At 49.9% G+C, this 69,502-nt stretch overlaps 3 protein-coding genes and 1 pseudogene across 7 annotated transcripts; 3 read left to right on the top strand and 1 right to left on the bottom strand.

Moving 5' to 3' along the window:
- Positions 1 to 10,001: 10,001 nt before the first annotated feature.
- Positions 10,002 to 14,981, top strand: LOC128399235 (proteasome subunit beta type-5-like; annotated as a pseudogene).
- BCL6B (BCL6B transcription repressor) lies at positions 12,836 to 35,382 on the bottom strand. 3 transcript variants are annotated; one of them, XR_008327209.1, is made up of 10 exons: positions 35,219 to 35,382; positions 31,953 to 32,124; positions 29,163 to 29,384; positions 27,065 to 27,484; positions 24,974 to 25,083; positions 22,522 to 22,713; positions 19,876 to 20,006; positions 17,269 to 17,406; positions 15,753 to 15,951; positions 12,836 to 13,263 (listed from the first exon to the last, which is right to left on the bottom strand). XR_008327209.1 is itself a non-coding variant. In XM_053360630.1 (9 exons), exons 2-9 carry the CDS (start codon positions 32,117 to 32,119, stop codon positions 15,820 to 15,822), a joined length of 1,512 nt encoding a protein of 503 aa, XP_053216605.1. In that variant the 5' UTR covers positions 32,120 to 32,124; positions 35,162 to 35,382; the 3' UTR covers positions 12,836 to 15,819. The 3 variants fall into 3 exon arrangements, 2 of the variants coding, with proteins under 2 accessions (XP_053216605.1, XP_053216604.1); XM_053360630.1 differs by having other exon boundaries at positions 12,836 to 15,951; positions 35,162 to 35,382; XM_053360629.1 differs by having other exon boundaries at positions 12,836 to 15,951.
- A 703-nt stretch (positions 35,383 to 36,085) lies between these two features.
- TRIP6 (thyroid hormone receptor interactor 6) lies at positions 36,086 to 61,867 on the top strand. 3 transcript variants are annotated; one of them, XM_053360623.1, is made up of 10 exons: positions 36,086 to 36,152; positions 46,627 to 46,833; positions 48,685 to 48,743; positions 53,197 to 53,313; positions 55,062 to 55,715; positions 57,959 to 58,049; positions 58,357 to 58,526; positions 59,490 to 59,668; positions 60,065 to 60,185; positions 60,719 to 61,867. In XM_053360623.1, exons 1-10 carry the CDS (start codon positions 36,101 to 36,103, stop codon positions 60,848 to 60,850), a joined length of 1,782 nt encoding a protein of 593 aa, XP_053216598.1. In that variant the 5' UTR covers positions 36,086 to 36,100; the 3' UTR covers positions 60,851 to 61,867. The 3 variants fall into 3 exon arrangements, with proteins under 3 accessions (XP_053216598.1, XP_053216597.1, XP_053216599.1); XM_053360622.1 differs by having other exon boundaries at positions 48,631 to 48,743; XM_053360624.1 differs by lacking the exon at positions 36,086 to 36,152 and adding an exon at positions 43,359 to 43,554 and having other exon boundaries at positions 48,631 to 48,743.
- LOC128399332 (protein mago nashi homolog) lies at positions 53,344 to 55,050 on the top strand. The gene has a single exon (XM_053360650.1). The coding sequence runs from the start codon at positions 53,774 to 53,776 to the stop codon at positions 54,137 to 54,139; it is 366 nt and encodes a 121-aa protein (XP_053216625.1). The 5' UTR covers positions 53,344 to 53,773; the 3' UTR covers positions 54,140 to 55,050.
- Positions 61,868 to 69,502: the final 7,635 nt, after the last annotated feature.

The raw sequence follows: 69,502 nt of genomic DNA, 5'->3' as shown, positions 1-69,502 counted from the left end.
TAGTGGAGTCTGTAACCTGAAGCGTATGTAACCCGAGGTACCACTGTATTTACATTTCCCTGTTTCCCAGCCAAGTGAATCCCACACTTTTGTCTTCATCTGGGTTTGTTATTTGAGGGCACACGCGCTAAACTGTGGTCTGTGGTGACTACCCCTTTACCCCAAATGATGAGACAAGAGTCCAGATTATGGGTTCAAATTGGCCACAACTTTATTGAGCTTCGGAAGTGGGAAACTTGGCACAGGCCTTGGGCAGGTAACCCTCTCAGCCCACCTGGCTGAGGATATGCAGGCAGTTGAGGCCCGGTGAGAGGGCACTGCAAAGCGCAAACTTACACAGTATGCCCTTCCACCAACCTCGTCCTGGGAGTTTGACCTACATGCAGCCGCTCTAGGGCCAGGGACTCCCGGTTTTTGCCCTTTAACGGGCCCTGCAAGCGCCGCCGCACAGGGAGGAAGCATGAATGCACCCCCCCAACTTGATGTAAGACTAAAAGATACCTTGCCAAGGCCTCAAAGCACCAAAGTTTTGTCAAAATGCATTTAAGGCGAAACCTGCCAATGCAGGGAAATTCCTTCCCGGTTCTGAATACAGCAACCATCTCACGACCGCAGCAGCGCCCGCTGACCTGGAACGCAAAATATTAGCCTGTAAAGAAAGAATCGTTAACTTGAAGACCGCTGACCTAGGATGAAATTATGGAGGCAAGAAATTATTAATTTGAGGGAGGGTGGATGGGTGATCCAGAAGGAAGAATAGCAATAGCTTGGACAAAGGGGTCAGCCTCTTTTCTTTTGGCCTTAGGTCCACCCCCGGCCAGCCGTCCATTGTCCTCCCTGGCCGAGGGCAGGTCAAAGGCCAGCTCAAGCAGGTGGGTGGCACCCGCCCAGGTGAGCGGCACCCGCCCAGGTGAGCCCCGCTTGGTGCCCCAAACCCCGCCCACCTATGGGAAAGGGAGGGCGGATATTCTGGAATGGCTACCTGTCTGGCACTCAGGTATCAGGAGGCCAGGGATTATCACTCAGGCAGAGGGGCTGCTGAGGAGCTGAGCTCACAGGTCTACAGTGGTACCTCGGGTTACATACGCTTCAGGTTACAGACTCCGCTAACCCAGAAATAGTGCTTCAGGTTAAGAACGTTGCTTCAGGATGAGAACAGAAATCGTGCTCCAGCGGTGCGGCGGCAGCAGGAGGCCCCATTAGCTAAAGTGGTGCTTCAGGTTAAGAACAGTTTCAGGTTAAGTACGGACCTCCGGAACGAATTAAGTACTTAACCTGAGGTACCACTCTATATGAATTTCTGAAATTTTCCCAGTGAGCCAGTACAGAGATACATTTATCAGTCAATTGTTACATTTGGTATTCTGCAGCAGAGGCCCTTTGAATAGATAGGAAGAAACTGTGATTTTGTGGGGGCAAATCACAAAAGTCACAAGAGTGATTGTGCTGATTTTGGTAGTGGGCATGATATCTGCTGGAGGGGCACCCCCCTACCCGCAACCTATACATAAATTCCTGCAACAGAGGCAAGTCGGGGGGGTGGGTGGGGGGAAACGAGACCTTGCCCAAACACACACAAACACACGCCTCGTGCTCCTTCCTTGAATCCCGCGGCCGCAGGAAACAGGTGCCCAGGCCTCTCTCCAAGGCAGCAGAACCGCCTTCTCCGCTGGTGAGTCATCCCAGGGCAGAATGGGCCGCCAGCGCCCATCGTCATCCTGGCACAAGGCCCTTTTCCTTCCTGTTCATCTCGCTTGTTCTGTGTAAGCACCGTCGCGGTTTCATCGAGGCGGACAAAAAAAATAATCACCTTTTGCAGAAATGGTTTCCAGACATGGAAGTCACGTCAAGGTGCGAATCATTTCACAGAAGTGGAAATGCACGAATAGGGTGACTCCAGTGCCGGATTCACGTATAAGCTAAACAAGCTATAGTTTAGGGCCCCAGTCTTTTGGGGCCCCCCAAATATAAGGTAAAGGGACCCCTGACCATTAGGTCCAGTTGTGGCCAGAGCAGCGCACAGAAACGCCGTTTACCTTCCCACCAGAGCGGTACCTATTTATCTACTTGTACTTTGAGGTGCTTTTGAACTGCTAGGTTGGCAGGAGCAGGGACTGAATAATGGGAGCTCACCCCGTCGCGGGGATTCGAACCGCCAACCTTCTGATCAGTCCTTTGTGGTTTAACCCACAGCGCCACCCCCCCAATATACTTCTTCTTAATTTTATTTCACTATTAATATACTTCTTCTTAATTGTATTTCAGTTCCACAATTACTTTGATCAAATACATATTTTGCTTGGAACCCAAACACTACAAACCCGGAAATAAGTGTTCCAGTTTGCAAACTTTTTTCGGAAGCCGTACACACTCCGTTTTGAGTGTAACGCTTCCGTTTTGAGTGTTACGCTGAGGTCTGTCTATTTTTGCTAATTATTTTGTGGTTTTGTTTTCACATCTCTTTTTTGTTTTGTTTTTGTGACTGTGTGGAACCCAGTTCAGCTACTGATGGATTGATTGTGTGACTGCAGTACATTGTTTACTGCTTTCATTTTGTGGATCAATGGTATCGCCAGAGAGTAAAATTCATATTAAATTTGCTGTTTTAGGGGTTGTTTTTAAAAGTCTGGAACGGATTAATCCATTTCACATTACTTTCCATGGGAAAGCGTGCCTCGGTTTTGGAACGCTTTGGTTTTGGAACGGACTTCCTGAACGGATTCAGTTTGAGAACCAAGGTACCACTGTAAATTACTCTGTGCCGTCAAATAAATGGGCAGGCCTTCCGTCAGCTGACTGCTAGGCAGGGGAGAAAGAGGCAGAGTTTGGGCCATAGCTGTCAACTTTTCCCCTTTCTTGCGAGGAGTCCTATTTGGAATAAGGGAATTTCCCTTTAAAAAAGGGAAACATTGACAGCTATGGTTTGGGCTGTGAGCTGAGCTGGAAAATAGGATGGAAGGTGGAGACACAGAAACCCAGCTTTGTGCTGGGTCCAAATCTGTGACTAAATGGCAAAGCAAGGTCTGTTGGGGTGTTGATGCTGTGAGCCTCTCCCTCCTCTGCTCAGGTTGCGCACATGCATAAATAAAACTATATATCCCAAGGATGCCACAGGCTCCGTGAACAAGCTGATGTCCGTAAAGGATATGTCAAAAGGTTATTTATGTCTGCCGCTACTGCGGCCCGTGTTCCAAAAATGGAAAATGAGCGAGGTCCCAACCGAAGGAGAATGGCAACTTAAACTGGCGGAATATGCGCAGCTTATACAAGATGCACAAATACAAGATGGGTGACACCTGGCTTGAGAGCAGTACATGTGAAAAGGATCTAGGAGTCTTGGTTGACCACAAACTTGACATGAGCCAACAGTGACGCGGCAGCTAAAAAAGCCAATGCAATTCTGGGCTGCATCAATAGGAGTATAGCATCTAGATCAAGGGAAGTAATAGTGCCACTGTATTCCGCTCTGGTCAGACCTCACCTGGAGTACTGTGTCCAGTTCTGGGCACCACAGTTCAAGAAGGACACTGACAAAATGGAACGTGTCCAGAGGAGGGCAACCAAAATGGTCAAAGGCCTGGAAACGATGCCTTATGAGGAACGGCTAAGGGAGCTGGGCATGTTTAGCCTGGAGAAGAGGAGGTTAAGGGGTGATATGATAGCCATGTTCAAATATATAAAAGGATGTCACATAGAGGAGGGAGAAAGGCTGTTTTCTCCTGCTCCAGAGAAGCGGACACGGAGCAATGGATCCAAACTACAAGAAAGAAGATTCCACCTAAACATTAGGAAGAACTTCCTGACAGTAAGAGCTGTTCGACAGTGGAATTTGCTGCCAAGGAGTGTGGTGGAGTCTCCTTCTTTGGAGGGCTTTAAGCAGAGGCTTGACAACCATGTCAGGACTGCTCTGATGGTGTTTCCTGCTTGGCAGGGGGTTGGACTCGATGGCCCTTGTGGTCTCTTCCAACTCTATGATTCTATGATTCTATGCACACCTAACATATAGAATAAGACAGTGGGGTCCAAACTTTTTTCAAAGAGGGCCGGATTTGATAAAGTGAAGAGCCATGAGGGCCAACCAAAATTAGTCACCTTTTTTTAGGGTTGAATTTGTTGATCTTTTTAGGATTTTACCCCAAAGTTGTGTTGTTGTTGCGTTTTTTTTTTAGGATTGAACTTGTTTTTTAGGGTTGAAATTCTTGAGCTTTTTCTGGGATTGAAGCTTTTTTTAGGATTTTACCCCAGGAAATAAACTGCCCACAGAGGCCAGATTAATCCAATCGGCGGACCACATTAGGCCCCCAAACCGGACTTTGGACACGCCTGGAATAAGGGAACAAGAAGAACATACGTTTAGAGAAGATTGGAAAACGTTAACTGAATATATGGCGGGGGGATTGTTTACACTTGAAAATACTGGCAGCATTAAGATAAATTCAACAGTGTAAACAAGTTTTGATGGATGCAATAATGAAATACTGAATGGTTCATTGTTGTTGTTGTTTAGTCGTTTAATCGTGTCCGCCTCTTCGTGACGCCCTGGACCAGAGCACGCCAGGCACTCCTGTCTTCCACTGCCTCCCACAGTTTGGTCAAACTCATGCTGGTAGCTTCGAGAACACTGTCCCACCATCTCGTCCTCCATCGTCCCCTTCTCCTTGCACCCTCCATCTTTCCCAACATCAGGGTCTTTTCCAGGGAGTCTTCTCTTCTCATGAGGTGGCCAAAGTCTTGGAGCCTCAGCTTCAGGATCTGTCCTTCCAGTGAGCACTCAGGGCTGATTTCCTTCAGAACGGAGAGGTTGGATCTTCTTGCAGTCCATGGGACTCTCAAGAGTCTCCTCCAGCCCCAGAATTCAAAAGCATCCATTCTTTGGCGATCAGCCTTCTTGATGGTCCAGCTCTCACTTCCATACATCACTACTGGGAAAACCACGGCTTTGACTATACGGACCTTTGTTGGCAAGGTGACGTCTCTGCTTTTTAAGATGCTGTCTAGGTTTGTCATTGCTTTTCTCCCAAGAAGCAGGCGTCTTTTAATTTCGTGGCTGCTGTCACCATCTGCAGTGATCATGGAGCCCAAGAAAGTAAAATCTCTCACTGCCTCCATTTCTTCCCCTTCTATTTGCCAGGAGGTGATAGGACCAGTGGCCATGATCTTCGTTTTTTATGCAGGGATTTATGATATGCAAAACGAACCACGGAAAGAGAAGAAGGGAAGTCAGTGATATTTTAAGGTTGTCTACATGAATATTTTAAATTGTGAAGCAGAAAATTTAATAAAAATTATATATGTGTATGTATATATATATATATGTATGTGTGTATGTATATATATATATATATATATATATATATATATATATATATATATATATATATGATATTCCAATGTTGTGATTGTGGTGCCTGCCCTGTCGTTGTGTGTCAGGGGCTAGGAGGATAAAGGATCGGGACTTCATCCTTTCCCTCCCGTTCCAAATCCTTTCTCCGCAGGAAGTGGGTTGCTCCGGCACGGCGCTAAAAATATCCCAGCAGGAAAAATGATTGCAGGCGTCCAGCAGGAATCTGAACAAAAGGGCCAGAGGCTGCTTCCCTTGCCTCAGACCTCCTGCACCGCGTGGGTGGAAGCGAAAGACAGCGGGGCTGTAGTGCAAAAAGGCCAGGAGGCCCCATCCAAGGCCTTAATCCAGCCTTCGCCATCTGGGTGCCCTCGAACTACAACTCCCAGCCGCCCAAGGCAGCCTGTGGCCGTATCCACAGCATACCTTTTTAAATATATATATATATATTAATTTTCACATAACAAATTATTCCAACAATTGTATTTCCCCCTCCCTCCCCCCTCGACTTCCCTCAGTTCCTCTTTCTAATTTGTTAACGTACATTGTTCTCTGCATATTACAAAAATGTAAAAACCTCTGAATTATCCATCTATTGTGTTAACAAATAAATGTGTGTATGTTTCTTCAAAGCCTGCCAAGGAGTCCAATTCGTTTTGTTGTTTCTTTAAATAAGAGTTGGACACAACTAAACAACAACAAATATACTTCTTCTTAATTGTATTTCACTATTAATATACATATTCTTAATTGTATTTCAGTTCAACAATTACTTTGATAAAATACATATTTTGCTATGTGCAAATGGCTTTAGATACCTATTAGATCCATAAGTTGTTGTTGTTGTTTAGTCGTTTAGTCGTGTCCAACTCTTCGTGACCCCCTGGACCCCTGATGCGAGGCTGCTCAGTCACCCGGCTCGTCGTAGGTCCCTGCGGAATAAAAGAAGGAGTCCAGCCACCAACCGGAGCAAATAGCCGTGTTGTTGTTGTTTAGTCGTTTAGTCATGTCCGACTCTTCGTAACCCCCTGGAACAAAGCACGCCAGGCACTCCTGTCTTCCACTGCCTCCCACAGTTTGGTCAAACTCATGTTTGTAGCTTCGAGAACACTGTCCCACCATCTCGTCCTCCATCGTCCCCTTCTCCTTGTGCCTTCTATCTTTCCCTACATCAGGGTCTTTTCCAGGGAGTCTTCTCTTCTCATGAGGTGGCCCAAGTCTTGGAGCCTCAGCTTCAGGATCTGTCCTTCCAGTGAGCACTCAGGGCTGATTTCCTTCAGAATGGAGAGGTTGGATCTTCTTGCAGTCCATGGGACTCTCAAGAGTCTCCTCCAGAACCAGAATTCAAAAGCATCCATTCTTCGGTGATCAGCCTTCTTTATGGTCCAGCTCTCACTTCCATACATTACTATTGGGACAACCAGAGCTTTAACTATACGGACCTTTGTTGGCACAACTATACGGACCTCTGCTTCTTAAGATGCTGTCTAGGTTTGTCATCGCTTTTCTCCCAAGAAGCAGGCGTCTTTTAATTTTGTGGCTGCTGTCACCATCCATAAATTACCATATAGCATATATTCGATACAAAAAAGAACAGCAACAATTTGTTGTTGACAAAGGACAGCTGGACATATAAAGGGCCCCATTACCTTCAGTAGCTAAGGGCCTCATCAAACCTAAATCCAGCCCTGGGTCAAATAGTAGGGCTGCCACACGCCTGGGTTTTTCCGGACATGTCCAGGAATCGGGCCGTCATTTCACATCCAGGCGGATTTGTCCAGATTTTTACTTTTGGGAAAATGCCAGCCCTAGGAATAGGGGGTATCCCATCAACTCTCAAGGGACACAGGTGGTGCTGTGGGTTAAACCACAGAGCCTAGGACTTGCCGATCAGAAGGTCGGCGGTTCGAATCCCCACTCCCGTTGCTCGGTCCCTGCTCCTGCCAACCTAGCAGTTCAAAAGCATGTCAAAGTGCAAGTAGATAAATAGGTACCGCTCCGGTGGGAAGGTAAATGGCGTTTCCGTGCGCTGCTTTGGTTCGCCAGAAGCGGCTTAGTCATGCTGGCCACATGACCCGGAAGCTGTATGCCGGCTCCCTCGGCCAATAAAGCGAGATGAGCTCCGCAAACCCAGAATCGTTCACGACTGGACCTAATGGTCAGGGGTCCCTTTACCTTTACATCAATTCTCAGCACCTTCAACAAACTACATATCCCAGAATTCTCTGGGGGGAGAAGAGCTGCGGATGTTTAAAGGGGTGTCACAGTGCTTTGAGTGCGAATCCCTCGCATGAGCAAAATTCAAGCTGGCTGGAGCCTCTTCCAGAAGGGCCACTTCTGAGCAAGTGACTCACCCGACTTTCCTGCCAAGCCGGGTGTGGTGGGTTCAGGAACAATAGGAGGGATTTTGGGAGCAGAATGTATGGGGCAGAGGAGAGGACTGAAGTTGAATAGTATCTGGTGTGGGGTGCTGGGCTGTGGATCGGGGCTCCACAGGGGTTTTTTCTGGGGGTGTGGGACCCACCCAGCTTCATGAGCTGCTTCAAGGCTGGACTACTGCGATGCGCTCTACGTGGGGCTTCCCTCGCGCTTGATCCTGAAGCTACGGTTAGAGGGATGCTGCAGAACGATTGCTGACAGCAGGGAGGCCTTGTCGGCGTACAGCACTTGTGCTCAGAGACCAGTACCGGCTGCCAGTTCCTGATGGGCCAAACTCACCTCCTGCCTGTTTCCATGAGACTTGCACAGGAGAGGTTGAATCCTGACAAGACAGAAGTACTGATTTGGGAGACAGGGGGCGGGCAGGTGTGGGGGACTCCCTGGTCCTGAATGGGGCAACTGTGCCCCTGAAGGACCAGGTGCGCAGCCTGGGAGTCATTTTGGACTCACCGCTGTCCATGGAGGCGCGGGTCCATTCTGTGTCCAGGGCAGCTGTTTATCAGCTCCATCTGGTACACGGGATGAGACCCTCCCTGCCTGCGGACTGTCTCGCCAGAGTGGTGCATGCTCTGGTTATCTCCCGCTTGGACTACTGCCATGTGCTCTACGTGGGGCTACCTTTGAAGGTGAGCCGGATACTACAACTAATCCAGAATGTGGCAGCTAGACTGGGGACTGGGACTGGCCGCCGGGACCACATAACACCGGTTCTGAGAGATCTGCATTGGCTCCCAGTACATTTCCGAGCAAAATTCAAAGTGTTGGTGCTGACCTTTAAAGTCCTAAACGGCTTCTGTCCTGTATACCTGAAGGAGCGTCTCCACCCCCATTGTTCAGCCCGGACACTGAGGTCCAGCTCTGAGGGCCTTCTGGCGGTTCCCTCACTGCGAGAATCCAAGTTACAGGGAACCAGGCAGAGGGCCTTCTCGGTAGTGGCACCCGCCCTGTGGAACTCCCTCCCACCAGATGTCAAAGACAACAACAACTACCAGACTTTTAGAAGACATCTGAAGGCAGCCCTGTTTAGGGAAGCTTTTAATGTTTGATGTATTACAGTATTTTAATATTTTTTTGGAAGCCGCCCAGAGTGGCTGGGGAAGCCCAGCCATATGGGCGGGGTATAAATAGTAAATTATTATGATTATTATTATTAGAGACCTCCAGCCCGCTGGGCCCAACTCTGCCACGACCCACAATTTTCTGCCTGCAGAAACTTTCTGCCCAGACCTTCCTCTCCGAAAGGTAACCTAGCAAACCGCCCCCCCCCCCGGAACTTGGCAGCCGTTCCGGAGTAAAGTTTTTAATCCTTATTTGTCCCTAAGCGGAGAGTTTCCGGAAGAAAACGTGTAATGCACACATCCGTCCCTGTTGGAGGGAGAACCCAGCACCAGGAAAACCTCTACCAAAACAGGATAGACTCCCGGTATCCGTAGTAAAAGTTTGCTTAATCCCGGCACCTTTGATATGAAAAAAACGGCAACGGGGGGGCAAAAAGTCGCCTTCCTGTGAAGGATGAGCAAATTGTGACTTCGAAACCCCTTGTCTACCCTCTGCAAAGGGAAAGTGTAGAGGCACGTTCCGGATCTGAGACTCGGGCCTTGCAAATTCAACTCCCATCCCATCCATGTGCAGCTCCCCCAAGGGAGGAAAAATGGGATGGTTTGGCACACGAGACGGTGCTACAGATTCATCACCAGGATGCAGCTGCCCTGAGAGGCTTTGTTAGGCCAGGAAACAGAGCCGGGTGGGTTCGCTTAACCATTCTTTTTTCGGAGAAAGCAGAAGTCTTTTGGATGGGCAGAAAGTTGGGCTTGCAGCTGGCTTGGGCGCTGAAGAGCTTGTGTGTGTGTGTGTGTGTGTGTGTTTGGCCACTGGTGCATGCAAGGAACGCCATACTCGGAGCGCCAGCTGCCGCCAAAGCAGGCCCTATCTGCGTTATACTGCGGTGGGTTTAGTGGGGAGCGGGTCAGTCTGGATGATGCCCTGGGTTCCCTTCCCATTCTTGCAGCCCGAGAGCGGAGGTCGGCTGTGGAACTCGCTGCCACTGGAGGCAGGGAGTGCTGGCAACCTCAGACTTGCCTAAGAGGACTAGCCCTTATCCAAGATGGCACTGGCCAGCCTGCTGGAGCCGCAGCTGCCCGTGAACAGGGCCGGGTTCGAGTTCTGACTCCCCGCGCTTGGCACCTTGGAGATGCCCATGCCTCTGGCGGCCCCTTGACCCGGTGTCTACATTGCTTCTCAGACGGTCAAGGAGGTCATTGAGATTAACCCTTACCTACTTGGCACCATAGGGACATGGGTGGCGCTGTGGGTTAAACCACGGAGCCTAGGACTTGCCAATCAGAAGGTCGGCAGTTCGAATCCCCGCAACGGGGTGAGCTCCCGTTGCTCGGTCCCTGCTCCTGCCAACCTAGCAGTTCGAAAGCACGTCAAAGTGCAAGTAGATAAATAGGTACCGCTCCGGTGGGAAGGTAAACGGCGTTTCCGTGCGCTGCTCTGGTGCGCCAGAAGCGGCTTAGTCATGCTGGCCACATGACCCGGAAGCTGTACGCCGGCTCCCTCGGCCAATAAAGCGAGATGAGCGCTGCAACCCCAGAGTCGGCCACGACTGGACCTAATGGTCAGGGGTCCCTTTACCTTGTTACTGGGCACCATGGCTGGTGGTGCAGCCGATTGCAGCTTCTGGGAGCGGCCGCTGGCACGGCGGTGTCGCATCTATGAACTCCACAACAAGGAGCAGATATCAGTGGCTGCTGCCTCAAAGCTGTTGGCCAAGGGAATGGGGCTCTCTATGGGTACCATGATCTGTGGCTGCCACAAGCGAGGGCCAGGCCTTTATTACGTGGCCAGTGAAGGGAAGCGCATCTCAGGCAAAGTTTTCTTGGTGGGCTCCGGTTCTGTCTACACCGTGGCTACTCTAACGATATCACCATCAAAGAAGCCTGCGATCTGGCCCATCACGCCATCTAGGTAAAGTAAAGGTAAAGGGACCCCTGACCATTAGGTCCAGTCGTGGCCGACTCTGGGGTTGCGGTGCTCATCTCGCTTTATTGGCCGAGGGAGCCAGCATTTGTCTGCAGACAGTTTTTCCGGGTCATGTGGCCAGCATGACTAAGCCGCTTCTGGCGAACCAGAGCAGCGTACGGAAACGCCGTTTACCTTCCCGCTGGAGCGGTACCTATTTATCTACTTGCACTTCATGCTTTCAAACTGCTTTTGAACAAGTCCTAGGCTCTCTGGTTTAACCCACAGCGCCACCCGCGCCATCTACCAGGCTACATACTGTGATGCCTACTATGGGGGCACAGTCAACCTCTACTACGTACGCCAGGATGGCTGGATCCGTGTCTCCAGCGATGACGTGTCCAAACTGCATGAACTACCGTATTTTTCGCTCTATAAGACGCACTTTTCCCCTCCTAAAAAGTAAGGGGAAATGTGTGTGCATCTTATGGAGCAAATGCAGGCGGGAGGCTCTGCTCAGAGCTCCCTTTAAAGAGCCACGTGGAGCGTGTGTGTGGCTCTTCGGGGCTTTTCCCTGAGGAGGGAGAAGGGGAAAGACCCCAAAAGCCACACACACTCTCTGCTCGCTCTTTAAAGGGAGCGTGGCTCTTGGGGGAGCCTTAGCCGCACGAAGCCTCTCCCGGGCAAGGATCCTTCGGGGGGGGGGGACTATGCCTATTTAAAGTGGTATAATACTCTTTTAAATGTGTAGTGCAGATAGGGCCAGGGTCTCTCCCCGCTCAGAGACTTGGGTATGTGTAAGGTAAAGGTAGAATCCTAGAATCCTAGAATCATAGAGTTGGAAGAGACCACAAGGGCCATCGAGTCCAACCCCCTGCCAAGCAGGAAACACCATCAGAGCACTCCTGACATATGGTTGTGAAGCCTCTGCTTAAAGACCTCCAAAGAAGGAGACTCCACCACACTCCTTGGCAGCAAATTCCACTGTCAAACAGCTCTTACTGTCAGGAAGTTCTTCCTAATGTTTAGGTGGAATCTTCTTTCCTGCAGTTTGGATCCATTGCTCCGTGTCCGCTTCTCTGGAGCAGCAGAAAACAACCTTTCTCCCTCCTCTATGTGACATCCTTTTATATATTTGAACATGGCTATCATATCACCCCTTTACCTCCTCTTCTCCAGGCTAAACATGCCCAGCTCCCTTAGCCGTTCCTCATAAGGCATCGTTTCCAGGCCTTTGACCATTTTGGTTGCCCTCCTCTGGACACGTTCCAGTTTGTCAGTGTCCTTCTTGAACTGTGGTGCCCAGAACTGGACACAGTACTCCAGGTGAGGTCTGACCAGAGCAGAATACAGTGGCACTATTACTTCCCTTGATCTAGATGCTATACTCCTATTGATGCAGCCCAGAATTGCATTGGCTTTTTTAGCTGCCGCGTCACACTGTTGGCTCATGTCTAGTTTGTGGTCAACCAAGACTCCTAGATCCTTTTCACATGTACTGCTCTCAAGCCAGGTGTCAGGTAAAGGGACCCCTGACCATTAGGTCCAGTCGTGGCCGACTCTGGGGTTGCGGCGCTCTTCTCGCTTTACTGGCCGAGGGAGCCGGCATACAGCTTCTGGGTCATGTGGCCAGCATGACTAAGCCACTTCTGGCGAACCAGAGCAGCGCACGTAAACGCCGTTTACCTTCCTGCTGAAGTGGTACCTATTTATCTACTTGCACTTCATGCTTTCGAACTGCTAGGTTGGCGGGAGCAGGGACCGAGCAACGGGAGCTCACCCCGTCGCGGGAATTCAAACTGCCGACCTTCTGACTGGCAAGTCCTAGGCTCGCTGGTTTAACCCACAGCACCACCCGCGTCCCCTTTGGGTATGTGTAATGGCATTTAAATTCATAACAATGCCTAATTCATAACAATCGTTTTTATTTTCTCTTTAAATCTGCTGATTCCAAATAGGGGAGACGTGTTCTTGCTTTAAGGCTTTCCCCAGCCCCAACCCAATGGAAGCCAAGCAGCAAATTCCTAACGGTAAATTACTGGCCTACCCAACAAGACAGGTTTTTTATTTTAAAATCCCCATTCAAGATGGTCGAGAAACGACGAACGATCGCCGGACAACTTTAGCTTTATTGAAACAAAGCAAGGATATAAAGTTTGGCGACCTTACAAAGAGATTGTTTTGTTGCAGGCGTGTGTGAATAAATACATATAGATATATTTCAAAATCCAGACAGACCCTTGTATCTTTCTGCCCCCCCTCCAAACTTTACCCAGACCAAAAGGGAACCAGCCCGATTGATCCAATTCCTGGCACTGAAAGCCACAATCCCACGACATGCCCCTTTGCCCAGACACCAGGGGCGCCTTCAAAAAGCGCACCTTTCGAACCCAGGTCTTCGGGGATCAGGCCCCGACGTTCATTTTCCACTTGGGAGGGGGGTGTCGTCTTCAGCCCCACGTCAACGCAGAACCTTCCTTCCTCTCTCACCGGAGGGGAGGCCTTTTCCTAATAACTCCCTTTAAAAATGGAAATCGTCTCATTTCCTGAAAACTGATGCATGCATGCAAAGAAAAAGGAAAAAGCAAAACCTGGAGGAGGCAGGCTGGTGCTTTCTCAAGGCGTTTCCTATTGTTCATTAGCTTTTTCCTCTCTTTCTGAGGTTCCAGACCTCTTCTAGAAACTTCTGGAAAGTTCTTAGGCTGAGGTTCCAGACCTCGCTGCGTCCCCCACTTCCTTTCTGCTCCTGCCAGGCTCAATTCCAGATAAGGTTCTTTGAATATGGCTTCGTCCACACCATCCTTTTAAAGCGCTTTGATTCCACTTTAAACCGCCGGCGCTTCCCCCAAGAAATTATGGGAACTGACACCCAAGGGTGCCGAGAAGGCCATACATCCGGATTTTCCCGGGATTCCAATGATGAAATTAAGTGTCCGGGGAAATCTGGGCTCAACAACTTTACTTTAGAAAAGCTTTTTGTGTCCAGATTTTTACTTCTTGAAATATGGGACCCTGTCTTATCCGCCCCCTCCCCCCCACAGAGGCACAATTCCCAGAATCCCCTGGGAAGAGGGATCAATGGTTAAAGCACTCTGGGAACTATAGTACTACGAGGGGCAGGTGGGGGTCTCCCCTCAACACTCGTAGCAAACTATAGCTCCCAGGACTCCCACGAGAGTCAATCCCACCTCCCAGGGAATTCTGGGAACTCTGTGGGGGGAATAGAAGGCTCCCCTCTCAGCACCATGAACAAACTACAGTTCCCATGATTCTCTGGGGGAAGCCGTGGCTGTTTAAAGTGGTATCGCACAGCGCTTTAATGGTACGAGGTGGAATCGGCCCACGCGACCTGCAACTTCTTTTCGATGTTAAGAGGAAGATCGGCAAACAAAGCAGCGTCGCATTCGGAAGAAGGAAACAGCAGCAGAAATAATAAAAATAATAAAAATCAAGAATAACAATGGAGCACAATAGGAACAGACAGGACAGATTTGGCCAGCAAAATAACACATTTAGAAAGAGCAAAGTACACTACACATAACGTTAAAAAAACAAAATGAAGTCAAACAATGATTCTAATAAACTCCTCTTAACTCTAGCTTATGTCCTGTGGAGGAGAAAAGCAGAGTCCATAGCTAGGGTGTGGGGGCAGTAGCAGGGACCCCTGCTTTGCATGCAGAAGGTTCTGGGTTCGAATCTCCGCCTGTCAGGAGCAGGGAAAAGTCTGCCTGAGAGACTTTGCTGGTCAAAGGAGTCAAGTACTGGGCTGAATGTGCCCCAGAGGATTCTGGGAATCCCGAGTCCCCAAAGCATCTTGGGGATCCATAGCCGTGGCCCCCCGCTAGTGAATAATGGGAGGGAACTCTAGTTTGTTCAGGATTTGATCATTGCTAATGAGCCACGCTACAACTCCCAGCAGCCCCTAACAAATTACACCGTTTGGTATTAAGACCACCCCATAAAGCACATCGGAAGCAAATTCTTTTCCCCAAATAATTCTGGGCACTGTAGTTTTAAACCCCCCGCGGCCTCAGCAAACTATAGTTCCCAGAATCCTTTGGGGGAAAGGCGTGCTTTAAAGGGACAGGTGCATTTATGCAGCCGGAGAGGTGTATAGCAGGCGTAACAGCTTTTTCTGCTCCTAATTCGCAGACTTTCTCGCCTGCCTTATACCTCTGCTCCTTCAAGCACCGAATTTTTGCGCCGCTTCCCAGGCGGCGCAAAAAGGAACATATAAACTAAGAAGGCAAGAGACTGGATGTGGCTTGGAAATTCTGCTTTTACTATCACAGCTCTGCCTGCAGAGCCGTACATCAGCTTTTGGGGTTTCTTCTCTAACGCCCAAGAGGGGAGTAGCGCCTAGTGGGTTTATATCTTGGGAGTTGGGGGCAAGAACCAAGAATGTTTGCTCAGTATCTCCCCCGCCCTGATTCTGAATAATAATAATCAGCTCTCAATCTAAACATTTGAAACTCGACGAATTATCTAAATTTCAGGGTTTGGATCCGGCAGACGTCTGAATATTTCTTTTTTTATACAGTGGTACCTCGGGATAAGTACTTAATTCGTTCCGGAGGTCTGTTCTTAACCTGAAACTGTTCTTAACCTGAAGCACCACTTTAGCTAATGGGGCCTCTTGCTGCCGCTGCGCCGCCAGAGCCCGATTTCTGTTCTTATCCTGAAGCAAAGTTCTTAACCTAAAGCACTATTTCTGGGCTAGCGGAGTGTGTAACCTGAAGTGTATGTAACCCAAGGTACCACTGTATATGATTATTTGCAGAAACCTCTTTAAATAATGAAAAAATGCAGTCACCCAGAATGCATAGCTGCCAACGTTTCCCTTTTTTAAAGGGAAATTCCCTTATTCCGAATAGGATTCCTCACGAGAAAAATTGACAGCTATGCAAGAATGTGACGCACACCATTTAGGGCGTCGGATATTCTGCATTTCAGACACCGAAAAGGTCCAGCTCTCAGGTGCAGGATAGGGAAGATTCCACGCAGATACCTGAGCGCAGAATCCGCCGGTTGGCGGATTTGTGGATCCGGCCGAAAGCGCGCAATACGCTCCCCGCTCAGCAGAGAGCGGCGTAAGGCCCTTCAAGGACTTTGTAGCGGATCTTCGTGTTGGTGATGGCGCCGTGTTTCTGTCGCAGGTGCAGCCGCAACTGGCTCTTGTGCCGGAAGCGGACGTCGCATTTCTCGCACTGCGGAAAACAGACAGGTGTCAAGGTGGGCGCCTACGTCTCAGAGTGCTGCAGGGCAGCTTTCCCCAACCCGGTGCTCCGCAGAGGACCTTAAGGTCCATGAATAACCATAGTTTAGGGGTCCCGGGCCCTAAGAAAACCAGACTATCCTCCACCAGGGCCAGGGCCTTCTCAGTGGTGGCTCCGACCTGGTGGAATACTCTGTCCCATGAGACCAGGGCCCTACAGGATTTAACTTCCTTCTGCAGGGCCTGTAAGACAGAGCTATTCCACCTGGCTTTTAATTTGAATTCAGCCTGATCTTTTATTTCCCTTCTCTTCCCTCCCCTTCCCCTTTTTAGGAACATCACCCACTCTGAGACCCCACAGCTAATTCTCCCCTGGCCTCCTTGCTGGCCCAAATAGGACTAATTCAGCCAGCTAGCCCTGGTGACTATCTAATACAGTGGTACCTCAGGTTAAGTACTCAATTCATTCTGGAGGTCCGTTCTTAACCTGAAACTGTTCTTAACCTGAGGTACCACTTTAGCTAATGGCGCCTCCTGCTGCCGCCGCGCCGCCGAAGCATGATTTCTGTTCTCATCCTGAAGCAAAATTCTTAACCTGAAGCACTATTTCTGGGTTAGCGGAGTCTGTAACCTGAAGCGTCTGTAACCTGAGGTACCACTGTACTTATTAGATGGATTCCCCCCATTTTGATTTCTGAACTTTGAATTTTATTGTCATTCATGATTTTATACTGTCTTTTATGCTGCTGCTATGTTGTACAGTCATACCTTGGGTTACAGACGCTTCGGGTTGCGCGATTTCGGGTTGTGCACCGCGCCAAACCCGGAAGTACCAGAATGGGTTACTTCTGGGTTTTGGCGCATGCGCAAAAGCACTAACTCGCCCTTTGCGCATGCGCAGAAGTGCCAAATTGCGACCCGCACGTGCGCAGACGCAGCGCTGCGGGTTGTGAACGCTGTGGGTTGCGAATGTGCATCCTGCACGGATCACATTCACAACCTGAGCGTCCACTGTATTGTCCTGGAGGAGGGTCAAGATATTACCGTAACTGATATGCATGAAATTTCATATATAGCTATATAATCCCTAGTGTAGTAAGATAAGGCCTTTGGAGGAGACATTTAAAAATAAATAAATTATGAACCGCCCCTAGGGCAGTAATTGTTCCTTGATAATTTGTCCCCCCCCTCCATGATGGAAACTGGGGTGCACAGCCCCCCCCCGCCCCCTTCCTACGCCCCGATCACCAAGACCCGTTTCTCGTCTGCCACACCAAACACACCATGAAAAAGCTCCTTCTCCACTCACATGATAAGGCTTCTCTCCCGTGTGGATACGGAGGTGGCTCTTCAGGGTCTGCAGGTGCCGAAATCGAGTCCCACACGTCCCGCAGGGGTAGGGCTTCTCCCCAGTGTGGATCAGGACATGGGCTCTCAAGTGAGCGACCTGGGAGAAGGAAGGAGGAATGACCGGTGGCTGGACAGCTCTGCGGTTTGTGATAGGAATTTTGAGGTCTTAGGTATATGGTAATGTTCATAAGCGTACCAACCAAGCACATACATAGATCAGCACAGGAAGGCCAACCTGGAACCATTTTGATTCCCAAACTGACCAAATGTTTTCTCTGCAAGGTCAAAGTGGGAAACCTCCCCATTGTCTCTTTCCTCACAAATCCTGTCTTGGGGGTATGTCTGTGTTTGAATAGGGTGTGAGCCTGTGACCTGGCCCAGGAACTAAGTATTTATCACTACAAAAGACTAGCCAGGCTCCCCAGGCAATCCAATCAAGTAACCTGCCAGACAGGAGATAAAGAACAGGAGAAAAACAATATTCAAATTTCTGTTTTACACCGCCTTTTCTGTGATAGGTATGATGTATCTGGGGGTGGTCTTAGGTTACACCCCTTCTGTGATGTATGTATGATGTTTCTTGGGGTGGTCTTGATCTACAGGGTGGCAATTTCAAAAGTCTTTATAAGGCCTTGCGCACAATTTTTCTGGGTCCCTCCTCTCTCCTGCGTGTGAGGGGAGCACCCTGTTGCAGCAGATCAATAAAGATCAAGCTTACTAGCCGCTTTGCTTCTCAATATTCTCTGGTTGGCCTCTGTTATTCTCTCCTACCAATAGGGAACCGATGTAAGGACTCTATATGGGCTCTTGGATTTCCCCATAAGAGAAAAGGGCAATTTTTGTTTACAACAGGTTCTATGACTGCATACCTTCAGCCTCCAGGATAGCGCAGGCTGCAGGTGTAAATAAAGGAAACCTGGGTGCGGGAACTAACCAAATTGATCAATCAACTGAACCTGGATGGCAGAACCCAACTGCCCCTCAACCAGGGTGCAATACCAGCTGCCACCATGTGGGGGAGCCCTTCGCTGGGGCAAATAGGGAGGAACCCAGCATAGAGAGGGTGATTCATGGGCGGCCACTCAAATATTATTATTATTATTATTATTATTATTATTATTATTATTATTATAGTCATACCTCTTGTTATGTTTGAAGGTAAAGGTAAAGGTACCCCTGCCCGTACGGGCCAGTCTTGCCAGACTCTAGGGTTGTGCGCTCATCTCACTCTAGAGGCCGGGAGCCAGCGCTGTCCGCAGACACTTCCGGGTCACGTGGCCAGCGTGACGAAGCTGCTCTGGCGAACCGGCACCAGAGCAGCACACGGAAACGCCGTTTATCTTCCCGCCGGAGCGGTACCTATTTATCTACTTGCACTTAAGGGTGCTTTCGAACTGCTAGGTGGGCAGGAGCTGGGACTGAAAGACGGGAGCTCACCCCGCCGCGGGGATTCGAACCGCCGACCATGTGATCGGCAAGTCCTAGGCGCTGAGGTTTTACCCACAGCGCCACCCGCGTCCCAGGTGTTATGTTTACTGCAGGTTAAATATTTTCAGGTTGCGTCCCACAGCAACCCGGAAGTACCGGAAAGGGTTACTTCTGGGTTTCCCCGCTCGTGCCTGCGCACATGCTCAAAATGGCGTCACGCGCATGCGCAGAAGTAGCAAATTGCGACCCGCACAGATGCAGGTTGCATTCTTTTCATGTTGTGAACGGGGCTCCGGAACGGATCCCGTTTGCAACCAGAGGTACCACTGTATTATTATTTGATACCCCGCCCATCTGGCTGGGTTTCCCCAGCCACTCTGGGTGGTTTCCGACAAAATATTAAAAACACAATAAAACATCAAGCTTCCCTAAACAGGGCTGCCTTCAGATGTCTTCTAAAAGTCAGATAGTTCTTTATTTCCTTGACATCTGAAGGGAGGGCGTTCCACAGGGTGGGCACCACCACTAAGAAGGCCCTCTGCCTGGTTCCCTGTAACCTCACTTCTTGCAGGGAGGGAACCGCCAGAAGGCCCTCGGAGCTGGACCTCAGTGTCCGGGCAGAACGATGGGGGTAGAGACGCTCCTTCAGGTCTACTGGGCAATTAAGGCCGTTTAGGGCTTTCAAGGTCAGCACCAACACTTTGATGGAAACATCTTGGACGTTTGCTTGGAAACGTCCTGGGAGCCAATGTAGGTCTTTCAGGACCAGTGTTATGTGGTTTCGGCAGCTGCTCCCAGTCCCCAGTCTAACTGCCACATTGTGGATTAGTTGTAGTTTCTGGGTCACCTTCAAAGGTAGCCCCACGTAGAGCACATTGCAGTAGTCCAAGTGGGAGAAAACCAGAGCATGCGCCACTCTGGCAAGACAGTGCGGGCAGGGAGGGTCTCATCCTGCGTACCAGATGGAGCTGGCAGACAGCTGCCCTGGACACAGAACTGACCTGCGCCTCCATGGACAGCTGTGAGTCCAAAATGACTCCCAGGCTGTGCACCTGGTCCTTCAGGGGCACAGTTACCCCATTCAGGACCATGGAGTCCTCCACACCTGCCAGGTATCTCCCCCCACTTTTTTGTTTACCTGCACAAAACGAGATCCGCAGGTCTCACACTTGTAGGGCTTCTCCCCGGAGTGAATACGCAGGTGAGTCTTGAGATTCGCCGGGCGGTTGAACTGAGCGCCACAAATCCCGCAGTGGTACGGCTTCTCTCCTAAGCGTGGCAGGTAGCAGTGGCACAGGTGAGGCTTCAGGGGCCGGTCACACTATTCTGAATGCCCCCCTCACCCACCGATAGGGGACTCCATCTCCCCATTCTGAATAGACTCCTGGAAGGGACCCCCAAAGGTCATCCAGCCTAACCCCCTGCGATGCAGGCATCTCAACTAAAGCATCCCTGACAGATGGCTGTCCAACATCTGCTTAAAAACCTCCCAGGAAGGAGAGTCCACCACTTTCCAAGGGAGTCTGTTCCCCTGTCGAACAGCTCTTGCTGTCAGAAAGTTCTTCCTAATATTTAGTCAGAATCTCCTTTCTTGAAACTTGAAGCCACGGGTTCGAGTCTTACCCTCCAGAGCAGGAGAAAACAAGCTTGCTTCCTCCTCCATGGGACAGCCCTTCAGATATTTGAAGATGGCTTTCATGTGACGCGGCAGCTAAAAAAGCCAATGCAATTCTGGGCTGCATCAATAGGAGTATAGCATCTAGATCAAGGGAAGTAATAGTGCCACTGTATTCTGCTCTGGTCAGACCTCACCTGGAGTACTGTGTCCAGTTCTGGGCGCCACAGTTCAAGAAGGACACTGACAAACTGGAACGTGTCCAGAGGAGGGCAAGCAAAATGGTCAAAGGCCTGGAAACGATGCCTTATGAGGAACGGCTAAGGGAGCTGGGCATGTTTAGCCTGGAGAAGAGGAGGTTAAGGGGTGATATGATAGCCATGTTCAAATATATAAAAGGATGTCACATAGAGGAGGGAGAAAGGTTGTTTTCTGCTGCTCCAGAGAAGCGGACACGGAGCAATGGATCCAAACTACAAGAAAGAAGATTCCACCTAAACATTAGGAAGAACTTCCTGACAGTAAGAGCTGTTTGACAGTGGAATTTGCTGCCAAGGAGTGTGGTGGAGTCTCCTGCTTTGGAGGTCTTTAAGCAGAGGCTTGACAACCATATGTCAGGAGTGCTCTGATGGTGTTTTCCTGCTTGGCAGGGGGTTGGACTCGATGGCCCTTGTGGTCTCTTCCAACTCTATGATTCTATGATTCTACGTCGCCTCTTCTCCTGGCTAAACATACCCAGTTACTTCAACCATTCCTCATATGGCTTTGTTTCCAGACCCTTGAGCATCTTCTTCACCCTCCTCAGCACACCTTACAGCTTGACAATATCCTTAAATGGTGGTGTCCAAAACTGGACAGTAGACTCCAGGTGGGCTCTAACCAAGGAAGAAAAAAGGCGGACTATTCCTTCCCTTGATCTGGGCACTAGACTTCTGCGGATGCAGATTAGAATCCCATTAGCTTCTTTTGCTGGGTGTTCCACCAGGCCGGGGCCAGAGCTGAAAAGGCCCTGCCCCTGGGGCTCGGGACTTCCAAAGTGTAGTTATTTACCGTATTTTTCGCCCCATAGGGCGCACCGGCCCAAATATTTTTTTTTATTCCCCCCCCCCAGCCGACCCCAGCCCCCAGAACAGGCTGCTATCCGCAAGCCTAGGGAGCCCAGCAGGAACTCCCGCGGGCTCCCGAGGCCTTCGGATAGCTTCCTGAAGCCTGGAGAGCGAAAGGGGTCAGTGCGCACCGACTCCTCTTGCTCTCCAGGCTTCAGCGAAAGCCTGCATTCGCCCCATAGGACGCACACACATTTCCCCTTCATTTTTGGAGGGGGAAAAGTACGTCCTATAGGGCGAAAAATACGGTAGGTCCTCCGCGGGGCATACCAGGAAAGCTAGTCCCGTAGGTACGAGGGTCCTAGGCCGCATGTACTGCTAGTAAGCCAGGTGTTCCCCATCTTATATTTGTCATTCTGGTTCTTCCTGCCTAAGTGCAGAACCTGACATTGGTCCCTGTTGAAGTTTAATTTATTGTTTTGATTATCCATATCGATATATAGATATACAGTCATACCTCGGGTTACAGACGCTTCAGGTTGTGTTTTTTCGGGTTAAGGTAAAGGTACCCCTGCCTGTACGGGCCAGTCGTGTCCGACTCTGGGGTTGCGCGCCCATCTCACTTAAGAGGCCGGGGGCCAGCGCTGTCCGAAGACACTTCCGGGTCACGTGGCCAGCGTGACAAGCTGCATCTGGCAAGCCAGCGCAGCACACGGAAACGCCGTTTACCTTCCCGCTGGAGTGATACCTATTTATCTACTTGCACCCGGGGGTGCTTTCGAACTGCTAGGTTGGCAGGCGCTTGGACTGAACGACGGGAGCGCACCCCGCCGCGGGGATTCGAACCGCCGACCTGACGATCGGCAAGTCCTAGGCGCTGAGGTTTTACCCACAGCGCCACCCGGACCGCCGAAACCTGGCAGTACTGGAGCGGGTTACTTCTGGGTTTCGGCAGTTGCGCATGCGCAGAAGCGCTAAATCGCACTTTGCGCATGCGCAGAAACACCGAATCGCAACCCGCACGTGCGCAGACGCACATTTGAGTTTTGTATGCGCCAGCCTGGAGCCCATGTTCTGGATGAAAGCCCAGTTTAGACATTGTTCAAAGTTAAGCAAAACCAACCGGTATGCAGAGATCTGTGGCTTGCTAGGTTCCCTTTGTAGCGGAAGGTTGAGTTGCAGAAATGGCATTTGTATGGCTTCTCTTCGAAGGTGCTTCCTGAGGTTGGGGGGCTCCTTCCTCTTCCTCCCCCCTCTTCTTCGTCTTCCTCCAGGTATCCTAAGTCGCAGGCACTGCAGTCGTAAGGGCCGGCCCCTGTAGAGTCACAAACGTGAGGCGTTTGGGCCTGCCCAGTCCATGCAAAAACACACTCTCTGCCCCGAAATCCCTTTTTCATAGACTCATGGAATTGTAGAGTTGCAAGGGGTTACGGTTAGGGGGTCATCTAGTCCAACCCGCTGCAATTCAGGAATATCGTACAGGATTTGAACCCGCAACTTGGCGTTATCAGCACCATGCTCTAACCAACTGACTCATCTATTATTATTATTATTATTATTATTATTAATGTTAAAAAGGTGTTGCGATATGCAACTTCGCTTAGCCAAAAATGTGAAAACGAAACGGCGTTTGACCCTGTGCACGTTACGAGAAATTCGCACTAAAATCCTGGTGGGTTTTCACGAGACCCTTTTAGAAAAATAAATGAATTGCGAACTGATCTGGAGAGGTGGAGACTTATTCATTGATTAAATTTATCAGTCGCTACAGAACAATGGCAAGAGAAGTTGATGAACTATGCAGAACCGGCAAAAACGACAGAGAGACGAAGAGAAAAAGGCAACAGAGACTTTGAAAAAGGTTGGGAACCATTCATATTATATTTGCAGAAACAAAGAAAGGCAATAGACTTGATGGCAGGGTTTAAATAAACATTTACATTATCAGCATTAGAAAATGTTTAGAAGGTAGTGAAATATGATGGTGTGTTTACTTTTATTTTTAGGTTTTTAGGTGTTATGTTATTAATAACTTTTTCTGTTAAGAGATAGCAAAGTGGGTGAAAATAGGAACAAACCAGAAGCGGAAGTTGGGGGAAGTCTTGGAGGGGAGGGAGGAAGGAATATATAGTAAATGTTAAGAAATTGAGATGTATGTAATGAATGAAAAAGAAAAATGAATAAAAAATTTTAAAAAATAAAAACTTATCAGTCACTTTTTTTTTAACCAGAAGAACTCAGAGCAACTTACAACGTATACCGTATTTTTCGCCCTATAGGACGCACTTTTTCCCCTCCAAAAATGAAGGGGAAATCTGGGTGCGTCCTATGGGGCGAATGCAGGCTTTCGCTGAAGCTTGGAGAGCGAGAGGGGTCGGTGCGCACCAACCCCTCTCGCTCTCCAGGCTTCAGGAAGACATCCGCAGCCTAGGCAGCCCTGCGGGAGGTCCCACAGGGATGTCTAGGCTGCAGATAGCAGCCTGCTTCCCGGAGCGTCAGGCGCGCTGAAAGCAGAGCGCCCGGCGCTTCGGGAACACATCCGCAGCGTGGGGAGCCCTGCGGGAGTTCCCCGCAGGGCTCCCCTCGTGCGGATAGCAGCCTGCCGCCCGGCAGGCGGGGCGCCCTGAAGCAGAGCGCCCCGCACACCGGGCAGACATAGGCCAGCCCCACAAGCTGGTGCAGCGCCGCCATCCCGCTGTTCCTTGACCTGGTTCGGTTTCCCCGACCTGCTTTTGGGGGGGAAATAAAGGGAATTTTTTTTTCCTTTATTCCCCCCCCAAAAAAAACTAGGTGCGTCCTATGGGACGGAGGGTCCTATGGGACGAAAAATACGGTAAATGGACAAAGGCATACGTTAGAAACAGCACAGGAGGAAAACTAATAATAATAATAATAATAATAATAATAATAATAATAATAATAATTTATTACTTATACCCTGCCCATCTGGCTGGGTTTCCCCAGCCACTGTGGGCAGCTTTTAACAGGATATTAAAAACACGATAAAACATCAAACATTAAAAAATTCCCTAAACAGGGCTGCCTTCAGATATAATATAATAATAATAATTTATTATTTATACCCCGCCCATCTGGTTTCCAACAAAACACTAAAATACAATAACCTATTCAACATTAAAAGCTTCCCTAAACAGGGCTGCCTTCAGATGTCTTCTAAAAGTCAGCTAGTTGTTTATTTCCTTGACATCTGACGGGAGGGCGTTCCACAGGGCGGGCGCCACCACCCAGAAGGCCCTCTCCGATCTCACTTTGGAAAAAAAGCAGGGTTGAAACATCCCACCCACTCAAGGAGGCTGCAGATAATTCAAAGCCTGGCAGAAAAGAGATGACGAAGGATGTCGAACGTTGGCACCAGGTGAGCCTCCCTGAGGACAGCGTTCCACAAGCGGGGAGCCACCACCAAAAAGGCCCCGTCCTCATGTTGCAGCCCTCCAGCCCTCCCGAGGAGGGGGCACATGAAGACAGGCGCCCGATGGTGACCACAGGGTCCGGGTTCGGTTCCTACGGGGGAAGATTGGAAAAGAGAGAAACAGAAACCGCCCCTTCCTACTCACCAGAACCACAGGGGTCTCCCTGCCCCATGGAAGTGTCTTCTGGAGGGTGGGAGCAAAGCAGGGGGGCTGGCTGGTTGCAGGCGGAGCAGTGGGGCTGAGACGACGGCAGCCTGGGCAAGGAAGGAAGGGTCAGAGACAGGCAGAAAATGCCCTTCCTATTTATAGCCAGTCTTTCATCACAGTAGAAAAAGGACAAAGGACCGAGAAATTACACAAAACAAATGAAATAGCGTGAAAATCCCTGAAACGAGAAGTACAGTGGTACCTCGGGTTACATACGCTTCAGGTTACAGACTCCGCTAACCCAGAAATAGTGCTTCAGGTTAAGAACTTTGCTTCAGGATGAGAACAGAAATCGTGCTCCGGCGGCAGCGGGAGGCCCCATTAGTTAAAGTGGTGCTTCAGGTTAAGAACAGTTTCAGGTTAAGAACGGACCTCCGGAACAAATTAAGTACTTAACCCGAGGTACCACTGTAATCGACTAGAAATAAGTCTTTAACATCAGCAGTAACATCTAGACCAAAGGAGCATTTCAGCCCTGTTCTTGGGTTTGTTTCAAAATCTAAAACAGTTTATCTTGTATTCCTTTCTTTGAATTTGTGCTATCACCTTGCCAACAAAGGTCCGTATAGTCAAAGCTATGGTTTTCCCAGTAGTGATGTATGGAAGTGAGAGCTGGACCATCAAGAAAGCTGATCGCCGAAGAATGGATGCTTTTGAATTCTGGTGCTGGAGGAGACTCTTGAGAGTCGCATGGACTGCAAGAAGATCCAACCTCTCCATTCTGAAGGAAATCACCCTGAGTGCTCACTGGAAGGACGGATCCTGAAGCTGAGGCTCCAAGACTTTGGCCACCTCATGAGAAGAGAAGACTCTCTGGAAAAGACCCTGATGTTGGGAAAGATGGAGGGCAGAAGGAGAAGGGGACAATGGAGGACGAGATGGTGGGACAGTGTTCTCGAAGCTACCAGCATGAGTTTGACCAAACTGTGGGAGGCAGTGGAAGACAGGAGTGCCTGGCGTGCTCTGGTCCAGGGGGTCACGAAGAGGCGGACACGACTAAATGACTAAACTACAACAACAACAACAAAGGTTTTTAAAACCTTTTTGTAAAGGCAATACTAGAGTTTTCACAGCTGAGCCCTCAACTTATTCCTACTGCTTGGCTTTCTTTAAATAGGGCTATGTCTAAAACTTGCCATTTAGGTTTTCAAACCTTTTTTGTAAACTCAGGGGGGTGTTTCAGCCCTGTTCTTGAGTTTAAAATCGTTTAAGGTCTACGATTTCTCTATTTCCTTCTGAGGAAACTGAATAGTTCAGTGAAGCGAGGTTTGTAGCCGGCATCCCGTTAAGGCTTTGTTCAGTTCTAGGTTTTTCTAATGTTTTCCTTAAACTTCTTGATTTTTGTTTTTTAGCTTAATTCTGTAAGATAATATTTCTAGTGGATTCCTTCTCGTTTCAGGGATTTTCGCAGTCTTTCATCACAGGTCTCAGAGCAGGCGCGGCAGCAGGAGGCCCCATTAGCTAAAGTGGTGCTTCAGGTTAAGAACAGTTTCAGGTTAAGTATGGACCTCCGGAACGAATTAAGTACTTAACCCGAGGTACCACTGTAATAATTTCTTATTTATGCCCCGCCCATCTGGCTGGGTTCCCCCAGCCACTCTGGGCGGCTTCCAACAAAATATTAAAATACAGTAAAGCATCAAACATTAAAAGCTTCCCTAAACAGGGCTGCCTTCAGATGTCTTCTAAAAGTCAGATAGTTGTTTATCTCTTTGACATCTGGTGGGAGGATGTTCCACAGGCCGGGAGCCACCACTGAGAAGGCCCTCTGCCTGGTTCCCTGTAACTTGGCTTCTCGCAGCGGCGGAACCGTATCTTAAATTTTGGAAATGTACATCCGGTTTTTTTATCCCTTTAGATTTTTGGGGGGCTCCCAAGAGAGTATAGCCCTGAGCTATAGCTTGTTTAGCTTATACTGCACCCAGCTGACCTCTGCCTGCTGTCCTACCCCCCCAAGAGGAAACTAAACACCATTTTCCCAACCTGCAGGCCACAGTCCATCTGTAAAGCCCCCACTGGCCCCCTGACCTGTGAAGGCGGCTTCCGTCCCCGGGGTCTCCATCCCGGTCGCCCTGGCCATGCGATTCGGGGGGGTCCGGCCTCCCCTCGCGCAGCATGGAGTTGAGGACGATGAAGCGATACTTCTTCCAGTGGCAGGCTTTGGGGTCCGTGCCTGGGGGGGCACAGCCGCTGGACTCACGGGGGGAAGCCGGCTGACCTGGGGGGGACTGGTCCCCGGCCCCCGGCGACATCGCTGATCCCGGATCCTTGTCCTTCGGGCAGTAGGGAGCCGGCAGAGGGCAGCCGGAGGCCCCGGCGACGGTGGGGGGTTCTTCTTGGCCCTGCCTTGGGAAACTGGGTGCGAGTGACCCCATGGCGTCTTCTAGGGGTCTGTGGCGGAGGAAGGTGGGCGCTGGGGGCATCAGGAAGAAGGTCACCCGGTCATAGCTGCGTAAGAACATCAGAACAGAAGAAACGTCAGATTCAAACCCACAGTCGGAATTCGAACACAGGACCTCTGACTTCCAGCAAGTGGGATTATTCAGTAGCATTTGCCGCCCCCCTGGGTGCGACGGCAGAGCTTAGGCGTTCTGGCTAGTTGCTTTCAATAGCTGGCTGCTCTGTGCATCTGCCTGGACCTCTTTTCAAGCCGTCTTGTAGCAGTGAGTTCCACTGGGCTGCGTGGGGGAAAATGCTTTGTCTGCCCTGAACCAGAGAAGGAGGAAGTGGGATTGGGCTTCTGAATTAAAGAAGCCTTTGTTGTCATCTTCCCAAATTTCCACGGCTGCCGTTAAGATGAGGAAGGGCCCTTCTCCGGTCTGCTTCAATAATAATAATAATAATAATAATAAATTTCATTTATATCCCGCCCTCCCCAGCCAAGACCGGGCTCAGGGCGGCTAACACCAAATATAAAAACAATTGATGGAAATACAATTTCAAAAACAAGATTAAAATACAACATTAAAACATTAAAATGCAGCCTCATTTCACTGGAAACTCAATCAATTTTGGGGGGATAAAAACGTCAAGTCTTCACCAAGGCTAACTATCCAGACTGGTCCTAGCACCCGCTCAAAGCTTATTCCTTAGGCAAGCCTCCCAGATATATTTTAAGAATGACAGAGTGCTGATATTTTGACAAATTTCACCCCCCCCCCGTTTGATTTCACTGGCCCCTCTCTGGTCCGGCAGCACCCTGCTCTCACAGCGGCCAACCAGATTCCCACGATGAGAAACCCCCAAGCAGGATTCGAACACAAGACCCCGCTCCCTTCCTGCATTTTCCATCAACTGGGACTCAGAAGCACTCACTCCCTCTGATTATGGAGGCAGAGAATAGCCATTCTGGCTAATAGCCCCCCCCATAGCCTTTTCGAATTGGTCCAGTCCTTTTTCAAAACCATCCAAGTTGGCCGTGGTCGCTGCCTCAAGTGGCAGGGAGTTCCGCAGTTCCTCTGCCTGAAAAAGTGCTTCGTTGCGCCTGCCTCGAATCTTCCAACCCGTTTCTCTGTGGTTTGTTCTCTGGCATAGCTGTCAACTTACAGATTTGAAAATAAGGGACCAGCGGCCTCGAAAATAAGGGACCAGCAGCCTCGAAAATAAGGGGCAAGCAGCCTCGAAAATAAGGGATCAGCAGGCAAAATAAGGGATTTTCCAAACACAGGTATGTTCAACTTAGAGCCAAAGGAAGAAAGCCCAGCCAGCAGCCAAACGAAGCCTCAAGCGGTGGTTCCCACAGCGCAGCAACCCGGCAAAGGGGATGCAGCAAGGAAAACCACCCTCCCCTCTCTGCTGGGAAGCGCTGAGCAAAGGCGAGTCCCCAGGCAACGCGGCCAATTTGATTGGCACAAGGCATGCAAGCTCCACCCCCCAGTCATTCTCAGACTCCTTATTGGGTGAGCAACGCAGCCAAGCAACCCAGTTGGAGCCTCCCTCCTCCCTGGCCGGCAGGGAGGGAGTGAGAGGAGCTGCTTCCTTTGAAACCCGGGAAATTTAAGGGACATCATCAATAAGGGACAGCAGCGGGACACGGCGCTCAGATAAGGGACTTTCCCGCCAAATAAGGGACGGTTGGCAGCTATGTTCTCTGGGGGCACCCCTCTTGCCCTCCCCACCCGCGTACCTGGCCTGGATGAAGCGATGGCAACTCTCCACCACGTGCTCCATCTGCAGGTAAGAGGCGGCAGCCAGCACCGCGGGCACCGTGCCCGGCGTGAGGACCAGGCGGGACGTGTACATGAAGTCGAGGAGGGCCTGGAAGCCGGCCGGCTCGATGGAACTGGGCAAAGTGAGCATGCTGACCTCGTGGCCCCCCTGGCCCAGGAAGATGGAGTAGAAAAACCCGCTGCGAAGGACACAGAGAAGGAGGAGAGGCGTCAGGGCAAGAGGACCGCAAGTCCCAGCATGCATCGCTCCCGAAGGCGGAGGAGAAGGGACCGCAGTTCCCAGCATGCTCTAGTCGCGGCCACGTTCTATGATGGGATGTGGGGCATTGACATAAGGCAAACCATGGTTTCCTTTGCAAGACCGTGGTTCTGGGGCACCGCGGTTAGGATTTGTGAATAATAATAATAATATTAATAATAATAATTTATACCCTGCCAATCTGGCTGGGTTTCCCCAGCCACTCTGGGTGGCTCCCAACAGAATAATAATAATAATAATAATAATAATAATAATAATAATAATAATAATTTATTATTTATACCCACCAATCTGGCTGGGTTTCCCCAGCCACTCTGGGTGGCTCCCAACAGAATACTACTACTACTACTACTACTACTAATAATAATAATAATAATGTGATAAAACATCAAAATGAGACCCTTGCTGTTCCCAGGACAACACAGCAACTGGGTCTTCCCAATGGCTCCGCTTCATAATCCTGATACGAATACTTTTATATTGTGCAGGAAGCCACCCAGAGTGGCTGGGTCAACCCCGTCAGATGAGTGGCTAATAATAATAATAATAATAATTTTATTATTTGTAGCCTGCCCATCTGACCGGGGACTCAGCTACACTAGTCAACTTATAACGTTATAAGTACGTTATAACTATGTGACACCACCACTGTAGAGTTGAAATCCAAAGTCAATGATAATTTCTATTGTGAGCTTTTTTTTTCATAGTGTTTTTTTTTAATATGTAGCTGAGTTGCCCCAGCCACTCTGGGCGGCTTCCAACAAATATCAAAGCGTAACAAAGCATCAAACTTGAAAAACTTCCTAATACAGGGCTGCCTTCAGATGTCTTCTAAAAGTCGTGTAGTTACTTATCTCCTTGACATCTGATGGGAGGGTGCCACCACCGAGAAGGCCCTATATGGCCTGAGAAGCGTGTTTGGAGCAAGGTGCGATGGGAGAAGAAATGGTGCTCCGGACATTCTCAGAGGCTTATCCCCATGCACCTAGATGTGCGTGCAACAACAAGATGGGGAGGAAAGGCACTCTGCACAAGCTCAGAAGCACCCTCCTCAAATTTTTACAATCAGGGAATTTCTGACACCCAGCCAGGGCTGGATTTAGGTCTGATGAGGTTCAGCACTACTGAAGGTAATGGGGCCCTTTATATGTCCAGCTGTCCTTTGTCAACAACAAATTGTGGCTGCTTTTTGTGATGAATATATGCTATATGGTCATTTATGGACCTAATAGTATCTCAAGCTATTTGCACATGTTGCCCTGCAACCAGTCCATGCAGAATGTAGGCATCCTATATATAGAAAGGAGCAAACCAGTGATATTTTAGGGAGCAGGTGAGCAGGCGGGGCCATGACTTACACATCCTAGGAGCCTACACAACACAAAACACTGCTGCTGTGTGTAGGTTTTATTCTATTATTTTTTTATCTTATATTTTGGAAATGTACATCCAGTTTTTCCCCCTTTAAATTTTTGGGGCCCCCCCAAGAGACTGGGGCCCTAACCCATAGGTAGGCAAACTGTCCCAATTGCCTCTCATGCGTCTCCTCTTTTCCAGGCTAAACATACCCAACTCCTTCAACTGTCCCTCATCAGGATTGGTTTCCAGACCCTTTTATAGCATGGGTAGGCAAACTAAGGCCCGGGGGCCGGATCCAGCCCAATCGCCTTCTCAATCTGGCCCGCGGACGGTCCGGGAATCAGCGTGTTTTTACACAAGTAGAATGTGTCCTTTTATTTAAGATGCATCTCTGGGTTACTTGTGGGTCATAGGAATTTGTTCTTTTTGCTTTTTTTCGAAAATATGGTCCGGCCCCCCACAAGGTCTGAGGGACAGTGGACCGTCCCCCTGCTGAAAAAGTTTGCTGACCCCTGCCCTAAGCTATAGCTTGTTTAAAAGGCAAAGGGACCCCTGACCATTAGGTCCAGTTGTAGCCAACTCTGGGGTTGTGGCGCTCATCTCGCTTTACTGGCCGAGGGAGCCAGCGTACAGCTTCCGGGTCATGTGCCCAGCATGACTAAGCCGCTTCTGGTGAACCAGAGCAGCGCACGGAAACGCCGTTTACCTTCCCACCTGAGTGGTACCTATTTATCTACTAGCACTGGTGTGCTTTCAAACTGCTAGGTTGGCAGGAGCAGGGACCGAGCAACGGGAGCTCACCCCGTCACGGGGATTCGAACCGCCGACCTTCTGATCGGCAAGCCCTAGGCTCTGTGGTTTAACCCACAGCGCCACCCGCGTCCCTAATTACCGTGGAATAGGGTGTCCCTATTTTCATCAGGTAAATGTTAACCACACAGCTGGCTAATGTCCCATCTCTCCAAATGAGCATTAAGCTCAAGGTCTCAAATCTGGCACTGAACCAAGCGCTCCTCAGCTGCACGCTGCTGTCGCTCCCTCTTGCGCTTTCACAAGCCTCTGCTGCCCTCCTTTGGATCCCCTTGGCCACGGATGGCACAGACACATACAAGTAGAGTGGGACGCTCACCTGCAGGCGGTGAGGACGGCTTTGTGGGCCTGCAGGGGACAGCCCCCCACTCGCAAGGTGACGTCTGTGAGGAAGTGGCGTTTCCGCAGCTCGTTCAGGTTCATCAGGACGTCGCCGGAGTGGCGCGTGAACTCGCGCACGTCGCTCTGGTCGCGTGGCCCGGCCATCGCACCTACGGGAGCGGGAAGAGCCTTAGAATCGTGGAGACCACCAAAGGTCATCTAGACCAACCCGCCGTTGCAGAACTCGAACCCGCAACCCTGAGACTAAGAGCCTCCCACTCTGCTGGGCAATAGATAAAAGACATAATATTATAGAGGGAAGTCAGTTAACACACAAGGGACTCAAACCAGTTTAGAGGAACAGGAAGAATGAGATGGTAAAAGGGGAAAAAGAAAGAGAGAATATGAAGGTAATGTTTTGCTATGAATTTTGTGTATCAAATATTTAAACGATGGTTTGTACTCCTTAAATAACATTGTGAACTTGACAAGTATTTTTTTTTCCTTTCCACTTTTTACATTTTCTTTTATGTATCGTATTCTTTTTGGTACATGTGGGTGTAAGGATTAATTTGTTTTCTTTTTTGTAGATTTTTAAATGCAAGAAAGATGATCTATAAAAAGAAAAGAAGGAAAAGAAATTAATAGCATATACAGTTACACCAAAAGCAGGAAAACCTAAAAGATCACGAACAAAGAGAGAGAGAGAGAGAGAAATCCACACACACACACACACAGAGATTTGAATCTTTGGGAAAAACTTTGGATGAGTGATTTGAAATTCACAGCATGTTATTCATTGAAGGACAACTACCTGAAAATGATTTATAGATGGTATTTAACTCTGAGTAGACTTGCTAAAATGTTTAAGTCTGAATCGGGTAAGTGCTGGAGATGTAATGAGGTTACGTTTTATCACATGTGGTGGACTTGTAAAAGGGTAAAAGAGTATTGGGAAATGATATATAATGAATTGGGGAAAAAATGTTTAAAAGTACCTTTCAAAAAACAAAACACAGAGTCCTCTTTGCTGGGGATAATTCAGAGGGTGTCAAAAAAGATTATTTATGTATGCCATTACTGCGGCCTGTGTTTTGTTAGCCCCAAAATGGAAAACGAGCGAGGTCCCAAGAATGGCAACTTAAACTGATGGAATACACGCAACTTGCAGATTTAACATACAGAAAAAGAAGAACATACATTTAGAGAAGATTGGAAAATACATGGGTGAAAATTGTGTTCCTTTAAAAACACACTGGTAGCATTAAGATAAACCCAGCAGTGTAAATAATAAGTTTTGATGGATGTAACAATGGTTTAGTTCATGTAAAACATGCAGGGATGTTTGGTATGCAAAATGAATCACGGAGAGAGAAGAAAGGAAGTCTCTGATTTAAGGTTGCTTAAATGAATATTTTGAAATGTAAATTAGAAAATGAGAGAGAGAGAGAGAGAGAGAGAGAGGGAGGGAGGGAGGGAGGGAGGGAGGGAATGAGCCTCACACTCTGTCGACTGAGCTGCCATGAGCTCGGGTGTCCTGGAGTCATATAGAGAACTCGAGAGAGGGGTACCCAGCGGCCATCTAGTCCACCCCCCAATGCAAGGATCACAGCTGAAGAATCCCTGACAGGTGGCCACCTGAGCTCTGTTTAGAATCATCCATCAAAAGGAAGTCTACCGCACACAGGACAGCCTTCTCATGCCAGGGACTTAACTCAGAGCTGGAGGGCAGAACCCAGGAGTCCTGGCCGCCGGCCGCCTCTTTGATCCTCCCGCCATTCATTTATTGAAGAACGCAGAAGTCCTGGCGCCCTGCCTTTTGCGGCCGCTTGCAGCTCCAAGAAGTCACGGAAAACCCCTCCCCGGAGTCCCTAGTTCCCACGATCCCTTGCACCAAATCTGGAGAACCTAGTTCCCACGATCCAAAGTACCCTGCACCAAATTTGTTGTAATTTTTTAATGCATTTATATCCTGCCTTCTTCCCGAGTCGGGATTCAAGGCACCTTCAAATATTTTGACGATTGCATTTAAATCTCCCCTTTTTCTCCAGTTTGCACAAAGGGGCGCGCACGGTTCTTTACCCCCCCTCCTCATTTAACCCCCACGACAACCCTGCGAGGCAGGTGAAGCGGAGAGCCAGTGACAGGGAGCTTAACAGCCGAGTGGGGATTCGAACTCAGGTCTCTCCCGCGTCCCGGAACGGTGCGTACGTGCCGTACATCCGAAGCGCATTTCCTTCTCCTCCAGAGAATCTCGGGCGCTGAAGTTGATTAAAGGGTGCTGGGAATTGTAGCTCTGCGAAAGGCTTCAACTTCAGTTCCCAGGGTTCTTAAACCTCAACGGGATTTCAGATTTGCCCACGCACTGTGCTTTCAAAGCCCCTTAAGAGTTCTGGGAACTGTAGCTCTCCAAAGCTCCTTGGAATCATCGCGCCCCGAGGGGGAAACTACAATTCCCAAGATTTTGATTTGATTTTTTGAAATCATTTTCATTTGATGTCACAAATATAAATTTATATTGATACCTCGGGTTGCATACGCTTCAGGTTACATATGCTTCAGGTTACAGACTCTGCTAACCCAGAAATAATACCTCGGGTTAAGAACTTTGCTTCAGGATGAGAACAGAAATCGTGCTCCGGCGGCGCAGCGGCAGCAGCAGGAGGCCCCATTAGCTAAAGTGGTGCTTCAGGTTAAGAACAGTTTCAGGTTAAGAACAGACCTCCGGAACGAATTAAGCACTTAACCCGAGGTACCACTGTATTCCAAATACATTTATTTATTTTTAATGGAGTGCCCTTTACCTGCGCGATGCTGCGGAGATGCCTCTATTGTTCTGAGCCTTTGCGGGAGAAAAGCGCAAGGCGGGCGCATGAGACTATGGAAACGGAGACCGCCGCCTCTCCCCCCACCAAACCACCCCCCGTTTCCTCCCAGCCCGCTGCTAAGAACCTAAGAAGACCCTGGACTCATCTAGGCCCCCCACCCTCTTTTCACGGTGGACCAAGCTGGTACCCACGATGGAGAAACCCGCAACAAGGACCCGCGCGCACGACAAACTCTCCGCGCAGCTATCATCCAGACGCATTTACTGCCTCCGACAGGGGACGGCGCAGATCATAGCCCTCTTGGCTAGTCGTAGTGGCCACGGATAGCCTCTACTTCACCCCTTGAACCCCGTTCCCCCCCAAGGGAAAAAAACCCCACCTGCCCTTCACCCCTTTTGCGCGTCCTTGGGAACGCCTGGTTTTGAGCAGCGCTTACCGCCCCGTCCCGCAGGGTCTTTCTTGGAGCCGCCTGCAAGGTGCTGTCCCCGCCCGCTTCAGGTGGGGAGGGGGCCAGAAAGCCAGCTGAACCCCCTTTCACCCCCCCCTGAAGCCGCGGCGCCCCGAGAACCAGCCTCAGAGGACAGCCGGGCCGGTATGGCCTTTTTATAACGTCGGAGAGGAAACGGTGTTAAGTCACACATCCTTCCTTTTCAAAGTTTGGCTCAGCTGTACTGGGAAGCAGAGAGAGGTGTGTCTGTGTGTTTTTTTGGGGGGGGGGCAGGAGTGGGTCTATTTATAGCGCTTTCAGGAAAAAGAGGGGGCGCTTACAACTCAGGAAACTGCTCCGCGTCTTAGCCGTACCCCAAAGATTTAAGCAAGACCCCCGCAAAAAATTCCTGGCTGCCTTCTTCCAGTTCCCCAAATCTTGATATCTTGCCAAACGCACTGGGTGGGTTGGGGGGGGGTCCCTGCTTCAAAGCCCCCTCCCCAACCCCTAAGGCTTTTTCTAGACTTTGTTTCACGCTTCCTTACATTGTGAGATTTCTCGCAAGCAGAGGGCGCGCGTCGGAGGGGTTTGTAAGGTTTTGTTCTTTTTTTGTTTGGGGGGTGGGCGAAGGCCGGAGAGAGGAAGCACCTGTTTGCATGAGGCCATTTCCTCCCCTCTTCCTGCCCCCCCCAGCTTTTCCTGAGTTTTTGGTCCCGCGTTCAAACGGAGCCAAAGGACGGCGGGAAGAGTGCGGGGAGGGGGGTCCCCAGTTCCCCCAGCCGAGGAATATCCAAAGCCGCAACAGAGGCAGAGTGCCTCTGAGCATGTGCCGAGGGCATTTCTCTCTCCCCCCCCCAACTCAACGCAGGTGGGAATGGAAAGGGGCGCTGCATGGAGATTGTGGACGGAGAAAAAGTCGATTTCCCCTTCTCTCCTAACTCCAGTGAGTGTTGGAAGATTTGGGACAGCGGGGAAAAGAGGACTTCTTCGCGCGGCGCAGAGTTAATCTGCGGAACTCCCCGCCACAAGAAGCAGCGATGGCCACCAATCTAGACGGCTACTAGCCAGGCCATGGCTATGCGCTGTCTCCACAGGAGGGCAGAGTTTTTTTCTGGCGCCTGCCCCAGTCGTTTTTGCAAAACCCGGAGGCTTGCTTCCTCTGATGCCAGGCTCAAACAGAGGAGCTGGCCTCATCCTGCGTCTCTCCTTTACTACAAGATATTGGACAGCAGGTGTCTCCCTCGCGTGGACTCCTAACCTCTTGCCTTCGAATTCCTGAACCATCAATCTCAGTTACCCGGGGTGATTATGTGGAGCAGTCTGCACTACTTGCTCAATGAAGGCGGTGGGAGCACTGTGTATGGGCGGGAATAATAATAATAATAATAATAATTATTATTATTATTATTATTATTATTATTTACCATTTATACCCCGCCCATCCGGCTGGGCCTCCCCAGCCACTCTGGGCGGCTTCCAACAAAATATTAAAATACAGTAATGCATCAAACATTAAAAGCTTCACTAAACAGGGCTGCCTTCACATGTCTTCTAAAACTTATTGTTCTCTTTGACATCTGGTGGGAGGCTGTTCCACAGGGAGGGCGCCACCACCGAGAAGGCCCTCTGCCTGGTTCCCTGTAACTTGGCTTCTCGCAGTGAGGGAACCGCCAGAAGGCCCTGGGAGCTGGACCTCAGAGTCCGGGCAGAACGATGGGGGTAGAGACACTCCTTTGAGGCCATTTAGGTCTTTCAAGGTCAGCCCCAACACTTTGAATTGTGCTCGGAAACGTACTGGGAGCAAATGTAGGTCTTTCTGGACTGGTGTTATATGGTCTCGGCAGCCGCTCCCAGTCACCAGTCTAGCTGCCGCATTCTGGATTAGTTGTAGTTTCCGGGTCACCTTAAAAGGTAGCCCCACGCAGAGTGCATTGCAGTAGTCCAAGCAAGAGATAACCAGAGCATGCACCACTCTGGTGAGACAGTCTGCGGGCAGGGAAGGTCTCATCCTGCGTACCAGATGGAGCTGGTAAACAGCTGCCCTGGACATAGAACTGACCTGTGCCTCCATGGACAGCGGTGAGTCCAGAATGACTCCCAGGCTGCGCACCTGGTCCTTCGGGGGCACAGTTGCCCCATTCAGGACCAGGGAGTCCCCCACACCTGCCTGCCCCCTGTCCCCCAAAACAGTACTTCTGTCTTGTCAGGATTCAACCTCAATCCATTAGCCGCCATCCATCCTCCAACCGCCTCCAGGCACTCACACAGGACCTTCACCGCCTTCACTGGTTCTGATCTGAAAGAGAGGTAGAGCTGGGTATCATCCGCATATTGATGGACACCCAGCCCAAACACCCTTCCTTCCTTGTAACCTCTGCTCTTCTTGTGTTCCAGTTCTTCCAAACAGTGGGTGAGATAGCATGGACCATGGGTAGGCAAACTAAGGCCCGGGGGCCGGATCCGGCCCAATCACCTTCTAAATCTGGCCTGCAGACGGTCCAGGAATCAGGGTGAGTAGAATGTGTCCTTTTATTTAAAATACATCTCTGGGTTATTTGTGGGGCATAGGAATTCGTTCATTTTTCATTTTTCAAAATATAGTCTGGCCCCCCACAAAGTCTGAGGGACAGTGGACCGGCCCCCAGCTGAAAAAGTTTGCTGACCCCTGTCTGGACTGTTATATAGCAGGAGGGTGGTTCTCATGCGCTGAAAACTGGCCTGTTATAAAATCACAGAACCACAGTTTGATGGGGACACCAAAAGGTCCTCTAGCTCAACCCGCTGCAGTGTCAGGGAGCGGACTCGGTTTCACCCTCGTTCCTGACAGACTAGCTTTCTAGGTGAGAGGATATTGTTACAGTTCTATACAGAAGAGCATTCAGTGATTGCAATGTGAACAGCCAGCTGTCTGGAAGTATAAGACCTCTGTTGGACATTAGTCGGTTGGAAATCCCAATATAGGTCACGGAAAATGGGGTAACTATTTATTGTGGCAGACAGGTCTTCCTTGAGCTAGCCGTCCTGGCCAGCAGCCAGCAATAGCCCTCTCCTCTGCCATGAATTTGTACAGTAAAGCCATCCAAGCTGGTCATCACTGCCTCCTTGTGGCAGGGAGTTCCACAGCTGAACTATTTGCTAACCATAGTTTACCTTCCAGATGTGCTTCACCTAGTTCACCTACCAGTTTAACCATGTGCTCACCATGGTCTATCTGCTGAAAACTTGTCATCAACAAGTATTACTCCAGAGAGAAGTGAATTCTACAACTGGGGTGCCAACACAAATAAGGCCCTGCCATCTGCCACGGACTGAGTTATCCTCACACTTGGTCTTCCTCCTACATTGTGTCGGGAAAACACGCCGCTGGAGAGACTTGGCCATACTGAAATGGGCATGCTGGATCCCAGAGGTGGCTTGAGACGAGTGCGAATTCTGCACGGTTCCAGAGGCACCCTTTAAAGTTCTCTTCCAAACCTTGCCTTTTGCAGCGCAGGATTTCTTCCCAATGCCATCCACTTTTGAAGCTCTCTTTCATTCTTTCTCCCCCACAAGAGAGTCAGCGCGGTGTAGCGGTAAGAAGGGGTTCAGCAAACTTTTCCAGTAGGGGGCCGGCCCACTGTCCCTCAGACCTTGTGGGGGGCAGACTATATGTTGAAAAATAAAATAAAAAATGAACGAATTCCTATGCCCCACAAATAACCCAGAGATGCATTTTAAATAAAAGGACTCATGGAAAAACACGCTGATTGCCGGACCATCCGCGGGCTGGATTTAGAAGGCGATTGAGCCAGATCCAGCCCCCGGACCTAAGTTTGCCTACCCATGGTAGAGGGCTGGCCTGGGACCTGGGTTCGAATTCTGCCTTGGCTGCCATCTCTCAGCAGGCCTACCACACGAGGATATCAGGACGAGGGAAGAAAGCCATGCACACCCCCTTTCCGCTCGTTCGGATCTAAACGAAATGAGCAAATAAACGGCCCTCTATCGAGAGCCAGTGTGTCGCAGTGGTTAGAGCACTGGAGTCGGGTTCGAATTCCCCCTCTCGACCTATGAGGCTGATTGGCATTAGGGCCAGTCCCTGCTTCTCTCAGCCTCATCTACTTCGCAGGGCTGAGATGAAATAAATGGGAAGCTTTTGGGTGGTGCTATGGGTGGGGTGTCTGGAAAACCTAGGTAAAGGTAAAGGTAAAGGACCATTAGGTCCAGTCGTGGCCGACTCGGGTTGCGGCGCTCATCTCGCTTTACTGGCCAAGGGAGCCGGCGTACAGCTTCCGGGTCATGTGGCCAGCATGACTAAGCCGCTTCTGGCGAACCAGAGCAGCGCACGGAAACGCCGTTTACCTTCCCGCCGGAGCGGTACCCATTTATCTGCTTGCACTTTGACCTGCTTTCGAACTGCTAGGTTGGCAGGAGCAGGGACCGTGCAACGGGAGCTCACCCCGTCGCGGGGATTCGAACTGCCAACCTTCTGATCGGCAAGTCCTAGGCTCTGTGGTTTAACCCACAGCGCCACCCGTGTCCCACCTGTGGGTGGGGTGTCTGGAAAACCTGCGAAGGCAGAATCGAGGTCCTGGGGGCAGCTGGGTAGTTTGGGGAGACTTTGTGAACTGTTGGAGGAAGTTCCCAGGTCCGAAATAGCAAAAGGACTTTGAGATGCTTCTGCAGATTCGTATTATATTTAGATTTCGGATTTCACAGAACGCTGCAGCGGTCAGCAGGAGGGGTGTGCCCAGCCTTAAAAATAGACGCTTGCTTGCCTCGGGCGAAAGAAGATTGTGGACAGGCCTCGGTCCAGACCGCCAGAGTGCCAATGTGGCAGCCGGCTGGAGAACCACCCTTTCTTTGCCGGATAGCCTTCTCTCCACCCCTCACCCCCCCTCCAAGGCTTATTTGGCCTGACAGAAAGGACTGACCTGCGCTCTAACCACTGCACCATCCCACCGTTCCCTCCCCGACTCATCCCACACACAGAGCTGGGGCAATATTTGCTCTTTCCGGCTCTCTATTGAAGTGTTTGAGCGGCGGCCAAGATTGATAAAGAGGGCCCTATAAGGCTGGGAGCATGCCAGGGCGAACGAGACAGTGATTCACGTCCATTTCCCTTTGGGGGGGGGCATATGTGAGCTCGCTCGGCAGGTCAAATCCCCGCCTCCTTCCTCGGAAGCCTCTCCTGATCACCTTCAGGCGTATATATGAACGTGAATCGTAGGCTTGCAAATTGGGAGGGGGCACCCAGCGGTCATCCAGTCCAGCCCCGCTGCAAGGCAGGAATCGGAGCTTAAAAAATCCCTGGCAGGAGGCCTTGAAAAACCTCCAAGGAAGGGTGATGAGATAGATAAGAAAGATAGGAAGATATTTTTATATGCCGTGTCAGCAGCAAGAACTTTGATGACCCAGAAGTGGAAACAAGAAGAGTTACCTACTATTGAAGAATGGAGAATGAAAATGATGGATTATGCGGAACTCGATAGACTAACAGGAAGGATCCGGAACCGATGTGATCAAAGATTTACAGAAGATTGGATGAAATTTATTGAATATATGCAAAAATTAAGTGATAATCAGATAACGTTTGTAAGTTTTAAGGAAGCTCTGTGAAAAGGTAGGAATATTGTTAGATTGTAAAAAAATAATTAATAATATGGTGGTGTAATTTAAATTTAAGAAATGTGGAGAAAGTAAGTACCAGGAAGGTTTTTCAGGCGGGAGGAGGGAAGTCAATAAGGAGGAATTTGGATGTAAAAAAGATGTTTTGGATGTATAATTTGTTATGGAAAAAGAATAAAAAATATATTATATATAACAAAAGAAAAGCCCCCAAGGAAGGAGAGCTCATCATCAGGGAGTCCATTCTTCTATCAAACGGCTCTTACCACCAGAAATTCCTAGGGTCTTTTGCACTCTGCACATGCCCTGGTTTCTTTATACTTAGTTCTGGCGTCTAAATGCTTAGTTCTGGCGTTAGAAGCAGAAAAGAGGTTCTGGGGCCCTTCCTTGGCTAGCTAAGACACTCTTTCCCCAACCTGGTGCCGTCCAGATGTTTTGGACTACAACTCCCATCAGCCCCTGGGAAGGGACCCCAAGGGTCATCTAGTCCAACCCACTTCGATGCATGGAATCCTGCCCTCCAGTCACCCCTGGGTGGGCTCAAATCACCAACCTTCTGGCGCACTGACCCAATGCGCCACCTATGCTGTAGGAATGAGACGCCGCCGCCAATTTCATCCACGGCAAACGAAAACAAAACCACCAAGGATCCGGGTTCAGGTCTCGACTCTGCCATGAAATATATCAGGCAGCCTGACCTACCTCACAGGGTTGTTGTTCTAAAGTTAATGGGGACCCCACACATCGCCCCTCAAGGCGAAAAATGAAATAGGGGAAAGCGTCGACTCTCAATTCAGGGTAGCAGGTCATATTTACACAACGCTCATTAGAATCACCGAACAGTTTTGGGATTCTAGTTTAGTTACAACCATTTAATTTAATTATTTAATTTAATTTGATTGCACTTAATGGTATTGCATTGCATTGCAACCCCACCATTTTCCTCCACGGAACTAAACAATGCCGCATGTGGTTCTCATTTAATACTCAAAAGAGTCCTGCAAGGTGGGTTCAGCCGGGAGTTTTAAGCCATATTTTAATTGTTTGTTTGTTTTAGTTTTTTCCCCAATTACGTCTTATTGTTTGATGTATCACAGTATTTTAATATTTTCTGGAAGCCGCCCAGAGTGGCTGGGGAAGCCCAGCCAGATGGGCGGGGTATAAATAATAAATTATTATTATTATTATTATTATTATTATTATTATTATTATTATTATTCATATTTGGTGTTAGCCGCCCTGAGCCAGGCTCTGGCTGGGGAGGGCGGGGTATAAATAAAAATGTATTATTATTATGATTATTATTATTAGTCCAGCACTTTAACCGCTGCGCCACACCGGCCTTCCCTGATGGGAGCCGTAGTCCAGGCCACCTGGAGGGTCCTCAGCTGGGGAAGGGTGAGCTCGGACCCCCCCACCTTGCGACAGCCGCGAAATCCCACACCTTCTTAAGGAGGTGGCACCCAAAGGCCATCCAGCCCACCCCTCCGCCGATGGGATTTGTAGTCCGAGTGCGCCTGGAAGGCTGGCGCAAGAGCTCTGACTGCAGATTCCTCACTGCCGAAGGCAGACAGCACAGCGGCAGAGGCAGGATAGGATCCGCTCCCCTGCCAGGCGTGCCAGGACATATAGACCCCGCCAACCGACTGGGAGCCTGGCACACCCAGTCCCTGTCTCAGACACGCAACTCTGCATCACAGCTCCCTAGGCGAGGTGGGGTGGGGGGTGGGAGCTGGGAACGAGAAAAAGCGCCAGCCCCCCTCCTTTCCCAAGCCTGGGTGCCTAGGCCTGCTCCGCCGACTAGGCCCAACTGCCCTCCGAAGCAAGGTCAGGAATCCTGGCTTCCCACCAGCTCTTCTTTCCTGGGGAAGGGAACCCAGGCGTCCGGGACCTGGAGGCGCACGCACCCCTTTCCCAGGGGAACCCAGGAGTCCTGCTCCCCTCCCCCACCTTCTTGTACCTTACTTAGAGGCACACGTGCCCCTCCCCCCTGCCCAAGAGGACCCAGGAGTCCTGCCCTGCTGGTACCCACCAGGACAAAACCACTTTTATGATGGTTTTAAGAAACTTTTAACTTTTAAACTAAAGGCAAAATTCAAACCACACTGACCATACTGAAATGAAGCAAGAAGGACCCAGGAGTCCTGCTCCGCCCCTTGAGCTGGCGCCCCACTAGAGACAGACCCCTTTTTTTAAGAGGACTCAGGATTCTCCCCACCCCCCACCCCAAAAAAATTCCTGACACACTTCCTCCCAGAGGACCCACCTAGAGGCGCAATCCTTCCCTTGAGGACCCAGGCGTCCTGCCCCTTCCCCACCCCCACCCTTGCCCCCCAGGGGAGCCCCCCCCCAGCCCTTTACTCTTAAAAAAAACCCTACAGAGGAAGACCTCCTCTTCCAAGAGGAACCCAGGAGTCCGAGGGAGCCAATTGGGGGGGTGGAGGGGACCCTCCGCCCCGCCCCCTCCCAGACCCCCACCCCTCGCCCTCCTCCCACCGGAAGTGGCAGGAATTCCCAGGCTCCACGTGACGCTCTGGAATGCGGTGACGTCACCCGGGGGGGTCCATTAAGAAAAAAAAAGAGTTGCGTGGGAGGCGGAGGGGGGGGGGAGAGAAAGGGAAGGAAAGTTTTCTGCGGGACGGAAGAAAGTTTGCAAGAAAGTTGCGCGCGGCCCGGGAGGCGATCGAGCTGGGGCGCAAGGAAGATCGACCCCACAAGCTGCCAGATCCTGGGATCAGGTGAGCCCCCTGGGGGGGGGAGGTTGCAGGAGACACCCCCCCCGCCACCCCACCCATTGCATTCAAGCCTGATGCAATTTTGGGGGTGGGGAAATCGGCCCCCTGTTTCGAGCTGGGCGCGTCCCTTGCCCTCTTTCCCTTTCCTCCCCATATATTCTCTAGGGTGAAAGTTGGCTGTCCCCCCAGGACCCCCTCTTCCTCCACCCCCCCACCCCCCTGTGCATGGGGGGGGCTAATAGGGGGCTCCCCGCTCCCACTTTGGGGGCGACAGAGAGCCCCTTTGGAGACGGAGAGCTCGGACGCCTGGGTTCCTCCTTGCTTGCCCAGAGTTGTGGGGCGGCAGCAGCAGCCTTGGGGATTTTGGGTGGGTCGGAGGGTTTGGGGGCCCGGACGCCAGGGTTCTTTCAAGGAGGGGGGTGCAGCCGTAGGCCTCGTCCTGAGCTGGGGGGCCCGGCTCGGAAAAACCCCTTGATCATGTGCATAGTGCCTTAAAAACCAGGCCTATGGGGCCCGACCCATAACTGCCTTCCAGAGGGGTCTGGGTGTGGCTTTGGAGCAGATCCTGACATGGTTTTAGGGGGGGGGCTGAGAAGCTGGGCGATTTGGGGAAGGGCTGGGGGGAAGCCAGATTTGGCTTTGACCAAAAAAAGGGGGTTCGCTCCTATGACCCCCTTTAAAATCTGCTAGCCCACTCTGTGGCGTGGCTTGAGGGTGCTTCTAGACCCCACATTTGTGCAATTATAGCAAGTGTTTCCCTTCCTTCCACACCCCCAAAACCTCCTTTCTGAAGTCCTTTTTGGATGGCATTTGCAGAAGGAATAATCACAATTTTATTATTTATATCCCAACTTGGTTGCTCCAGAAGCTCCTCCTCTAAACTTCCCCAGTGAAATAGGATTTATATTTTATTTTTTTACTGAAACCTTGAAGTCATCGATGATTCTCCTTATTACATCCACAGGCCATCTTTTTTCTTTGGAGAAACTGAGGGAGTTTCCCCCCTTCTTCCATCCTCACAAAAGCCCTGTGAGGGAGGCGGGGGCCAGGCTGAGAGGCAGGGACCGGCCCCCGAGGCCACACACACAATAATAATCATAATAATAATAAATTTTATATATACCTCGCCCTCCCCAGCCAAGGCCGGGCTCAGGCCGCCTAACAACCAATAATAAAAACAAGTTGAATGAATACAACTTAAAAAACAAGATTAAAATACAACTTTAAAACATTAAAATGCAGCCTCGTCATAGGAGGAGAAAGGAAAAATGAAAGAGGGGGAGAGAGATTCATTGGTCTGGCACCCCAACTACGGCACCACCAGCTTTTCGCAGTTGGCCTCGGTTTTTTGGTGTGTGTTCTTAAGAAGCTGTGGATTTTCTGAACATCGGAGGTTGAAGCCACCATTCCCCAACCAGGTGCCCTCCAGGTAGCCTCGGATGGGTCTGAACCACCTGGAGGGCACAAACTAGGAGAAGGTTACCGTATTTTTCGCTCCATAAGACACACTTTCCCCCTCCTAAAAAGTAAGGGGAAATGTGTGTGTGTCTTATGGAGCGAAAAATACAGACGCAATGGAGTTATAAAAAATCTGGATTATTTTTAAAAAAGATGCAGTAGAAAAGGTTTAACCATTGGACCCTGGGGGGTGGGGAGTCTAGAGATCCGTGGGGATCTTGTAACTTCGGATGAGCTGTGGTATGATTGTAAATTAAAATATGGGCAGCTGTTTACCGGCTCCATCTGGTACGCAGGATGAGACCCTCCCTGCTCGCAGACTGTCTCACCAGAGTGGCGCATGCTCTAGTTATCTCCCGCTTGGACTACTGCAATGCGCTCTGCGTGGGGCTACCTTTGAAGGTGACCCAGAAACTACAACTGATCCAGAATGCAGCAGCCAGACTGGTGACTGGGAGTGGCCGCCAGGACCACATAACACCGGTCTTGAAAGACCTACACTGGCTCCCAGGACGTTTCAAAGCACAATTCAAAGTGTTGGTGCTGACCTTTAAAGTCCTAAACAGGCTCAAAGGCCCAGTAGACCTGAAGGAGCGTCTCCACCCCCATCGTTCTGCCTGGGCACTGAGGTCCAGCGCCGAGGGCCTTCTGGCGGTTCCCTCCCTGCAAGAAGTGAGGTTACAGGGAACCAGGCAGAGGGCCTTCTCGGTGGTGGCCCCCGCCCTGTGGAACACCCTCCCAGCAGATGTCAAAGAGAAAAACAACTACCAGACTTTTAGAAGACATCTGAAGGCAGCCCTGTTTAGGGAAGCTTTTAATGTTTAATAGGTTATTGTATTTTATTGTTCTGTTGGAAGCCGCCCAGAGTGGCTGGAGAAACCCAGCCAGATGGGTGGGGTATAAATAATTTATTATTATTATTATTATTATTATTACAGTGGTACCTCGCAAGACGAATGCCTCGCAAGACGGAAAACTCACAAGACGAAAGGGTTTTTGGTTTTGTGAGTTGCTTCGCAAGACGATTTTCCCTATGGGCTTGCTTCGCAAGACGGAAACGTCTTGCAAGTTTGTTTCCTTTTTCTTAACACCGTTAATACAGTTGCGACTTGACTTCGAGGAGCAACTCATAGCACGCGGTGTGGTAGCCTTTTTTGAGGTTTTTGAAGACTTTGGTGATTTTTGAAGCTTTTCCAAAACTTTTCCGAAACCGTGCTTCGCAAGACGAAAAAATCGCAGGACGAAAAAACTCGCGGAACGGATTTATTTCGTCTTGCGAGGCACCACTGTATTATTACAGTGCTACCTCGGGTTACATCCACTTTAGGTTACAGACTCCGCTAACCCAGAAATAGTACCTCGGGTTAAGAACTTTGCTTCAGGATGAGAACAGAAATTGTTCTCCGGCGGCCCGGCAGCAGCTAAAGTGGTGCTTCAGGTTAAGAACAGTTTCAGGTTAAGAACGGACCTCCGGAACGAATTAAGTACTTAACCCGAGCTACCACTGTATTTAAAACTAAATTTAAAAAACGAGAAAAGAAAAAGCTCTCTGTGGCAACTTCAGAGGCCCAGATTTCTTAAAATAAAATACAAAATCTCTCTTTTTGTTTTTCCTAGCCCCCCACGTGATGTCTGGCCCCACCTGGCTTCCCCCGAAACAGGTGGGGATCCCGGGACAGGCTGGGGTCACAGTTTCTGCTCCGGCCGCCTTCAAGCCCCAGAAGAGTTTTGCTTCTTCTCCCGGTGCCCCCCAACCCACCTATGGTTCTCGGGAGGCCAACGGGACGATGAGCGTGCCAACGCAGTACCTACCCCCCGTGCCAGGTAAGGTGGCGGCGGAGAACGCCAAGGAATTCTTTGCATGGCTGCGGGTTGGGATGGATGACCTTTGGGGTGTCCCTAACAACTCTGCAATTCCAGGATTACCATATTTAAATCTTAGACTAGCTTTGGAAGAGGGTATAGGCTGTAGGGTTAGAAGTAGAAGATAGTGCATTTTAAAATAGTATTATTTGTAAGTGTTAAAATGCGAAGATTTTTATGGTTGAAGTAAGCGGGATTTTTTTAAAAAAATGGTTAGAAATTATGATATATGTAATCTGCTAAAGATGAGGTAAAATGAAAATCAGATAGGGGGGACTTGGGGAAGCTCACCTAACAATGTTTAGAAAAAATAAGGACAAGATAAGAATTTGTTTGTATTGTTTATTTTTCTGTTTGTATTGTTTATTTGTGTTATAAAATGAATAAAAAATTTTCAGGATTTCAGGATTACCTGGGGGGGAAGGGTTCTAAGAAGCAAGGGGGTGTCAGTCCCGTCGGCTTCGAGCAGATCCTAACTGGCTGGAGGCTGGAAAAATTCTTATTCCTACTGAACCTTTGGAACTCCCTGCCTCTTGATAACAAGCAGTTGCCTCCGCTGTCTTCCTTCTGGCACCTCTAAAAAAAAATTCACGTTCGGACAAGCCGACCCAAACGCTTGTGAATCTTCAACTTTCTGGGCCTTTTTTTGCGTGCTTTTAAACTGTCGTTGCAAACCGCAAATCTTTCCCCAAACTTCTTTGAGCTGTCGCTTCTCTTATGCAGTCAAGGGGTGCGTAAGTTTTATTTAATGGATGAAAAATAATAATTTGGGTAATAATAAATTGTGTATTTTCCGAAACCTCTTTGAGGCGTTGCTTCTCTTATGCGGTCAAGGGGTGCGTAAGTTTTATTTAATAGATGAAAAATAATAATTTGTGTATTTGTGTAATAATAAATTGTGTATTTTCCGAAACCTCTTTGAGGCGTTCCTTCTCTTATGCAGTCAAGGGGTGCGTAAGGTAAAGGTACTCCTGACCATTAGGTCCAGTTGCGGACGACTCTGGGGTTGCGGCGCTCATCTCGCTTTAATGGCCGAGGGAGCTGGCATACAGCTTCCAGGTCATGTGGTCAGCATGACTGAGCCGCTTCTGGTGAACCAGAGCAGCGCACGGAAACGCCGTTTACCTTCCCGCTGGAGCGGTACCTGTTTATCTACTTGCACTTTGACGTGCTTTCGAACTGCTAGGTTGGCAGGAGCAGGGACCGAGCAACGAGAGCTCACCCCGTCACGGGGATTCGAACCGCCGACCTTCTGGTCGGCAAGTCCTAGGCTCTGTGGTTTAGACCACAGCGCCACCTGCATCCCTAAGGGGTGTGTAAAGTAAAGGTAAAGGGACCCCTGACCATTAGGTCTAGTCGTGGCCGACTCTGGGGTTGCGGCGCTCATCTCGCTTTCCTGGCCAAGGGAGCCGGCATACAGCTTCCGGGTCATGTGGCCAGCATGACTGAGCTGCTTCTGGCGAACCAGAGCAGCGCACGGAAACGCCGTTTACCTTCCTATTTATCTACTTGCACTGTGACGTGCTTTCAAACTGCTAGGTTGGCAGGAGCAGGGACCGAGCAATGGGAGCTCACCCCGTTGCAGGGATTCAAACCACCAACCTTCTGATCGGCAAAACCTAGGCTCTGTGGTTTAGACCACAGCGTCACCCGTGTCTCAAGGGTGTGTAAGTTTTATTTAATAGATGGAAAATAATAAACCTCCCTCTTGGTTTCTTCTTTCCTCCCACCCCCTGTTCCCAAAATCTTTTTCTCCAGGCCCTCTGCCCCATGTTCACGACCCCACGGGTGACCATCATTATTCTTCCGCAGGCGAGAGAGGATCTGGAGGTTCCTGGGGCAGCGCTTCTCCTCCTGGGTACCCCTTGCAGGTAAGCTGGGCTTGCAGTTCGGTTTACACAGTGACACCAGGTTTTGGGATTCACGAATGCCTGGAACCCCATTTCACTGGAACCAAATTTCTCGTGAGATCCGAGGACCAGCCTGACGGTCACTGTTATGATTTCTTTGGTGCTTGGCTCTAGATCAGGGGTCCCCAAACTAAAGTCCGCGGGCCAGATAAGGCCTGAGGGACTCGTTTATCCGGCCCGCGGTGACGTCTGCTGCCACCGCATGCTCTTACCGGCGCTGCACGGCTGCCCACTTCCGGGTCGGAGGAGCACCGGAAATAGCTTGTGCACATGCGCAAATGTTATTTGTGCATGGGCAAGTGTCAGTCAATCAGTCACTAGCTGAACTTGGTTCCACACAGTCACAAAAAAAGAAATTAACCGAAAAAGCCTCAAAAACAAAAACACAAAATAAAGAGCAAAAACAAAAGCGCCAAACTTAATCCGTTCTAGAAGTCTGTTTGACTTCTGAAATGTTTGAAAACCAGGGCACAGCTTCTGATTGGTGCAGGGGCCCCAGAAACAATAGCCGACAGCCACATCGGATGTTCGGCTTTCGAAAAACATTCGGAAACTGGAACACTTCTGGGTTTTCAGCATTTGAGACCCACCAAGGCGTTTGACAACCAAGGTACCAGTGTACTGCAAAGGGGCCAGCACTCCTGAGTCCCTTGACCAATTTTTGTTTGCCAGGCAGAAATCCACATGGTGCAGCTCTGGCTGTGGAAAGCCGCAACCCACTCAGTTAAAGGCCATATTTTGTCTGCTCCCTTACATCCCAGCTCAGTCCCTGGCATCATCTGCGGGATGAGTTGGCGAGGCTCGTTTGACAACAACGATAACCCAAGCTCTTTGTGTCATTGGCCTGGTCCTGTGGGACTCTCTGCCACTGGAGATTCAGTGGGCACCTTCTTTTAAATGCCGGCCAAAAATGCTTCTATTCCTCCAGGCCTGTGCAGGCGTTTAGGAACACATCCTCCCGCAAGGCTTAACTGATGTGTGTTTTAAACCCAATTTAATAATAATAATAATAATAATAATAATAATTATTATTATTATTATTATTATTTATTATTTATACCCCGCCCATCCGGCTGGGTTTCCCCAGCCACTCTGGGCGGCTGGGGTTTTTTTAATGGTTTTTATCGCATGGCTTTATTCTTTTATTGCCACAAGCTGCTTTGAAGTATATATCTTTAGGATGTGGCAGTACATAAACAGTTTTATAGATAAATAAATGCCCCACGACAGCGGAGTCTGTTTAACCCATATGCCCCAGCCCTGCTGTCAGGTGAGCGGCAGGTAAAGGTGTGTCAGCCGTCGCTGTGGAATCTGCTTGTGGTGTGCACAGAAACTGTGCAGGAATAATAGCTGTATATCTATCGCTTCGTATACAAAAAAAACCCCAAGCGGTTTACGTAAAACACAAGTAAGATAATTGGGGGGGAAAGGAACCCAAAATGACGAAGGAACACGTTGGCAAGAAACTAGAGAAACTACTAATGAAACATTCAGTTAAATATCAATAAATAGCAAAACCGAGCAGTAAATCTAACAAGTCTGGCAAGGCCTGCTTTTAAATAGATGGGTGTTTTAATTTCATTTCAATTTTAATTTGTATACTGCCTTTCTATATTACTCTCCGCAAGGTGATTGCAAGGTGTAGAAACAGCAAAATAGACAGCAAAGACCACACACCTAATCTGACCCGATACCAAAAAGTCACAATAACTTTAATAATATTAGTATTAATAATAATTTATAATTTATACCCCGCCCATCTGGCTGGGTTCCCCCAAGCACTCTGGGTGGCTCCCAACCGAATATTAAAAACACGATAAAACATCAAACATTAAAAACTTCCCTAAACAGGGCTGCCGTCAGGTGTCTTCTAAAAGTCGGATAAAAGTAAAGGTACCCCTGCCGGTATGGGCCAGTCTTGACAGACTCTAGGGTTGTGCACTCATCTCCCTCTAGAGGCCGGGAGCCGGCGGCGTCCGCAGACACTTCCGGGTCACGTGGCCAGTGTGACATCGCTGCTCTGGCGAGCCAGCACCAGCGCAGCACACGGAAACGCCGTTTACCTTCCCGCTATAAAGCGGTACCTATTTATCTACTTGCACTTAAGGGTGCTTTCGAACTGCTAGGTGGGCAGGAACTGGGACCGAACGACGGGAGCTCACCCCGCCGCGGGGATTCGAACCGCCGACCATACGATCGGCAAGTCCTAGGCACTGAGGTTTAACCCACAGCGCCACCCGCGGATAGTTGTTTAAAATAAACAACGGATGCAAAATAAAGCAATATTCAACAATCCACTAGAATATAACAGTAAACCGTAAATATCAGCAAATAATAATTAAACAGTTTACACTTATCCGTTACAATAAAAATTACTACCGGTAAGCTACAATCAGTAAAAATAAGTCGCGGTGCATAAAATACCACAAAACATACAAAGCCCGGGTAAAGGATCAAACTGAGAAACAAGAACACACGACTTATAAAATTACCGTATTTTTCCGCCCACATCTATAAGACGACCGGTATTTTTTGAGCCCAAAATAAAGAAATAAAGAATTGCAACATTCCGTTTATAAGACAACCCCGCAATTTTCAACTTTAAAAAACTGCAGGAAAATATAGTCTTATAAGCGGAAAAATGCAGTGTTGTTTTTTGACTTGGCCGCCGTTTCTGCCTCACAGAAAGGGAGAAAGGTGTTTGACCCCTGGCTACGCTCAGGTGAGAGTCCAGCATAGGTTCACCATCCTTGGTTTAAAAGATTCTTGGCTGGGTCTGGACGATATGAGATTGGGGGGGGGGCAACTCCCATCCATAGCTGTCAACCGTCTCTTATTTGGCGGGACAGTCCCTTATCCCAGCGCCGTGTCCCGCTGCTGTCCCTTATTGATGATGTCCCTTAAATTTCCCGGGTTTCAAAGGAAGCAGCTCCTCTCCCTCCCTCCCTGCCGGCCAGGGAGGAGGGAGGCTCCAGCTGTGTTGCTTGGCTGCGTTGCTCACCCAATAAGGAGTCTAAGAACGACTGGGGGGTGGAGCTTGCGTGCCTTGTGCCGATCAAATCGGCCGCGTTGCCTGGGGACTCGCCTTTGCTCAGCGCTTCCCAGCGGAGAGGGGACGGTGGTTTTCCTTGCTGCGTCCCCTTTGCTGGGTTGCTGCGCTGTGGGAACCACCGCTTGAGGCTTCGTTTGGCTGCTGGCTGGGCTTTCTGCCTTTGGCTCAGAAGTTGAACATACCTGTGCCTGGAAAATCCCTTATTTTGGCTGCTGATCCCTTATTTTCGAGGCTGCTGGCCCCTTATTTTCAAATCTGTAAGTTGACAGCTATGCTCCCATCTCTTTCGGGGGTGCAATTAGTGCCAGCACCGTCCGTTAAGAGTTTGGGTGTAATCTTCGATGCCTCCCTTTCCATGGAGGTGCAGATTGCAGCTATAACAAAGGCGGCATTTTTCCATCTCCGCCATATTAAGCAGTTGGTCCCTCACCTCTCTCGCCCTGACCTAGCCACTGTGATCCACGCGACGGTCACCTTCAGGCTTGATTATTGTAACTCGCTCTACGTGGGGCTGCCCTTGAAGCTGAACCAGAAACTCCAGCGGGTGCAGAATGCCGCAGCGAGACTCCTTACGGGGTCCTGGTTGCGAGATCACATTCACCCGGTGCTTTGCCAACTGCACTGGCTCCCGGTGGAGTACAGGGTCAGATTTAAGGTGCTGGTTTTCACCTTTAAAGCCCTATGCGATCTAGGACCCACATACCTATGGGACCGCCTCTCCTAGTATGCCCCGCAGAGAGGTCCACAAACGACAACATTTTGGGGGTCCCGGGTCGCAAGGTGGTTAGATTGGTCTCAACTAGGGCCAGGGCCTTCTCAGCACTGGCCCCGACTTGGTGGAACGCTCTGTCCCAAGAGACCAGGGCCCTGCGGGACTCGACATCTTTCCGCAGGGCCTGCAAGACGGAGCTGTTCCGCCAGGCCTTTGGCCAAGGCACAGCCTGACCCCCTCTCTCCTTCTGTAATCCTCATAGAGCTCTAACCCAATGGTTGCCATGAATTTGATTCTAGAATGAATTGATTTTAGAATGTATTTTAATTAATTGATTGTGATTTTATGTAAACTGTGTTACTTTTACTGTTGTTAGCCACTCTGAGCCCGGCTTCTGCTGGGGAGGGCGGGCTATAAATAAAATATTATTATTATTATTATTATTATTATTATTATTATTATTATTATTATTAAATCGACAGCAGGTGGGATTTGGGGGGGTTAGGGGGGTCTCCCAGGCTTCAGAGTGGTATCTCTCGCTGCCCATTGGCTGATCGGCGCCGAGAGACCACCCCACCTCCGAAGCCCCGGATTTTTCCAGAAGGGGGCATCCCACCTGCCCCTCGCTACCCTTCTCTTTCTGCCAACAGGGGGCGCCTCTTGAGCAAGGTCCTCCCCGCCCCTCCAGCATCGACATCCAGATAGACTCCCTCACCAGCATGCTGGCCGATTTGGAGAGCGCCCGGCAGCGCCGCGGCGAAAGGCAGGTGAGAGACACCGTCCGGGAATCCGGGGTGGGGGTGGTCAGAGGCGATACCGACCCCCTGTGCCTACCCACCCTCGCAGAATCGTGGGGTTGGCAGGGAACCACGAGGGTCATCCAGTCCAGCCCCCTGTGAGGCGGGAATCTTTTGTCCAACGTGGGTCTCGAACTCGCAACCCTGAGATTCAGAGCCGGGTTTACCTGTAGCACGGCTACCGGCGTCGGAAGACTTGTAACAAGTTCAAGGACTCGTCGCCGCTGCCAATTTCTCCCAAAGCGTTTTTTTAAAAAGCAGAAATCAAGTTTGCCGTCTGGCTGCTAGAGAGCCGGGTTCAGATCTCGACTCGGCCATGGAATTTGACAGAACCTCATAAGGCTGTCGTTGTTGAGATACAGGGGCATTAGGGTAAAAAATATAATAGAGGCAGCGGGTGTCTCTGCGGGCCAGTGTGGCATATGCGGCCATGGCAAGTGACTTCTATCTGCGTTATGTTGGGCACAAGGGGAAGTTCGGCCTAGAGTTCGAGTTCCGCCCTGACGGGAAACTGAGATATGCAAACAACAGCAATTATAAAAGCGATGTCATGATCAGAAAAGAAGCCTATGTACACAAAAGTGTGATGGAAGAGCTAAAGAAGATAATCAATGACAGTGAAATCATGAAAGAAGATGATGCATCACGGCTGCCTCCTAACAGAGTTGGCCGGCAGGAGCTTGAAATTGTAGTTGGTGATGAACACATCTCTTTTGGTTCTCTTATTGATGTAAATCAGTCCAAGGATCCAGAAGGTCTCAGAGTGTTTTACTACCTTGTCCAGGACCTCAAGTGACTCGTCTTCAGTCTCATTGGATTAAGATTGTTGTTGAGTCGTTTAGTCGTGTCCGCCTCTTCGTGACCTCATGGACCAGAGCACGCCAGGCCCTCCTGTCTTCCACTGCCTCCCGCAGTTTGGTCAAACTCATGCTGGTAGCTTTGAGAACACTGTCCCACCATCTCGTCCTCCATCATCCCCTTCTCCTTGGGCCCTCCATCTTCCCCAACATCAGGGTCTTTTCCAGGGAGTCTTCTCTTCTCATGAGGTGGCCACAGTCTTGGAGCCTCAGCTTCAGGATCTGTCCTTCCAGTGAGCACTCAGGGCTGATTTCCTTCCGAATGGAGAGGTTTGATCTTCTTGCAGTCCATGGGACTCAAGAGTCTCCTCCAGCACCAGAATTCAAAAGCATCCATTCTTCGGCCATCAGCCTTCTTTATGGTCCAGCTCTCACTTCCATACATCACTACTGGGGAAACGAGAACTTTTACTATAGGGACCTTTGTTGGCAAGGTGATGTCTCTGCTTTTTGAGATGCTGTCTAGGTTTGTCATCGCTTTTCTCCCAAGAAGCAGGCGTCTTTTAATTTCGTGTCTGCTGTCACCATCTGCAGTGATCATGGAGCCCAAGAAAGTAAAATCTCTCACTGCCTCCATTTAAGATTAAGCCAATTTAAATTGTATGGATTTAAATTTGTACTGTAAAGTTTCTTTCGGTGTTTCTTTCCATTCCTTATCTCTCACTGGTTTTATGTGTGTCAGATTTTTTACAGAGTGAATTTAAGAAATGCTAAAAAGCTTTTATTCCCTTTAAAAAAAAAAGAATAGGAGCAGCGGTACGATAGAGGTTTCACACTTATTTGGTGATGGCACACCCCTCGCTGGTATCGTTCACCAGTTTTGTCCCGGTCCCTGAGCCGTGTTCCTTCTTTCCCCCACAGAATTTGGAGCCCGCTCCCTTCTCCCACAGCCTCCCTCAGGCTGGCATCGCCAAGCCCGCCTCTGCCTACAAACCGGGCCCTTCCGGAACCTTCTCCGCCCCCGCCAAGCCTCCGGGGTTTGACGCCTATGCCAAGAGCGCCGCTTACGGCGGGCAGCCGGCCCCTGCCCCGTACGTCGGTGCCACCGTCTCCGGGGACCCCTACACCGCTGGCTACCACCGGCCGGGCGTGGCCGCCAAACCGTACCCTCAGCCCATGCCCGCCTCGTACGCCACGGCTTCCTCGTCCGCCGGCCCGCCCTTCAACGTCCAGGTCAAGGTGGCGCAGCCGGTCACCGGGTACAACCAGCCCCAGCGCCGGGCGGAGCAGGCGTACGGCCCACCGTCCCCCCGGCTGGGCTACCGGGCGAAACCGCCCCCTCAGTACGCCTCAGAGGTGGGCGGCCGGCCCCGGGGCCATGACGCCGAGCCCTGGTACCCGGAGCCGCCGTCGTACGGCCGGCGGATGGCCGAAGGAGAGTTCTACCCGGGCCCTGGCAAGGTCGGAGCGCCAGTGGGGCAGTACCACCCCGGGTTGGCGAAACCGGGCAAGGAGGAGATGGCGGTGGCTTCGCAGATGCCAGCAGCGGGTGGAGGACTGAGGTTTCAGCACCAGGTAAGAGGAGAGCCCTGGGGGGAGGCGGGCGAGGGGCATTTGTATGGGGGGTCCTGTGTTCGAGTCACGAGAGATTCCGGCAGGTTTTGTTTTGTTTTCCCGTCAAGTGGGGAGAGGGGGTATTGCAGAGGGTGGGAAATGTTTTTGTGGTCAATGTTTAGAGGAACAAGAAGCTTCCGTTTCTGAACCGCCCTGGGGAACTTCAGAGGAAGGTGGGGCATGCAAATTTAATAAACAATCATTATCTACCTGTCTGAATCTGAACTGCCCTGGGGGTCTTTGGATGAAGGACAGTTAATAATAATAATAATAATAATAATAATAATAATAATAATAATCTGTCTATGTGTGAACTGCCCTAGGGTTCTTTGGTTGAAGGGCAGTATACAAATTTAATCTATTATTATTATTATTATTATTATTATTATTATTATCTATATCTGAACTGCCCTGGGGGTCTTTGGATGGAGGGCAGTATGCAAATTTAAGAAATAATAATAATAATAATAATAATAATAATAATAATAATAAAAAATGATCAGTCTGTATTTTAACAGCCCTGGGGTTCTTTGGTTCTTTTAATTAATAATTATTTGCTATTAATTTAATTTAATTATTTCGTTAGCCTTGGTGAAGACTTGACTTTTTCGTCCCCAAAAAAACTTTTTTATTTTAGTTTCCATTGAAATGAGGCTGTATTTTAATGTTTTAATGTTGTATTTTTATCTTGTTTTTAAGTTGTATTTCAATCAATTTGTTTTTATATCGGGTGTTAGCCACCCTGAGCCTGGTCTTGGCTGGGGAGGGCAGGATATAAATAAAATTATTTTTAATATTATTATTGTTATTGTTATTATTATAGTTGTTGTTGTTGTTGTTGTTGTTGTTGTTGTTATCTGTCCATGTCTGAACTGCCCTGGGGTTCTTTGGATGAAGTGCAGTATATAGTTTAATAAATAATAATCATCATTATCTATCTATCTTTATTGGACGTTCTCCAGCAGAGGCTGGATGGCCCCCCCGTTAGCAATTCTTTAGCTGCGATTCCCGTGTTGCAGGCGGGTTGGGCTGGATGACCTTTGGGGGCCCCTTCTCACTCTACGATTCTGCAGTACTGTTGAGCTGGGAAAGGTTCCGCAAAGGGCAGAGCCGGATGGATCAAGGGGAGGGATCGACCCCCCTAGGGAGAAAGGGCTGCAGCGTTTGCAATTTTTTTAGTTTGGACCAAAGAGACACATTAAGAGGTTTATAAAAGTAACCGTACCCTGGAGGAAGCGGGAAAGTTCCCTCCTTCTCTCTCATAGCTCTAGGACTTGTGGGGAACCAGCGAAGCTGGATGTTGGGCTATTCGGGGCAGATAGAAGGCGGTCCTCCTTCGTGGTGGGCATAGTTAGACGGCGGAACTCCCTGCCACAGGAATGGGCACCAACCTGGTTGGCTTTAAAAGAGGATTAGGCAGATTCACGGAGGAGGAGAGGGCTATTTATGGCTCATGGTTATTGTATTGTATTGATCTTTATTACGGCCATTGGCCCATCACACGACAGTTTCCCGTACCAACATAATGTACTTAAACCTCCAAATTTAAAACCGCCAAAACTTACAACAACAGACAAGAACCAAAGCAAAATAAAAACAAAAGACCAACATCATACATTACAATAAATTTGTAACATAAACATCGCCCTCTGCTCATAAATTAATAGAAGACATCAATGGTGATATCACCTAATTACAACCTAAAACATAGATCATAGTTTAAAGGGATTATCCGAGCCGCACAGGAGTCTGTTTCTCTTCTTTAGGGATAGAACGCTGGTCAAGAATCTGGCAACTATGAGTGATCTTAGGGGGTCATCATCATTTAATAGATATCTCAGTTTGGCTTCATTCGTACCATCGGCAATTCCCTTTAGATATTGAGCAAGAAACTTGCTCCTGGCCGATGAGTGAAAAGCACAGTCAAGAATTATGTGATGCAACGATTCCGGTGCCCCACAATTACAATCACATAAGAGCGATATCTGTCCATTGGAGAATCTATTTCTCAGCACGTTCGATGGGAAGGTGTTGAATCTTGCCTTTACAAAGGCATTTCTATGAGCAGAAGAAGTTAAGGAATTCAAATAGTTTGGGAGCCTTAAGAGGGGTAATAAACCAAGGTTTAGAGGTGAGCAGGTACCATTGCCCAAGACCATTTTCTCCATGGTTCTTTCTCTCTGCCCTCCATCTCGACCCACCAGGTTCCCCCCAGCCGTCCGGAAGAGGAGCTGGACCGGCTGACGAAGAAGCTGGTGTATGACATGAACAACCCTCCGTCGGGCGAGTATTTCGGTGAGGTTTTCTTAAGCCTGCGGCCGAGTTTGGCACCCCAAGAGACGACAACCACTCGGTGGCATGGCTTCAAAACCGGGGTCCGCAGAGGCCGAGAGGGGAGGGGGGCGGTCCGGTCTGCAGCTGTGTCCGTCTCGGCTGCCGGTGGAGCCTCCACGGCAAGGGGCAGTCTATCTGCAGGCGGGACCTGGGGAACGCTTCCCTTGCCCAACGTCAGGCAGGGTTGTAGAGAGTTGCTGCCAGGGGCATTTTGGGAGAGCGGGTGACCCCGGAAAAGGCCTCCGAACGCCTCCTTCCTCCCTGACAGGCCGCTGCGCCCGCTGCGGGGAGAACGTGGTTGGCGACGGGACGGGCTGCGTGGCCATGGACCAGGTCTTCCATGTGGAGTGTTTCACCTGCGCCACCTGCCGATGCCGCCTGCGTGGGCAGCCGTTCTACGCCATCGACCGGCGCTCCTTCTGCGAATCCTGCTACATCGTGAGTGGGACAGGGGGGTTAGGGGGCCTGGCAGGTGGGCGGGTGCAGTCTCACCAGAGTGGCGCATGCTCTGGTTATCTCCCGCTTGGACTACTGCCATGCGCTCTACGTGGGGCTGCCTTTGAAGGTGACCCGGAAACTGCAACTAATCCAGAATGCGGCAGCCAGACTGGGGACTGGGAGCGGCTGCTGGGACCACATAACACCGGTCCTGAAACACCTACATTGGCTCCCAGGACGTTTCCAAGCACAATTCAAGGTGTTGGTGCTGACCTTGAAAGCCCTAAATGGCCCAGTAGACCTGAAGGAGCGTCTCCACCCCCATCATTCTGCCCGGACACTGAGGTCCAGCTCCAAGGGCCTTCTCGCAGTTCCCTCACTGCGAAAAGTGAGGTTGCAGGGAACCAGGCAGAGGGCCTTCTCGGTGGTGGCGCCCGCCCTGTGGAACGCCCTCCCAGCAGATGTCAAAGAGAAGAACAACTACCAGACTTTTAGAAAACATCTGAAGGCAGCCCTGTTTAGGGAAGCTTTTAATGTTTAACAGACCACTGTATTTTAATACAGTGGTTCCTTGGGTTACATACGCTTCAGGTTACAGACTCTGCTAACCCAGAAATAGTGCTTCAGGTTAAGAACTTTGCTTCAGGATGAGAACAGAAATCGTGCCCCGGCAGCGTGGCAGCAGCAGGAGGCCCCATTAGCTAAAGTGGTGCTTCAGGTTAAGAATGGTTTCAGGTTAAGAACAGACCTCCGGAATGAATTAAGTACTTCATCCGAGGTACCACTGTATTTTAATACTTTGCTGGAAGGTGCCCAGAGTGAGTGGCTGGGGGAACCCAGCCAGATGGGCGGGGTATAAATAATAAATTATTATTATTATTATTATTATTATTATTATTATTATTATTATTATGCACAGTCTGTAGGTTGAAGCCCCTTTCTCTCTTTCCCTCCGCTCGCCAGGTAACCCTGGAAAAATGTTCTATGTGCTCCAAACCCATCATGGACCGGATCCTGCGCGCGATGGGGAAAGCTTACCACCCCCAGTGCTTCACCTGCGTGGTTTGCCATCGCTGCCTTGATGGCGTCCCGTTCACGGTCGATGCCACCAGCCAAATTCACTGCATCGAAGACTTCCACCGGTAAATCTCCCCCCCCCCAAGTTTCTGCTAAATGGAACTTTCTTAGAAGGGGGAGGGGGGTTCGTGGGCACCCGTGGCGCTCTCCTCCCAGCATGCTTTGGGGTTCGGAGCAGATGGTACTTCTGATTCGCCCACAATTATCCCTAAAGTCCACAAAGTTTTACATCCATTCGAAATGCAGCTTTTAAATCCTGCAAATTGCCCTATCTTCCCGGAGTTTGTCTTGTCCTCTTTTGAACCCGTCCAGGTTGGTGGGCGTCTCCTGTGGCAGGGAGTTCCGCAGGTTTGACGACGTGTGGATATTCTCTCTCTTCTAGCAGATCTGAGCTAAAAGCGGGAGAAAATTCGCTTCTGAACGCCTTAATCCTTGTCTTCTCCCTACCCCCCCCCCGGCAGGAAGTTTGCCCCCCGGTGCTCAGTTTGTGGTAATGCCATCATGCCAGAGCCGGGAAAGGAGGAGACCGTGCGAATTGTCGCCCTGGACCGCAGTTTTCACATAGGCTGCTACAAATGCGAGGTGAGACCACTTTGGCCGGGCTCCCGGTCTCTTTGCCAGTCCTCTTCTGAGGCCATCCAGGTTAGTGGCCATCCCTGTCTCTTGTGGGAGGGTGTTCCGCAGGTTAACATTATGCTCTGTTGGAGAGGAGGAGGAGGAGGACCTCTGGTTGGGGGACACCTGTGTTCCTTCTTGGGTAGTTTGTTCCCTTTTGGTCCCCACCTGCACTCCGCACTCACCTGGGGCTTCTAGAAGCTTCAGCGTGCGACGGCGGCCACAATACCGGGAAACGGCTTTGACCGGCCGGCTAAACCAGGTGAGAGGAGCTGATGGGTCTCAAATCCATGCTTTCCTTTGGGCCACACCTGCGAGGCCGAGAGGGGGGTCTGGTCATCTGGGCAGCCCAGGACCCCCAGACACACTTGCGCCTGCGGGGGGGGGGTCACTTCAGTGCTGCTGATGCAGAGGTTTGACTTTCCCCCTGGAGGCGCACTCCGTTGTCTCTCGAGACGGACGGATACCGGCCACCAATTCTCTTCTCTCTCCCCTGCCAGGAGTGTGGGCTGCTCCTCTCCTCCGAGGGCGAAGGCCGAGGCTGCTACCCGCTGGACGGCCACATCCTTTGCAAGAGCTGCAGTGCTCGGCGGATCCAGGAGCTCTCCTCCAAGATCACCACGGACTGCTGATGGCTTCTGCCTCCCCCCCCCCGTCTCCTTGTTGGTTTTCTCTATGGGTTTCCGCCTCCTCAACCGCTCACATTTTGCACCCCACTTCCTGCTGCCTTTATCACGGAGTTGCAGGTGGTTGCGATAGACAACCCGTTGGGGCCTTTCCAACCCTTCTGTTCTAGGAATTTCTTGACGTTCATTTCAGCCCTCTTTTCCTTTGGCCATATAAACGCTGCTGTGTGTCTTGGGGGCAGCAGCAGTGCATCTCAAGCCCCTAACTCTCCCTAACTTTTTCTCCTGCTGCCCCACTTTTCTGTCCTGCCCTGGCTGCCTCCCTCCCTCCTTCCCCCCCTACCCCCAACCCAATTCTCCTCTGCGGGTTGGCGGCTTCAAACATCAACCCTGCATTTCTCAAAGCGGAAGCGGATTGTGTCTGTCTTCGCTCTGTATATAACTGTCTTCGCTCTGCATATCTCTGTCTTCTCTCTGCACGCCTCTGTCTTCTCTCCACCACCAGCCCCACCATTTCCCTGCCTTGAGGGCTCCCCCAAACCTATAAGCTGGTCTTAGCTATGTGCCATCTCCCCTCTCCCCCCCCCGGTCAGTTACAGCAGCCTTAACCAAGCAGGTGCCGTCCAAATGCTTTGGCCTACAACTCCCATCAGCCTCCAGTCAGCTGTGCTGGCTGGGGGTTGGTTGGATTGGAATCCAGAACACTGGAGGGCAGTAGCAGCAGCTTAGAAGAGGGTGAATTTTACTAAAATACCCTTCCTTGCTCCTCCACCATTGCCACTAACTGAGGGAAATGGGATATCAACATCTGGGTCTATATCCTTAGCTCTTGGTTTTATTTGTTTTATTTTTTTAAATAATTCCTCAAGTTCCTTCTCTGTGTGTGAGTGTTTTTTTAAAGGATGGGTATTTTTTAAAAATACATTAAACTCCCCACCCCACAAGCGTCTTCCCCCAGGGCGTGGGGCATTGCGTTCATGTGCATTATGTGTCAGAATTTAATTAAAGATGTGTCAAACTTCACCTTGTGTCTGCTAATTTTTTTGGGGGGGGCTTTTGCTGAACTGCCCCCCGAACCCAACCCAGGGGACCGGGAGAGCTGTTACATGGGCTCGGATTGCATCGGCCGACAGATTATTTACTTATTTCATAAAATATATTACTCCACTTGATTGTGCTGGAAAACAACAATGAGCTAAAAATAATTTTGATAATTTTATTATTTGTACCCCGTCCATCTGACTGGGTGGCCACTTTGGGTTTACCGAGTGAATGAAACGATCAGTCAAAACAACTCTTTAAAACATTCAAGTGATGAAATCGGCAGCAAACTGGAATCCGGATTAAAACATATCGGCGTTCCGCATCCCTTGGGTAGCCTTGTCTAAACGAGAATCGTTTGTGAAGCACTGAAAAGAGCATGGCAAAGTTTCTTGTCTGATATCAATAAGCAGGGAGTTCCAAAGTGTAAAGGACCAATCTTTTGCAAATTTCGGATCTGTGGCAGTTCTTGCTGTGATCTTGCAGGTAAATTATTCCCATCAGGTTGGGGACAGACCTGGTGATTCAGCTGGGCCTGGACAGTGGAGGTGGGATATACTGCAAGCAGAGGTGTTGAGGTCCGGATATGGGGGTGTCAGAGACCAGTATATCTGCAGCAGGGTTCCCACCTCCCGCACCCCAGAGCCACTCAATTGGCATGAAAGTTGAGGTTTTTTTAGCCCTTGAGAAGGAAGTCAATTTTGTGTCCAGGGCAGCTGTTTATCAGCTCCATCTGGTACACAGGATGAGACCCTCCCTGCCCGCAGGCTGTCTGGCCAGAGTGGTGCATGCTCTAGTTATCTCTCGCTTGGACTACTGCCATGCGCTCTACGTGGGGCTACCTTTGAAGGTGACCCGGAAACTACAACTAATCCAGAATGCGGCAGCTAGACTGGTGACTGGGAGAGGCTGCTGAGACCACATAACACCGGTCTTGAAAGACCTACACTGGCTCCCAGTATGTTTCTGAGCACAATTCAAAGTGTTGGTGCTGACCTTTAAAGCCCTAAACGACCTCGGTCCAGGATACCTGAAGGAGCGTCTCCATCCCCATCGTTCTGCCCGGACACTGAGGTCCAGCTCCGAGGGCCTTCTGGCGGTTCCCTTACTGCGAGAAGCCAAGTTACAGGGAACCAGGCAGAGGGCCTTCTCGGTGGTGGCCCCCGCCCTGTGGAACGCCCTCCCACCAGATGTCAAAGAGAAAAACAACTGCCAGACTTTTAGAAGACATCTGAAGGCAGCCCTGTTTAGGGAAGCTTTTTATGTTTAATAGACTATTGTATTTTAATATTCTGTTGGAAGCCGCCCAGAGAGGCTGGGGAAACCCAGCCAGATGGGGGGGGGTATAAATAATAAATTATATATAAGTCTTCTCACCTTTGGGCTGATTGGAGCCAATCGTCGTTCGAGGAGACATGCCGGCCACTGAGAATAGGCTCCAGGGGTCACTCTGGAGAAGTATAGCAAGGAGAAGGTGTTCTGCTTGCATCACAGCTAAGCGCTCAGGAACACAGAAAAAGCCCGATGTGCTTCAGTATCGAAAGAACGGTGCGAGGAAAGTCGATTCCAGTCTGCGTCGAACGAAATCTAGTGTCCAGAGCAAGGGAAGTCTCAGAATCATAGAGTTGGACTAGACCACAAGGGCCATCGAGTCCAACCCCCTGCCAAGCAGGAAACACCATCAGAGCACTCCTGACATATGGTTGTCAAGCCTCTGCTTAAAGACCTCCAAAGAAGGAGACTCCACCACACTCCTTGGCAGCAAATTCCACTGTCGAACAGCTCTTACTGTCAGGAAGTTCTTCCTAATGTTTAGGTGGAATCTTCTTTCTTGTAGTTTGGATCCATTGCTCCGTGTCCGCTTCTCTGGAGCAGCAGAAAACAACCTTTCTCCCTCCTCTATGTGACATCCTTTTATATATTTGAACATGGCTATCATATCACCCCTTAACCTCCTCTTCTCCAGGCTAAACATGCCCAGCTCCCTTAGCCGTTCCTCATAAGGCATCGTTTCCAGGCCTTTGACCATTTTGGTTGCCCTCCTCTGGACACGTTCCAGTTTGTCAGTACATACTACAGTGGTACCTCAGGTTAAGTACTTAATTTGTTCTGGAGGTCTGTTCTTAACCTGAAACTTCTTAACTTGAAGCACCACTTTAGCTAATGGGGCCTCCTGCTGCCGCCGCGCCGCCAGAGCACAATTTCTGTTCTCATCCTGAAGCAAAGTTCTTAACCTGAAGCACTATTTCTGGGTTAGCGGAGTCTGTAACCTGAAGCGTATGTAACCTGAAGTGTATGTAACCCGAGGTACCACTGTACTGCTCTTTTGTGCCTCGGATCAGACCCTGCCTGGAGTCCTGTGTCCTGTTCTGGGTACCCCACTTTCAGGAGGGTGTCGACAAAGTGGAAGGTGTGCAGACGAGGATGATCAAGGGTCTGGAAACTAAACCTTAGGCGGGAACGGTGGAGGGAGATAGGTATGTTTTGCAGGAGGAAGAGATGTGAACTGCCCTAAGATCAATGGGTAAAGGACAGTATACGATTAATAATAATAATAATAATGTGTTTTTTGTGGGAGGATGCCAAGGTACGCATACCCCTAAACATTTTGTGCATCTTCGTATTTATTTTTCCCAATTTGAAGTACAAAACGGTGGTTTTCTTGAGTCAAAATGAGAGTACAGTGGTACCTCGGGTTAAGTACTTAATTCGTTCCGGAGGTCCATTCTTGATCTGAAACCGTTCTTAACCTGAAGCACCACTTTAGCTAATGGGGCCTCCTGCTGCTGCTGCGCCACCGGAGTACGATTTCTGTTCTCATCCTGAAGCAAAGTTCTTAACCTGAAGCACTATTTCTGGGTTAGCGGAGTCTGTAACCTGAAGTGTATGTAACCCGAGGTACCACTGTACTAAACATTTTTTTAAAAGAAAAAAAGCACTGATAATAATAATAATAATAGGATAAAGGTAAAGGGACCCCTGACCATTAGGTCCAGACGTGGCCGACTCTGGGGTTGCGGCGCTCATCTCGCTTTATTGGCCGAGGGAGCCAGTGTCCAGCTTCCGGGTCATGTGGCCAGCAGGACTAAACCGCTTCTGGCGAACCAGAGCAGCGCACGGAAACGCCGTTTACCTTCCCGCCGGAGCGGTACCTATTTATCTACTTGCACTCTGACGTGCTTCCGAACTGCTAGGTTGGCAGGAGCAGGGACCGAGCAACAGGAGCTCACCCCGTTGTGGGAATTCGAACCGCCGACCTTCCAATCGGCAAGTCCTAGGCTCTGTGGTTTAACCCACAGCGCCACCCGCGCCCCTAGCCATCTTCAAATATTTCACGGGCTGCCCCATGGAAGATGGAGCGAGCGTGTTTTCCACTGGACCCAAACCACCAATGGATATTCAAACTGCAAGAGAGCTTGCGCTTGTTTGGAGGGTCTAGCAGGGGAGCGCAGCTATCGTATACCCTTGACCGAAGAACGGTACACTCCTCCTATATGGGATGGCCGTCCTCTTCCACTGAGCATGCAGCTTCGGGAGGGACGCACATAGAGCGGTGAGGGAGGAAGGGGATACCCGCCTAGCCAGCCAGATCAGCCGAATCAACCCTGGCGATCAATGGGGTGACAGATGTCGCAGCCAGATCGCCCTCACATCAGAGATTCTCCGAGGACTGGAAGAAGTTTACAGAGTATATCAAAAATTTCTGTGATAAGCAAATAACATTCGTTGGCTTTCAAGAAGCTCTGTGAAATTACTGTTAGAAATATTGTTTAAAAAATATGATGTGATTAAGAGTATTTGAGTGCAATATAATATTGGGAAATGTGAGACGATAAAAAATAAATGGAAAATTATCAGACAAGCTGAGGGAAGTTCTGGAAAAAAGGGTTTAAGTTAAAAATGGGTGTATAATTTTGTAAAAATGTTTTTTTTTATGGAAAATCTAATAAAAATATTTATTTAAAAAAAACTGCAAGAGAGATTTGATTCCAGCTGAACATCAGGAAGAGCTTCTCTTGGAAATGGGATGCGTCTGTTTTTCGACTCCTGCCCTCCTGCCCATTGGCTGCCGCCAGCCTCCCCCTGCGATTCCATTGGCTGCCTCCTTGCAGGGGAGGGGGAAGAGATTTATAAAAGGGGTGTTCCTGGCACCTGCTGCCCACTCAACTGTGCCAGCTTGCCCACGGCTGCAACCATGAGGTCTTTTCCCCAGCTGTGTCTGTTCCTGCTAGCTGTTTGCATGATGCCCAGGGCAGCCCTCCATGCCAGCCCTCCAAAACACCTACCCCCTGAGAGCCAGGTAAGGTTTGGGGAGAAACTAGGGGGGAGGTCTTCCTAGTTGTAAACCCCCACAAAATAGCCAACTAGGGTGTTATGTTTGGGATTCTCAAAAATAGGAGTGGGGAGCAATTGTGCAGATTTTATTTTTTATTTTCCCCAAATATCAGGGGGCAGGATGGTCAGTTTCTAGGGAAATCAGGGTATGTGTGTTTTTAAATGAATTTTTTTATTTAAGAAAGGGCATGCGCTTCAGCTGAATTAAAATTGTAATCCAAACAAACAACCAATTTTATAATTCGTGCCAATTTGGGCCGTTTCGTTCGCAATCCCTGGAAAGAATTATTGCAAGGAATGGGGTAGTGAACACCCCTCCCTAAATTATAATTATTTTATTTTATTCCATAGAATTGTAGAGTCGGGATATATGTTTGAGAGATACAGAAGTGAAGGGTGGCTTGCCTGTTTGACATTATCTGGTCCACAACTTTAAAAAAAACAAGAAAATTATGCAAAGCAGAGAATATTGTTTAGGTGGTGGGGGGTTTCTGGCTTTGCTCCCAAATTCAGGGAGACAAGTGTGAGTTTGCCTGGTGGCAGGCGGGGAGAAGATCGACAGACTTGGAGGAAAGGAGGTTGTGGTCCTAAATCTGGGATGGAAATTCTTCCAGGGGAGTTAAGCAACACACTTTTTCCTGTTGGAGGCGAGAGAATCGATGGGTGATCTTCAGTTCCCTTCCAAACTTTGTGGGTTAGATTACTTTAGATCTCTGAAGACTTACAGATTTAATTTTGTAGCCTGCCCTGGGACCGCAAGTAGAAGAAACACATTTTTATTTATTCATTTGTATCCCCCTTTCCCCCCACAAGAAGTTTAAGGCAACTTGTGCCTGGCTCTCTCATTTAATCCCCACACAGTAATCCTGCTAGATAGGTTAGTCTGAGAGAGAGCGACCAGCTCGAAGTCATCAAAAAGCTTTATGGTCCAGCCAGGATTCGAACCCTGATCTCCAAGGTCTTAGCCCAAAAACTCTTAACCACTACACCACACTGTCCTCCTAGAAATGCCTCTGCGGTGGCTGCTAAACTGAGGAACTTCCTCCCTACAGAGGCCTCCATTTTCAACTTCCAAATAGTGTTGCAGATGCCCCTCTTTAGCCTGGCTGATCATAGATCCGTAGGGTCAAAAGGGATCCAGGGGTCATCTAGTCCAACCCCCTACCTGCAGGCATTGTGGGTAATTTGCAGACTTGCATGGATTGGAGTGGGGTGTATGTATGTACATATGACGTGTTCTTTAAATAATAACGTGTATATTTATTTCTTGACTGTGTGTGTATACATTTATAGCGTGTTCTTTATTTTGAGGAGGGGGGAATCTCCCCCAATTTGCTTCCTTTCCCACACAACCAGGACTCCTCGGACCACCTCGTCCTGCGAGCCATCTCCGGCCTCCGGCGAGCCCACCACACCGGCCCCCACCACTCCGCTCGCCCGCCCACCCCCTGGCAGCCCCCTCGGGAGCGGAAAGCCGGCTGCAAGACTTTCTACTGGAAAACGCTCACCTCCTGCTAGAGCATCGTCTCCAGGGCTGCGTGTGTTTCTGTGACCTCGTCGTGTGCACCCGATGTTTTGGACTACGATTCCCATCATCCACAGCGACTGGCTAAACCGACTCAGGATGATGGGATTTGTAGTCCATATATTTTTTTTCCGGGGAGGGGCGAGGTTGACGAAGGCCGCTCCAAGCCAGCGTTCTTCAGCCTTGGGGTCTCCCCAGACGTCACTGGACTACAACTCCCATCGTCCGTGACTCAATCGGCGAAGCTGGCTCAGGACGATGGGATTTGTAGTCCGTAACGTCTGGAGGGTGCCAGGTTGGGCAATTGCGCTTGAAAATCTGCCTGCCTCTGTTTCCTCTTCTTCAGCCTTCCCCAGATCTATGTGGGGCCCCTAACCCAACCCCTCCTAGTTAGCTTTCAATGCGATGTGCTAGCAAATCTGTGTTCAGGGCTGTCTTAAGCATATCTGGCGCCATGGCGCAATGATTGTGGCGGGCAGCGGCTGGAGGGTGGCTCCTCCGACGGCGAAGGGGTGAAGTCTGGACACGGCGCCTCCTGCCTCAGCTGATCGCTTTGTGCCACAGTGGCCATGGCAGTCAGCACACCAAGTGAGCAGGCCTGTGCTGAGCGAGCGAGGGCGCATGCGCCGCTCCTGCTGAGCACCGACTCGGTTTTTCCCCTTTTAGCCTTCTGGCGCCCGGCAGAATTCGGCGCCTGCAGGCTAAAAGGGAAAAAACCAAGCCGGCGCTCAGTGGGAGCGGCGCATGCGCCCTCGCTTGCTCAGCACCATAGCTGTCAACTTACAGATTTGAAAATAAGGGACCAGCAGCCTTGAAAATAAGGGATCAGCAGCCAAAATAAGGGATTTTGGCTTAGCTTATACATAAATCCGGCACTGATGGAGCCATGCTGCTTTGGCTGCGACTGACTGTGTTTTGCAGGGGGTTGGACTAGATGATCCTAAGGGTCTGCAACTCCCACCCAAGAAGAGGGGCAGACAAAACTGATGAACGACGTCCAGATGGCAAAGCTTACAGGCAGAATTAGAAACCAGGAAGAGGACCTCTTTAATAAAGAATGGGGAAAGTTTATAATTTAGTTGAAAAGCTATTGTAAAGAGTTACATACATTGGTAGGATTGACAGAAAACTTGTAGTAAAAATTTGAACTATGGACGGACAAATGATTTATAAAATAGAGTTGTGAAAGGGATGGAGAGGGGGAAATCACTACATTGAGATGCTGCACTGGTTGGAGGGGATGCTAAGCAGCACGTCGGGGCTGCCGTCGTCCTGGTGTGAGGAGTTCCACTGGCCCTTCCTCTCCCGAGAGGGGGGGGGAGGGAGAGAGACTCTCGCCCAGGCCGCCCGCGAGCCTGGCATGAGGCAGTTGCGGTGCCACTGCGGCAGCTGAAGCACCGTCCTTCTGCGTCCCTCCCCATCCCCTCTTCTTTCTCCTCCCTCAGGCTGCCTCCTCAGCCACCACTGCCGCCTCCGGCTTCCCCTGGCAGCGCGGCGGAAGTCTCGCAAGAGAGGGGCTGCCTGCCCGCCCGCCGCCACCCGTCTCCTCACGATGCACCCCTGAGGGGAAAAAGGGAGAGACGGAGACACGGCAGCTTGTGCGCTCTCCCTCTCTCTCGCAGCAGAGGACCCCGAGCCGCTGCTTCCCTTCCAAGCATGAAACCTGGGAAATTTAAGGGACATCATCAATAAGGGACAGCAGCGGGACACGGCGCTGGGATAAGGGAGTTTCCCGCCAAATCAGGGACGGTTGACAG

The sequence above is a fragment of the Podarcis raffonei genome, chromosome 13 (genome assembly GCF_027172205.1).
Source record: "Podarcis raffonei isolate rPodRaf1 chromosome 13, rPodRaf1.pri, whole genome shotgun sequence".
Lineage (NCBI taxonomy): Eukaryota > Metazoa > Chordata > Lepidosauria > Squamata > Lacertidae > Podarcis > Podarcis raffonei.
This window is presented reverse-complemented; position numbering and strand designations above follow the sequence as displayed.

What these genes read in the sequence shown, in the direction of transcription:
- BCL6B (XM_053360630.1), bottom strand. Translation starts at nt 32,119, where the DNA reads ATGGCCGGGCCACGCGACCAGAGCGACGTGCGCGAGTTCACGCGCCAC. An exon ending in CATCGCTTCATCCAGGCCAG is followed by an intron (nt 27,485 to 29,162) that starts GTACGCGGGTGG and finishes GTTCTTACGCAG; the next exon opens with CTATGACCGGGTGACCTTCT. An exon ending in CCACAGATCTCTGCATACCG is followed by an intron (nt 20,007 to 22,521) that starts GTTGGTTTTGCT and finishes TGCCACGCTTAG; the next exon opens with GAGAGAAGCCGTACCACTGC.
- TRIP6 (XM_053360622.1), top strand. Translation starts at nt 36,101, where the DNA reads ATGGAGATTGTGGACGGAGAAAAAGTCGATTTCCCCTTCTCTCCTAAC. An exon ending in CCCCTTCTCTCCTAACTCCA is followed by an intron (nt 36,153 to 46,626) that starts GTGAGTGTTGGA and finishes TGTTTTTCCTAG; the next exon opens with CCCCCCACGTGATGTCTGGC. An exon ending in GTACCTACCCCCCGTGCCAG is followed by an intron (nt 46,834 to 48,630) that starts GTAAGGTGGCGG and finishes CTTTTTCTCCAG; the next exon opens with GCCCTCTGCCCCATGTTCAC.
- LOC128399332 (XM_053360650.1), top strand. Translation starts at nt 53,774, where the DNA reads ATGGCAAGTGACTTCTATCTGCGTTATGTTGGGCACAAGGGGAAGTTC.